We start from the raw sequence: 72089 nt of genomic DNA on the forward strand, positions 1-72089 counted from the left end.
ACAAAGATGTGAAATCTTTAGACAGAGTATTGGAAGTTCTTATCAGCACCACCACATATTGTAAAACAGAATGCACATAAACCTGTCAACACACATAATTCTCATTTTCTAATTAAAGAATACCTCAGAGAGAAACAACACATACTTCTTTCCTCCAGCATTATGATCCTGTTTAAGGATATATGAATGTAATTAATCTGCCAGAGAAAATAACAAGTCAAACAGCAATATATCTGAAGTACAGAGGACTTGATTCACCCATTAAGTAGTTCAAGTCAATTTTCTGTGTGTAATTGTAGTGTCAGACTGTGAAAATACTTCTATCCAAACATATTTAAATAGTTTCAGTAACAGGACATTAAAGAAATCTAAATGTATAGTGTTGTAAATTTCCAGTGATTTGGTTTTCTTATGTGTAAATTCCCTCTGGATTTTCAGTAATAAGTTTGTCTTCAGTCCAACAAGAAATTTTCCAACAACGAGAAAAATGGTTGTTTGCAGTGTGTGACAAAAATGTACATTTCCCAAACAGCACATGGTTTGAGCCTGGGAAGAAGTCATCACATACATCATTAAAAAAATCATTCATTTTGTTTTCTTTCAGCTGGGTAAGTGTATAAACTGTGAGTGGTGAACTCCATTGGTACATATAATCAAAAGTTTCATAACTCAAAGTTATTATTGTCATTGTAGCTTGATGGTCTGAGAATATTAGGAAAAGGTAATATCTTCTGTTATGTGAGAAAAAATGATCTGAAAAATTGTGATGCAAAGTAACACTGGAGCCCCCAAGGCTATACACAGCTCACTGGTTGTCAGTGAAGAAAATGTAGACTTTGGAGGGGAGCAAAAACTGTTGTAGGAGTAACAAGAAACCCCCCCAAACCAAAACCCAAGTATCTCACATGCATAAAGCATACTATATATTGTAAATCGAGATGCGGCATAGAGCTGCAGACTAGTGAAGAAAAAGCAAGATGTAAAGTATATTAGAAAACAGTAAAATAGCCCAAGCAGATATTAGAATGGCAAAAAAATGAAAATAATAATAAAAAACAATTACTCCTTCTAGCAAAGAGGAAGAAGGAGGTACCATCTTCCCACTCTTCCCTGTCAGGAATTCAGAATCCTGAAATTTCAGTGCAACAATACTGGGGACTCCTTTAGGATCAGAGGTGCAACAAAACAGTGACCACAACACCAGGAATAAAAGAGGTATATAAAGAAGTTTTGGTATAGCAATTTTAACCATATTCCTCACTAGACGTATTTGCTATTAATTTGGAATGTAACACTTAGTATAACTTCAGCTGGATGAATCATCATAATTTTGTTTTGGTTTAGTAAAATCTGTTGGGATTTTGAGGCGACTAACAGTAAACTCTGTGTTTCACATGTGGGGTATGTAAGTCCCATTTTTTGTCTATAACACTGTTTTGAACGTAACAGCTGGGGCAGGTATATTTAACACAGGAAGATAATTTTAAATGCTACATGGTGCTGCAATATGGAAAACAATATATGACTCGGGGAAAAGAAAAGAAAAGAAAAGAAAAGAAAAGAAAAGAAAAGAAAAGAAAAGAAAAGAAAAGAAAAGAAAAGAAAAGAAAAGAAAAGAAAAGAAAAGAAAAGAAAAGAAAAGAAAAGAGGACACAAATATCCTGGCAGAAAGACAGCACACTTGTTTTGCAGTTATTGATAAGTCAACAGTCATGCAACAACACTTTGTAGCTTCATTTCCTAAATTAGCATGGATAGATATAGTAGCAAGTTGCTAAATCCAATCTAAGTTGATAAATACATATATTTGTATTTTGCATGCACGATATGTGATATGTGTGAATTTGGCCTGGGGGAGCATTTACACAATGAAGAGGAAAAATCTTCCCACCTGCTAAGTAGACATTCCAGCAACAAGCAAAATCAGGCACGAGATTAATTAGGTGTTAGTGAAGCAATTAAAAGAAAAAAAAGGAAATATCTTAATTGAACAAGATTGCATACAGACAGCGTGACAAAGACTCTTTGAAGTGACTAGACACCTTTCAATGAGATATTGTGTTTGACAATAAAACTTCAAATCATCATGCAAATAATGTCTGCATGCATGGCGCTTGCCAAAAGTTCGTTTGACCTCTATATCCTTTCTTCACTCCTGGAATAAAACCGAGTTACAGCGCTTAAGGGCAAAGTAACATATTCAAGCTTTCTGATACTGTTATCCTTAAATTCACCTTTGGCACTCCCTGTATTGACACTTTTTCTGCCTTTATATAACTTTAAGTTTATTTGATACTAAAGGACTTGATTTATCTTTTCTAAGTAGTAATAATAAAGGTGAGAATTGTAGTAGCTGATTACAGGGTACAAACTAGCAAGCCACAGACCAGGATTTACAGGCGGATATTGGTTGTTGCCCCAAGAATTTAAAAAGTTAAAGCCATTTGCAGTGCAGTCCAGGCTAAAAGAACATGATAATGTGTTGCAGGCATGTTATCATTGGTGTAAGTGGTTTAAAGGCAATCTGCTCACACCATATCAATTCCACATTTACTACAATAAGCTACTTTCAAGGTTTAATTGCTCATTGATTACTCACCATTCTTTTTAGTGGAAACCTCTGAGTTTAATTGCAGTCAATACTGACAAATGGTACAGGGTCCCAAACTCTCACTACTGACTTAATTGGAGAGAAATACACTTCCAGTTTTAGTTGTAAGTATGAAAAGTTACCTCATCTATTTTGCTATTATGCTTTACAGCTACACGCAGTCCTTTATCCTTTTGTCTGATGTTTGGTATTTTAAAATGCTCTGAACTGCATCACTTCAAAATGTGTAGTTTATTTGCTCTTAATACAGAGGTGTTCTTATATCATTCAGAACCCATTTGCACCCTTCTACCTGTAAATGTCCTTATCCCACGTTTCACACACACCTTTCAATTTTAATATCAAAGCAAACAAGCAGTTATTTTCAGTGTTCAGCAAAAGCAATGGGGCTCACCTGAAGCAGTAGAAATATGTTTCCACCACTCATGTCGGTATTACTTTCCTTTTTAGGATAGGTTAATACAAAATGTACTGTGGTTTAAATTGCAGAATCTAAAATTACAAGGAAAAAGCAGATTATTAGATAGATACATCCATGCACATCATTGAAGACAAATACATTATTAGACAGGTGCACACTGAAGCAATTAAATTCTAATTATACATACTGCAACATTTTTTTCACACTTAATTTAACACATGATGTAATCTATTACAGAGGAATACAGTTACTACAATTTTAGTGCTACATTACTACTATGAAATAAGAAAGTGTGTCTATACATGATTTTAAGGTTTCGTTAAAATTATCTGCGGAAAGTGGAAGATAAGTCTTGGAAGAGTTAATAATGCAGGTTAAAAGCACTAGATTCCGAAATGGTGTTAGAACTTGAAAATCTAGCTTTTAAAAATAAAATAAACGATTCATTTATTAGTTTAAGCTACACAACACATATCTCCTTGGAAAATAATGCCAAATAAAATAAAATTATTTGATCCAAAACATAGAGATAACATATAGCAGTGTTTTAGCTTAATAAACACAATGACTTTGAAAGACCCATCTCAGCTTCTTAGTTCACTTACATTGAAGTATTCTTTTTAGCCACCTTAATTCAGATAGTAAATATAACATTTTGGCTGTTTACTGCTACAAATTATCCAGGAAAGAGAGTACAATGACAGACAGACTGAGTGTTTTTATTCTTTCTATAAGGAACCAAGTATATTGTCTCCTATGTTCTTTTCTTTTCTTTTCTTTTCTTTTCTTTTCTTTTCTTTTCTTTTCTTTTCTTTTCTTTTCTTTTCTTTTCTTTTCTTTTGTCTTTTCTTGTCTTTTCCTCTAATTTTCATTTTTTCACTTTTTAATTTGTCATAGTCTGATTTCAATATTCTGTCTGTTTTTCTGAAGTCCTATAAAACAAATAATTAAAGAAAGAAGAATGGTACAAGTATGTCACAAAGTAAATTCGAACATACAAGAGAGTTCAGAAAGAAGAGTTTAACAATCTGCTTAACCTGACAGTCTGGCATGAGTGAAACTCTACTATTTGGCTTGCTGGACTTGTGACAAACACTGAGCAATAACGCAAGAATAATTAATATTATCCATTTTGCGCTACACCACATTACTTGGGCTTAAAATCCCTTTATCTCTGACACTTTTGCAAAGATGAAAATAAACTTCCCAGCTTGTCAGGGTACGGCAAACACTAAGAAATAGCACAAGGGCAATTAATCTTGCCCAGCTTGCTCAGTGTAGATTAGAAACTGTCTTTAAATTCCCTGTAACAGTTAACAGGACGCCTGAGACTTATACACGTATAAACAAGTCAATTTTATTAAGAATAACAGATTATAACAATTCATGACTAAATAAGGGTTTGGTGATTGCTGGAGATAAGGGACTGTTTGCAGAAATACATTGAAAGTCAAGCACCCAAGCATAGAAAGGAGCAATACGCTGGTAAGAAATCAGTAGTTAAAGTCAAAGTATAGAGAGATACTAGAAATTAGCTTGATGTTTCAACAACATTTTCCCCTCACAACTTTCCCCTTTGTTTTCATTTTTATAATAACTTGCATCTTTAGATCAGTGTTTTAGGTGGATCTTGAGTGATAGAAGTCATTACGTCAAACCCTGCTTACTGGGTGCAGATGCTCAGTAGAAGTGGTTATGGGAGTGGTTTGCCTCAAAGGTGGAGAGGAGGCAGGTAGCCTTTGGTGTGGAGGTGTATTTTCGTATTATAATGATGTAATGAGAACAGGTCAGCTGGAGGGCAGGATTGTCAGACCAGCAGGTGCAATTCATCTTCTTGGAAAATAATTGGGCAGCCATACCAGGTTCCTTGTGGGGGGATCATTCTACTCTCTGTTACCAGCAGCTGGCTAGGTCTGCCTCCAAATGTCCCATTTCCCACTTGACAAGGCAAGATGTCCTTGCTGCATTCCTTGCTGATGAATAGTGTGCTGCCCCTGTGCAAGTTGCATCTCCGCTGACTTTGCATTTAAAGAAAAAACACCTTGTACTCAGCCTGAGGGGTAGGGGGTAGTATTCAGTACCATTTTTCCCCACATTTACCTTTATTCCCACAAAGCGACAAAGAAATGCAGGGCACATTAAGAGGTCTTTCTGATCTAGCTCTGGTTATCTGCAGTAGCCAAAATGAGGATTGGACCTCTACGATGTAGTAATTCACAGCTAAGAAAGTTACAAGTTTGTAATATTGTTACACAGGGCAAAAACAGATCAGAAAATAACAACAGCTACTTCTGAAATCAGCAATACATTTAGTGTTGTTAATATTTAAACATATCCAAAACTTAAGCACTCCCTTAATCACACAGATAAAAAAAAAATCATATTTTCCAACTGGAACAACGGCTGTCTGGTTGAGAGAATCATTAACTAATTGTAAACAAAATTTTCCAGGATTTTTTTTTCTTAAAAAAAGAGGAAAAGAAGCTATAAGGCAGCAATACATGAGAATTTGAAGGAAAATTTATCTTGTCAAAGAAAATGGTTTATGGATTTGCCATAACGTTGCTTAGGCAACACCAATGACACTCTCAATCCTCTGCAAGCAGGCTGATTGTACTCTGTGACAGGCTGGAATTTGGGCAAATCACTCAGATTTGAAACCACTTCCAACTCCACTAAAAGGGAATTGAAAAAACCCAATAAACCTATCATTCCTGTGTTTCACAGTTTATATTATTACTGGGATTAATGCAAGAGATGAAAAATAAATCAATGAGGATATTGGTTTGCACCTATTTTTGACTTGAGAACTCTTGACATGAGTATTGAGGCACCTATATTTTTCAGATAGCAACTGCGCAGAGATGGTTATGACTAATTTTTAGAGATAATTTTATAAATCAGTTTAAAATTTATTATGGGTAGTCAAGTGATTCTAAAGGGGATCTTAAACAAGCAAGACATCAACCCTACAAGCACTATGCAACTGTTTGCTTTCACCTTCTTTAACTCTTTCACATTCATAACCGTTTCCATGGAAGTACATGTGCAAATTTTAACATTAAAGCTGTTAAATGTGAAGATAAGGAAACATGGGATTGTGAAAGAGGAACAGGAAACTTAACTTCTTGACAACAGATATTGGGGAATGTTCAGTTGGGGAAGCCGCAGAAGTGGAGCAAGAAGGCAGAGTGTGAGAAAGGGAATGGAGTCAAATTCTTGGGTAAATAAGAGGAATGTGCTGAAAGGATGTTGTAAGAAAGAACCGGTGAGTCAGAAGATAAAATGAGAATGACAAAGTAAGCATCTTGGGATAAGAATTCTGGACTACTTGTTTAACCTATGGTTTATTTTCTTTCATCATATACATCTATTGTAACAAAAAAGCAGCTCTTCCAGCAAGGACAAAAGAACAGCTGAGTCAAACAGCTGAACAATTCATAGTTAAATACGAATACAATGACAAACTTGTTTTCTTACTGAATACAAGGTAAAGTTTCACACACAATAAAATCTTGAGTTTGCTTAGACATTTAAACCTGGGACAAAGCTTCGGATTTGAAATAAAGAAGTTGTATTCCATGAACTATTATTTAAACAATAAAGAATGCAAACTGATTATGAAAATTAGAGAACTATGACAGAAAGGTCAACCTACTGCTGTAGTGCATATAACTCAAAAGGCAGAATGCAGGAAGGAAACATAACATGCAAAGAGACAATAAAAGATATGGCAGTACCACAAACTGAATCACATTTGACATGTATTATAAAAATAAATCAATCAATCTAATCACCATATAGCTATTCAAATCTGGAAGAATTCTCTCCTATGTCTCTTCCTTTTATTTACCAAACTCTTCAGGTAATTCCAGTGACAAGAAATATGGTCCACATGCAAATTCTCATACCACACTTATAGAATATCAGGAACAGCAGCGTCAAAGTTATTATATCTCTAAATTACTAAGAACAAAAAATTGAACACTCTAAAGGCAATGTAATTTCGTACATATATCTAATTTATAAAAAATCCATTTTTTGGTGAGAAAGGTTCTTTTTCACAAGAAACATCACTTCAGGCTGATGATGATTTCATGTTTAGTTCCACTAGGAACTAAAGGAAAGGCAAATCAGACTAGTTGTCCTTTGTAATGAGCTGGCTATTATTCAATAGCCTTAGTGTCTTTAATGGAGTTTGGTTAAATCAGAAAACCTGAGGCTGATCAGATAGGTTTGATTTGCCCTGATGAAAAGGAATGAATGTGTAAAACTTCATATTTTATAACATTGTCATTCCCATATTTTACTGTTTACATGATTGACAACATCTGGGGAAAAAAAAGGGGTCTAAAATACTGTTAATAAAAATATTGTTCTGCATCTCTTTTGGACTCACTGCTAACTGCATGAACAAAAACCACTGTGAACTCAAGATTCTTTCTAATTCAGGACCCATCCAGGCCTCTGAGGCAAATCGTACACTGAGCTGAGTAATTTAGATGTTCAACCCCTAGGGGAGCATTCTGTCTGAGGTTTTAGATGCATCCTCTCTCATCTGAGAAGTACTTTGCCTCCAAACACACGAACATCACAAAGGCTCCTAGATGTTGAAGACATGTCTGAGATGCCTTGAGGGACTTGAATGACCTTGCTCCATGGCTACAAAACTGCTATGCTTCTTGTCTCTAATGTAATTCTGCAAATAGTGAGAGGAAGTTGTCCACAATACATAAAAGCTCAAAGAAAAATTTAGTAGAAATTTAGAAAAAATTTGCCCGATTCTCTTATTTATAGAAACTTGTGTTAGACACGGTGACATGAATAATAAATGAAAAATCAGGAACTTTTCTAGTCTTGAATTTTGCCTTACCTTCTACCGTTTCTTGCATGTGGTACCTGCACCTTTTCAGGATAAGGTAGGTTCTAACCAAGCTATCTTTCCTTGTGAAAAACAGATTACATTTTAAAAGTATAAAAAGATTCAGTGTCTGGTGATTACTTACTTAGAAATTCATTTGAATTGACCACCTTTTTTATGAGAAAATTAAAATGTGAAGAATCAAAAATAAGATTTTAAGTGCATCACTTCAAACTTTGGTATATAGAAAGTCATTTTACCAGACAATATTTTCATAGTTTAGAAGTTAAAATAAAGGTATCCAATGGAAGTGTAATTTCCGGTTTTCTTCTTGGAATCTCTGTGTTCAATTATTTATAATCAAAATAGTGATTAAACCACTTTCAAAACTAATTATTCTTTAATTATCAGTTGGTTTTTCCAACTGTGTTAATTAAAGTAAATAGTAAGCAGCTGTTCTTCCACTGTCACTACCTGCTTCTTGTAACTGAATGCTTTTTATTTTTTTATCTACATAGAAATTAAAATCTACTTTTGCTAATTCTGTACAACTATTTTTTATCCTCTAATATACAGAATTCCATTAAATTTCAAATAGATTTGTAGGCAATTGAGGGTGTATATGAAAAAAAGGATGCACATTAATAAATAAATAAAGTCTGGAATTATATAGATAGAATCAGAATATTTGTTAAGGAGAAATCATAACAGCTATCTAAAATTTCACCACACCCATTAGGTTTAAGAGAGAAAAAAAAAAACCCAGACAGTTCTCTAAATAAATTTGATCTGCTGCCTAGCTTTATAAACCACGTTTTCATTCTTATTTTCTTGGGAAATTCACTGTGTTCATAGAATGAGTAGTGAGAAAGAAAATTCCTATGACCCTTAGAGGCTTTGAGAAGCTCCCATAGGGAAAGGTATGATGTATTTTTAATAAACTTTGTAAATTCTAATGAGAGGAGTTAAAGCATTGAAGTAATATTTCATGGAAATAAAAATAAGTGGTGCTAAATTCTGCCCTGTCCTGAACATCAGATGAGAATATTTTTTTTTCTGTCTTAGAGCCACCTCCTGAGATTTATTTTTTAGTTACACTGTTCAAAGAACTTCAAAGAAGATTCCTGTGCCTTTTTTATTTTATTTCAGAAATTAGTCTTATTCTTTAAGACTGTTTTGTCTTTTTCTTTTTCTAGAATTGTAAACACTATGCTGTCTAGAATTTTTTCTGAATTTTTTTTTTTTTTTTTTTTTTACAGTGTGGGCACAGAAGTGAGACTGCCAAGGCAGGAGATACACGTACAGACAGAATAAATAGAAAGAGTCCAAAAGAGTTGGACTGATAGTTTGGATGTGTCTATCACTTCCTTGTTTCTTAGGAAAATATATGCTCTCAGATGTCATGCTGCATTCATTTAAAATATTGTAGACAAGATTTCTACTGTAATGACAATTATTTCTGGAAAATTTGGAGAACGTAAAAAAAAAAAGCACTGTTGCCTGAAAGCAGCTTTTGCTGGTGACAGGAGATTCTTAAGCATTTTCTTTTCTAAAAGAAAAGCTTCATATCTGAAATTACTTCAGGAAAAACGTTATATAATTAGCACATACAGAGCATTGAATTTGTGTTTCCCTCTATGCTGTGACCAAGCATTTTTGATAGCCTATTTCATTCCCAGAATACATATGTCTTTTGTAAAGTGCTGAGCATCACCATAAGTATTTCTGTTGAGAAGGTCAGTATTTGCAGCAAGCAGACAACCTTCACTCTGAATTCTGTTCTGAATCAATTCTGATCATTCCGAACAATGATCTCCACCAAGAATCGACTGCCCCTCAAGCACCAAAATGCAAATCAAGGAAGTAAGAATTATATCCCAGATATGAAAATTTCATTTCAACCCCTTTCACCTCAAACTGTTGAACTGTAGTCTTCGTGCTTTCCTATTTTTCTTTATGCTTGTAAAATCATAGCACTGCAACTTAGGATCAAGTAAAATCCATTAATCCTTTTACTTGTATCAATTATGTTCACCAGGGTTCTCACAATTTTTCACTAAAGTTAAAACATCATCCCTAAATTTGCAGCAAGCATAGGAACATCTATTTTTACATATCCTTGAAGGGAACAATTTGATTTATTATGTACTGGAACCATTAGTTCAGGTAAACACAATATCGTATGTACGGCAGTGTTTAACTGTCCAAATTAAAAGTTTGTTGTTTTTTTTCCAAGCTAATTCCTTGCAATGCATCTGTGTTCACCTCATTGTTCCCATTTGCAATGGTAATCTGTATTAAGTCTGCTGTTTTGTCCTCTCCAAGCATTTAGAGAAATTATAGTAAGTGCATTAGTGACTGACATGTTACCCTTTAAAAGCTTTAAGGAATGCCATTGCTTTTAATATATGCTCTTCCACATTTGTTAATGAAGCATAGTTTGCAAAAAGTGCATGTCTACAGCAAAGCATGACAGCAATCATTTTCCAAAGATGTGTAGATCATTTAATTTATAATTTGTGCTAAAGCATATGTGCCAATTTCTAGTGCTTGAGAAACATAAATAAGGAGAACAAGAGACCTAAATTTCACTACAAAAAGTATTGCAGAGGCTTTGGTCCTCCTGATGATGTCTGCCATATTGCAAGCACCACTATCATAATACTACATTAATACTAATCATAGCAATAATAAAATATATCCCTATACAGAAAAACATTAATGTGTTCTAGCAAAAATAAAATCTTTTCCATGAGTACTTCTAAATTGACTGTACACACAAATTTCAAACCAACATTTAAAATATATTACAATATTTATAAAAAACTGCAGAAGCAAGCGTATGATAAAAGTGAATTGGCTGATGCCTTTACTAATAATGCAAGTCTGATCATTAAATGGATGAATGAGTATAACTTCTACTAAATCAATGACAACAGAGTGAAATGTAGTGCTAGAATAATGGGTTTGTGCATGAAAGCTTTGACATAAAGGACAAGAAACAAAAAAGATATCCATCTTACTGTTTTCTCAACTCAGTCTGGTTTCTTGCAGTGAAAGTATCATTATTTAAACTATTTCATGTGGATGATGAAACTACTGATTTTATTCCAAGTTAGGTTACTTCAGAGACTTCTCTGCTTACTGACAGTGTACTGCATCTAAGAATATTAAGGCAATCAAGAAACTCCATTGCCTGAGCCAGGTACAGAAATGATGTCTTACATGGTAAAATGTTTAATGTTTCAGTGTGCTGTTACTGCTACGGAAGATAATAAACATCATCACAAAAAGAAGGTGCATCTTTCACCCTAAAGGACTTTGTTTTATGTATAGATCAAATGTATAGGTTGAGTTGCCTGCAACTCCTTCTGAAAGTAAGCACAGCAAAGGCTTATAAATCTTTAATGCCCAGATTTCATCAGAATACAAATTAGAGTAAGTTATCTTTTAAAGGGCAAACTCATGACTGTCCTAGTTGAGACAGACCAACAAGAGATTTGAAAACAAACTTTTCCAGGCCTGCCTGAAAGTTTGCAGAGTTAGTTTTTATCCTAGGAACAATACCTGAAACAGTCTCCAAGGGAACAAGAAACAAGCTTATACAATTGTCAGATACTATTTTGCATTATTAGAATATCTTCTAATCATGTAATTAAAAACTATTTCATAATACATACACTCACCTCCACAGGACTTAGTAAAGATTATTCGTATTTGTTTAATGTTCTAAAGATGTGTGAGGCTATGTAAAAGCCAGATATTACTGTTATATATGATAGCTATAGAACAGGGTTTGTAAAACACGGGACGAATATTGCTTAATATATCACCCTCTAAAGAAATCTGTCAGTGCAGTTTGCAGTTTCTGTGGTCTCCTGAGTGATTTTTGCTTTGAAGGATTAACTTCAGTCTTATAAAAAATCACTAGCAGATGTGTTAAATATGACAAGTTTAATCAGCCACAAAAATTATTTTTATGTGTGACAGTTTTACTTTGTCTAAACCATTCCTCAGTTAAAACATACAATAAATGAAAAAGAGTCTGGCCTCCAGTGATCAATCCAGTTTTCAAAGATTTTAGAAGTCGGTTTATTCAGATTGAAGCCCACTAATTTTATTAATTTATTTTATCATAAACGTATTTGAACATCTTTATAACAGTATCCTTAATTCGTATTTATTATGCATTTTAGAAATTTACTAGAAGGTAATATTGAATAGGGTGACAGGGTATAGTTTATAGAGAGACAATAGACAGATTAGAACCATAGAAGAAAGGTACTACACCTGCATTAAGTCAGGTTAACTGTGAATCATCTCAATCAACAAGGAAATGGATTGCTATGGATAAGCAATAAGGCTTCTCATTGATTACTCACCAGTTACAAGATTGGAAGCAAAGCGTGAGTGCATTTGTGCAGCTTTGACAATAGAAGGGGAACAGATTATTAAGAGAAAAGCGGACCAAAGAGAACTGCCTACGATTATAGCTGACCAGAAACTAATATAAATGATGAAGGTCTATGTCAGTAAAAGCACCTTGAAGAAAAAGGGAAGAAAAACTGAAAAATGAATTAAAAAAAAAAGAAAATCAACTGTACATACCTGTCAGATAGTAGTTATTTAATGCTGAGGAAAGAGATAGTAGACAGCCTTATGCAAAAAAATTTGTTGCTCAAGACCGGTCAGAAAGTCAAACAGGATGCTAGAAAGAAAATAGAGATCAAAACACAAAACCAGTATCCTGACATAGTGTAAACTTTTGATGAGTACCTATGACAAATATTGTGTGGGGTCCTGATCTTCCCATTGCAGAAAAGAGATAGTAGAAATGTAAAGAGTATACAGGTGAAAGGGATGATCTAAGAAACTTCTTTACAAGGAGAACTGCATTGAGAATAAATCTATTGGAAGAGAGATGACTGGTGGGAGATAAGATAAAATATCATAAGATCATGAATGACATACAAAAGGAATAGGCACTTTCCATTTTCTCCCAATGCAAATACTGAAAATGATCTGTGAATTATCAGGCAACAATTTAAAAAACAATAAAGAATGTAAATTACATCCAACATGCAATTGAAGTGTAGAACCACTTTACCATACAAACTTGCAGAAGTTAATGGTTTAAAAGAAAAGTTAAAAAGCAGCTAAAACTGTTGCAAAACTTGGCAGCAATACAAGCATTTTCTTCTGATCCTATTTCCTCCTGAATTAGTACAAAGTGACGTGCGCTGAACAGTAGTACAGCTGCAATATCAACAACAGTGCAAAATGTGCCTCCTGTCATACACATTTTTATGTAATAAAAAAAGGGAATCAAACAGCACACAACAAATGTTGTCCATGAGTTTAATAAAACATTGGATGACAGATGTTACAGTGATAAACACAATATCTCATCCTATGTAAACCAGATAAAATTAACCCATTATTTCATACCATCATCACTGTGTGATTCAAAAGGAAAAAAAAAGAAGTAATCAAGTTACAGAATATCTTATTTGCTTCCACTTTATATAAAAAACCAGTATGTGAAACTAAAGAAAAATGAAAGACTTTTCTTTACCAAAGTCAAAGACCCAGAAAATCAGTATTGAATTCTGCTATAAAATAGATTTTCCGCTGTTGGTTATTGAAGCTTCTCAGGGGGCTATGACTTCGTTAAACTATCTGATTTTACTTATGTCTTGTGAAATACTATATGAAATAGCAGTAATCATAGATTTGAATGATGCATTTCTTAGCAAATCATAATTACAATTTTAACAGAGATGTTCAGGTTTATCTTGCAGGAAATTACAGACAATGCAATACTATACTTTTCACCTTTCAAGCTGCCAGAGTAAATACCAGGTTATCTAAATACTACATTATGCAAACATATAAATTGCTACTATGATCCATTTATTATTCCTTTTATGATGTGCACCGTTTTATGACATATCACGTTTAGTTTGTGAAGTTATCTCATTAGGAGATAGTTGTAAGAGAGGTAATACAGAGAATTTTTGAAGACTGTTACACCTATTTATTAAATTAAAGATATTATTTTTTTGAAGATAATGTATAGAGAAAAGTTCAGTTCCCAGTTTCTTCTTTTCCTGCTAAAATATTCTTATTCCCTTTCCATATTATCTTGCATCAGAAAACTAATAAGCTACCATCCCTGAACACATAGTTTACTTTCTCATCCATTTTAGTCTCACTTCATATTCTTTATTCTTGTGCTGCTTCTTAGCCACTGATCCTCCTAAAATAATTATTTACATGTTTTGTCCCATTTTTCTAGCTGGTATCGTGTGTCACATGCTTTCAAGAAGCCCGTTTGTCTGGTGACTTCTAAGCAGTACTATCACACAGCTACAGTTTTGCCCAGTCTTGAAGCTCATTTAACCAATAATCCCCATCTTTCTGCCTCAGAAAATCAGCATCTCAGCTGAGAATTCACATAACCCACTTCTTTAGCCTCCCCAAGTCCTCTGCTCTAGCCTGCTTCACCTAGACTTGCAAATAGCCACCAGTATCCATGTATCTTTGCAGTCGTCTAAGCCTTTCTCACACCTAGCAAAACCCAACTTCATCTCCTGTTCTGAAGATTGAGGAAACCTAGGCACAAAGAGTACTTTCTAAAATTCTGCCCAGGTAGCAACAAGAAAAAAAGAAGTGAGAACTTCCAAAATACTGATGCTTCCTTTCTTTTCTTTCTTTCTTTCTTTGCAATTTGCATGGGTACTTTATGTGCTATATTTTACTTGTAAAGTTTCTGCTAAACAAAAGAGTACCCTGTTTGTTTTGCTGTGTGAGATTATATCCACTTGGGAGCATCATCTAAAGTTCAAAGTAAAGCAATAGAGATATCAAAAAATATTCAAGAGTGCAGATACAAAAAACATAGACAATGTGCAACATAAGTACAAAAAAGTGATACTATTTATGCTGGTAGGAAGCAGTCATCACCAGAGCACATAATCGATGGAAAGAAAGAGACTTACCCAAAGGTTTGAAAGCAGGTTGCAAAGTTTGTTGCAACACAGAGAACTGGTAAAAGTCACCTTACCTATAGCAAACTGGAAAGAAAGGACTTGGCCTGCAAAGTAGTATGTGGCATGCAAAGATTTGTTTGTAAACTTACTTTTTAAAGTCTAACAGTGAGGTGTTTTTTTCTTGGTATCTTTACCTAGTTTAACAAAACCTTACTTAGCTATTCTCTTTAAATAATCTGGGGAAAAACATGCAGACTTACATAAAACTTTAGCCTGAGATTCTTTGAAGACCGTATAATTAAACAAAATTTGCAACTTACGAGAAAAAACTGTACCTGTTGACCATTGGGGACAGGAAGAGACACACAAAAGAAATATTAATACAAACTACTTCTCCTTCTTAGTCATGTATACAAAAGAGGTACACATTCCACAGCGCTAAGGATATTGTGTGAAACTACTGCAAGTTGACATACTGTTTCACAAATAAGAAAACCAAAATTACATTAATTTATCATGACAGAAAAGGGCAACATGATAGATTTTCTGAGTTTTAGAAATCTTTGAAAGTAGATTTACTATACAGTAAATGTTATTCAATGTCCTGCTGACTAAAACAAAATATAATAAACACATCCAAAAAGATCAGAATTGTTGAATTTCCCTACTTCAGGACAGGGTATGTGTCAGAATGGAGAAAGATAATTTGAACTGTCTAATTTTATATATTTTATACATACTTCTTAGGGATTAACAATCTAATTTACTGTACTTCTATTTCTATTCTTGATTGATCATTTTGGATATTCCTCCATATGGTTGTACATATCACATCCTAGTCCACCAAGAGCTAGAGACCTGCTGAACGACAATTACCAAATTTGGAGCAATAGGTTGAATGGAGAAACACAATCCTCCTTACCACAAACGAGGGAAGGGAATTGCTTTCTTCTCCCTTATTAAAGTAGGAAAGACATTTCTAAGGATGACATAGTCATCAACATTACAGACAGAAACGATGTAAAGCATGGCCCCAATGTGGAACCAGAGTGACAAATGCCTGATTTGCCTCTCACATGCAAAGACAGAGTTGAGCACTCTGACCTCTGAAGAGAAAAAGGCTGCAACTTTCTTTTGTAGCTTTTCCAGGAGGCCTAAGCCAAGAAGAGCTGATTAAAATGAAATGGATGGCCTTACACTGAACCAATGTACTACCATTCTTCCACAAAGACTTGCCACTACATTTGACTGGCATTGTGGCCCTATAGTTGCTCCTGTGTAGAAAGAGGATGTGTTCCTAATCATGAAATAGTTATTTTTTTTTTTAATATTTGTTATGATTCTTTTTTCTTCCACAGCTCACTGGAGGAGATGTGGACTTGAGATGTAGGACTGGTCTTCTATATCTGTCTTGTATTAAAATCTGTTTAGATGTCACATGTCACTAACAGGATGCATAAAGAGAAATATGATGGACCTTCTCCTGGAACACTAGTGACTGAGAAAATGTTCTCTATTGAACATACAGGAGGGGTATTTTGTAGCAAAAACTGTTCCTTGTATTTCTCAGCTGTGAGTTAGCAAGTCAAATTGCATACTTAAGTAGCTATAGCACTTTCCATTGTAAAGAAAGCTGTAAGTGTCTCAGCTCACTCTGACCTTTGGTTTTTGATATATTTCATAAGTTTTCAAGACCAGGAAAGAAGATGAAGTCCTTGCTAGCAAAATCTGTTCTGCATTCAACAATCATTTACACAGAGCAAGAGGCTGGTTTTGGTGGAAAATCAAATGAAATGGAATATAATAGCTCTTGCAGGAGAATTCTTGGGGGAATAAAAACAAGCGGTATAAAATTATAATATGTACAAAATATAAGAGCTTTCAAAAAGCACCAGTATTGGTTCATGCATTTTTTGGATAACAGTATCAAAGGAAGAAGCCCCCAAGGTAAAATCTCAGCCTTAAGTCAAGTCAGAGAAAATCCTTATCCTTAACTTCAGGACTTCATTCCATATGACAAGAGAAGATCAGGCAATTGTGTTCCATCTAGTTTAGACAACACTGTACCTGCAAAATTTTGCAGAAATAAATGTTCTTACTAAAAATTAATTTTGTTATAGCTGCAATAACAATTATTGATCAACAAGACCACTTTAGATTACCTTCCTTGAAGGAAATAAAGGGCAAGATTCATGTCACCAATAAAAAAAGAAAATTCCAGTATATTTTCAAAGCCTCAGAAATATATAGATTTCACAATAATTATTTTTTCCAATACTTTAATGATATCTAAATGTAAACACATCCAATAAAGGAAAAACTTCTTCTCATTGGTGATTTGTTATTTTGTGAGAATCTGTTATAAATATTAAAATAAGCATTTGTCGTTGTTTCAGTTCCTTATTATAGAATGGCCAGATTACAGAACTAAGTAATCATTTAAGTTACAAGGTTTGTCTTCAGATGATCTAGCTCAACACCCCTGCTCAAGCAGGGTCAGCTCAAATAGGTTGCCCAGGACTGCATCCTCTCAGTTTCCACATATGTAACTCCACAGATGAAGACCAAATAACCTCTCTGAGCAACCTATTGGTTTCTTTTTTTTACCATGAGAGTGTTTGAGGGATGTTTGAACACTTTCATGGTAAAATTAAGTGTTCTCTTCTGTTCAGATAGAATTTCATGTGTTTTAAGTTGTGTCCATTGCCTCCAATCCTGTAACTGGGCACTACTGAGAAGACTCTGCTCCCTCAATTTCATTCTCTCCCATCAGGTATTGATCCATATTGACCAGACACATCCCCTCTCCTCGCTCTGAGTGATCTCTTCTCCAGGCTGAACAACTCCAGCTCTCTCAGCCACTCCTCAATTGAAAGATGGTCCAGTTCTTTAACCATCTTTGTGACCCTCCACTGGACTCATTCTGCTCAGTCTTTATCTTTCTTGTCCTGGCGAGCTCAGAACTGGATACACTGACTACCAGTGCTGAGTAGAGGGGAAGGATCATCTACCTCAATCTGCTGACAATGCTGTGCCTAACGCAGCCAGGATGGCATTGGCCTTCTTATGTGCAAAGCTTCACTGCTAGTTCATGGTCAGGTTATTGTCCACGTGGACCCTCATGTCTTTCCCTGTCAAGTGTCCTTCCAGCCATTCAGCTTCCAACATGTACTTACAACTTGGGTTATTCCACTCCATGTGCAGGACTTTGGATTTCCACCTGTTGAACTTAATGAGATTCTTCTTTGTTTGGTTCTCCACTTCATCAAGGTCAGCTGAATGGTGGCACAGACATCTGTCATATCAGCCACTCCTCCTAATTTCGCATTTTGAAGGACTACAGCTCAGGGAGGATATGGAATAATTTGAGGCAGTTGATTATTAAAATTAAAAATTATCATTAGTATACACAGCTTGACCCACACCATATACAATAAATCCTTAAGAACATAAGAGGAGACGTTAAAAAAGAAAGTATATCCATCTTTGTTGTACACTGAAGACACAGTAAAAAGCAATGAGCTAAAATTTCAGAAATAGAGATTTAAGTTAGAAATACTAAAAATCTGTTTAAGAGTAAGGACAGCAAAGCATTAGAACAGGTTGCTTAGGAAGGCTGCGCAGTCTTATAAAGGAAATTTTTTACAACCATCCTGTAAGAATATCAGGACTATAGTACATACTGTCTTCACACAAGAAATATATCTGAAGACTAAGCAATCTCTTGTAGCACTGTCTAAGATTCCAATGATCCAAGGTATCTGTAAATATATCCCTATAAGAAGTAAGTTTCTCCCCTGGAAAGAAATGTCCCTGGAAAAAAGTGGTTAAGTTGCTATAATTGATCTAGTTTTTATGCCTAGAGTTCACACTAGACATAAGCAGAGATCAGAGGAATATTGAAGAGAATGATCAAAGCAGTGTGAAGCATCTCTTCTAGAGGTATGAATTAAATTTCATTATCAAATGAAAGAACAAGGAGTGACTTAGTCTCTTCACCTCCATAAGAACAGAAATTTCAAAACCAAGGGCATCTTCAAAGCAGTAGACTCAGATATAAGGCATTATAAGAGTTAATGAATAGAGCACAAATTTTTAATGATTAACCATCAAAGTAATTTACCAAGGACTATAATAGGACATACACATTTGTAGAAACAGATTTGAAAATGATGCTCTAGTTTAACTCTAAATTTAGACTCAGAATAAAAATTTTTGCTGAAATTTCTGCTGAAATTTGAATTTTCATTCAATGACATAGATGCAATGTCAGCAGGCAGGAGCTCAGATGCTGAACTGTTCAAAGCACCTAGTGAACTTCGATTTCAGAAAGAAATATGACACAATATATAGGTATCCAGAAACTGTTCCTGGATTTTCAAGATTATATAAGTATCTATGTCACCCTTGAAATGGGAACTGAAGCCCTGGAGTTCCCTGTAGAAGGTAGAAAGCACTAGGGAGACAATGAGTGTGGAATTTGGTTGTCTAAACATAAGCATCCAGTGCTATTTTAAATTTCTTAACATATATCCACTAAAAGCTGTACCAGAAGGGCAAAAGTCTCCTGTACCTGTGTTGAAACTTTAAAAAAGGGGTTTTTTTTGATCATTTAGTGCATCTAATATGGTGCTGAGTGTCTTTTTATAAGTAACTAAATCCAAACTTGGAGCCTTGTGTGTCCACACAAGGCAGCGAATCCATAATTACCTTTCATTTGTCTTTCTTTCTGGTTGATCACACCAGATTCCTACTGCCTCCTGCTGGTAAAAGACTAATGTCTCAGGACTGAAAGTACAAAACAAAAAGATGTCACAAGGCTATGTAGAAATAATTTATTTTTAAAATATTTTAAAAGATTTTGGTGATATTTTTGTCATAGCAGTAGTGGAGTAAATAAAGCTAGCACAGATATTAAAACACTTTCTAAAACAGGGACTTGAAAGCAATATTTTCTGCCTCAGGCTAAAAATAGGAGTAATAAAGGGAAACACAGAAAACACATTTGTACAGCACAAAATTTTAATTTCAGTAGCTTGTACAGGCCATGATCAAGGATTAAACCCTACTTATTCTATACAGTTTGCATGTACAGAAAAAAAAAAAGATAATTTCTACTTCCTAAAATTTTAATGCTTACAGTCCATCAGGCTTCCATTATAAATAATGCATTATAAGTTAAGAAACAGAAGGACTTTTTCTTTGGGCTAGTTGCTAATGCACTGTTATGTAACTTAGTCCGCAGATTGTTGTTAACCACTCTTAAAGAAGACCGTTAGAATGTGCATTTGACCTCTGATGCCAATCGGTACACAAAGAATCACTATCTATACAATGTATCATATTTCGTATATAAATATTTTACATATTTTTCAACTTTCTTCTTTCAGAATCAGCCGCAGAACAGGTCACTTCAAAAAAGCAAATACAGCAAACTATCATTTGCCTTTCTTCCCCTCCCTCATCTTTCCCATGAGGTTTAGGCAAATAATTGTTTCAGGGACCTGTTGCTTTTACTCACAAATTAACATAACAACAGTCTACAAGGCCACCAGAATCTTGTTAACTTTCAGTAAGTAGCAACTGAAGTGTATCAGTGCTAACATTATATTGTTGCTTTTACCTCCCTCTTTGTAGCTCATTTTTTTGTTTTGCTTGATACCATTGTCAAAGATAGTTTATAAATGATTATTTGATTCAATAATTTTTGTGTTAGTTAAATGACTGATTTTCTTTTTTTAAAGCACATGCTAAAACATAACTAGAAAATGAAACCTCAAATCCATATGCAGAGTATGATGCCCATCCATGGCTCTGTTTAACAAGTACTCTACTCTCTAATATATCTTCAAGGTAGTAGCATTAATCACCTATGCAGATCTCATACTACAAGCTCATGTAAAGCAATGCCCTTGAACCAAGAGCAGAGGCTGAAATGTGTCGACAGCTGAGGAGTTTATTCGAACACTTTTATAGTTGTGTTAACTCTTCATAGCACACTTGACTCTCTGTTGACTCCAGTGGATAAAATGCTTTTTAAAACAGTTTCTACTTTGGCAAAACAGAAAGCATAATTTTTCATGATCTTTTACTTATTTGTATGAAAATTGCAAAAGTTATTATATGTACTGAATTGTTTTTAATCAGGCTATACATTTATTCCCCAAAATGTGCTTCTTTTGTCCTCAGCAATTTACTGCAAGGAACTCAGCCCTGCATCAGAGCTGCAATCAACTTCTACATTGCCTTCAGCATAATCCTGTATCATTAGCCAGGGCTAACTATCTTTACTATGGAAAATCAGTAACTATAAAATCATTTTCAAGACATCATCTATGCTGTGAACTGTATTTTTATTAACTTCTGGCTCACATTTTTAAGAATGGGGCAGAAAGTGAACAGTCTGGATGATTCACTACAGATACTAGAGAAAGGTTTGCTTCCCCAAAGAAGGACGCCATTCCTAGAAAAAGCAAGCCATCTAAATATTTCCAAGTGACCATCAACTGGCATGTCACTTCTTGAGAATACTGCTCCCTGAGAGTAAACCAGAAATAACTATATACCTGACTATTGCATTTGTTTTAGTAGAACAAAAGAATTGGATAAAATCAATGCTCCCATTTGACATTTTGCTACTGGCTTGCACATTCATCCACGATATTATCTATACTTTTCAACATTCTATGTGCTTTCTCCTGTGTTGATCTGCAGTGCCATTAAGGTCCATGTCGAGACCAAGTTATTTTGCAGACCCTACAAGAAGCTAGACAGCTAAAACTTGTGGTTCATTCCATTTTTGGTAATGCCAATATTAAAATGACAGTGAGACAGGATAAAGCCGTTAATGCCTACCTCTCACTTCTAACACCACGTTGAATCACGCTTGAGAAGTTTCGAGGCCCTCAGGATAGGCAGTATCACTTTTCATCTATTTTGTGGTGCACTTTTACCCAATTAGATGCTACAGGAAATAAATTATTGTTATTATTATAGAGGGACTGACCAATGGAGAATCATGCTCTGTCAATAATGTAACGTCAAAAATTGTTAGTGATTTTAATAATGAAACCAGCAGTGGTTGATCATTTGCTAACTCAGTGAGGTTTCCTTTTCTCTTTGTGATAATTCAGCTGCCAAGTTTGCCTACAGTCTTGAGCACAAAACTAACTGCATGGAGTTCTTCCGTCTCTCATCATATAAGACAATAAGATCTTCAAATTAATCAGATGCCTTCAGTTTTAACTGCATAATTATGGAAATTACTGCACTCGCTTCGAGACCTTCCAGGCACTAATGCTTGGCTATACAGTACAAAGACACTTTTGTAAACTGATGCACCATCTTAATGTATTCTGGTTTGCACGATCTTGCTTTTCTACTCCAAAATTTTGGAGTAAACACATTCCAAAACAGGATCCCCAATACAGGCAAAGTTTCTTTTGCAGGTAGAATAGCTCCTTAGGTGCAATTTGTATAGATAATAGCTAAGAACAATATGGATTATATGTCAGTAATAATGCAGCTAATAATTCATGTATCTCAATTACATCCACACAGATATACAGATGGAAACAATGCCATTTTACAGAACAACACCGTAATAAAATGGCAAAACACTTCCAATTCTACTTTATGAGCTCAAACTAACTGGAGTGGAAGGTAGGAGTATTTTTAAAACAAATACATCTTTCTTCTTTTCTTTGAGAAAATCTGTGTTTTGCAGTGCTGCCACTATTGGAAGTTTTCATTGTGTAGTCAAATTTCACATATTTCTCCCATTGCTTTAGACTGAATATACATTTCTTTATAGTCTTTTATCATCACAAAATAGCCTATTGTTATCAGGCCATGCAATACTTTCTGGTGGTTTAAGAAATCACATACCTTTGACTTACTTTGAGTCAATATTTATGCTTAATATATCACTACAAATTTAAAATTGTTGTTTTATCTTGAATTAGACAAAAAATTATGCCAACCACAATCCTTAAAAAAAAAAAATATAAAATCCAGTTGTGCATTTGTTGCTATTCATTCACCTACGGATTAATCATGTATCTAGTGGCCAAAATGAAAGTGTAGTAGCTGTTGTATAAGCTACATGTCTCAATATGAAATTTATTACTGTTTCATTTATTCTTAAAGTAAAAGATAGAAAAAAGTTGGAATTGCAAATACAGCATATCATTTGATACTCATACATCTTCATCACTGATGTTCCACCAAAAAAGAAAAAAAGAAAAATTACATACTACTAACGATAATATTCAAAAGTATAAACAGTAATGAAGCACCCTTTGAACTTCCCATTTTGAGCACTGGTGGTAGTTTCTTTAACTCTGCAGTCTTGGTCTTCGCTAGTTCCCTTATGAGACTAGAAGAATTTTCTTTATCCTGCAGATCTACCCTTACCACAAAACAAAATCACCAAGTTTCTCAAAAGACAGCAGCCTAATGGACACTCTGAAACAGGATCTCTTAATGCTGCAAGGCTACAGCCTTTTTGAAGGCACTATAAGGGAAATCTGTTTATGTGCATTTGCATTTTACATGTGCATTTTCTTGTATGTCAATAAGAAAGGTACCTATTTCTTCTGAAAGGTTGTATGTATTAATACACGATTAGCCACTGAAATGCCTGATTGGAATTGTGATGAAATACTATCCATTCCCTCTATTCATTTCCTCTATTAATACAAACCCAAATAAGGATGCTTAAATGGTATTGAAACACTCTTAATCCAATTGGATATGTTTTTAAGGAGTGTCCACAGGTTAAGCCAGAGTTCACATAACATCCTTAACTAAGTCTGCAGGTGTTCCTGGAGTGTATACATTTAGCTTGGGCCCTGGAATGGGGAGAAACACATTATACTGCCAAGAACCTCTGTGTCCGCATCCTCCCTTTCAGGAGGAGCGGCTTTTAATCTCAGCACAGTTTTCTGTTATCGACCCTTTCAGGCCCCACAGAACACTGCTCTCAAGGTTTCTGGCTTCATCATTCTGCTTTTGACCCTTTCAGGCCCTCAGAATGTATAATGGTTCTCCTCAGTTAAGTGTCTTTTTTTTTTTAAATTCTCCCTTGCTAATATCACTCAATTCAGATATTTTTAAAGCATATATCACCCTGTCATCTGAACATTCATCTTCCTATTTCTTCTCCTGCAATTGCTGAAAATAATAATAATGAGAATAATAATAATAATAAAAGAAATAACCTAAAAAACAATGCGTAATTGTACCTAGCTGAATTTCATTTCCTGCCAGCAGATGAAAACATCATTGTCTCATTGCAGTTCATTTAATTGGAGAAGCAGCACAATGAGGGTTCTAATTTCTGAAGGAGATGAGGCTCCAAGTCAAATATATCTGTAGATTGATAAGTACTTCAGGGAAGATCTTGAAAACATACCTGAATTCTTTCTGTACTGTTTTCTTTAAAGGCAGAGAGACATAATTGATTCCCTTCACCTTCTAAGATACTATGTAACTTTTCTTTTAACAAGATTACTAGAAAGAGTGACATTTAAGGGCCTGTAGCTTTCTGGGAAAAGTCTTAAAACTTAGTAAGAAAGACTACAAGCAAAGGCCATTCCATCTTCTGTGGTTTTTTGTGAAACCAGAACAGTCTATTACAGCTTTATATCCATAAATAAAGAACAAGTGAGAAATAGGATATAATGCACAGGAAAACTGTGGAAGGTGTAGGGAAGATAAAAATATACACTGAAGGCAAGCTAGGGAAAGGTATACCTTGATCTAACACAGAAAAATAAGCAAGTGTAAGACCAAGAAGGAAAAAGAAAGATAGCACAAGACATTAAAAAAGAAAGTTAACCAACAATATTACCACAATAATCATAACCTCCCTTGTTCCCCCCTAAACCTACACTGAATATGATTATTTAATTCTTGCTATGAAGAAAGGCCTGGAGGAAATTTTGTGATATAAAAGTTTTGAGTCTCTCTTGCTTGGTTGTTTTTTTTGTTTGTTTTTCTTTTAATCTTAGCCAGTAGATTCAGTCTGTTCAGAAAACAATGTTCTGGCATAATAGAACTATATTAGAACAATAAATTTTAGGGTTTGTTTTTCTCTGATTATTTTTTCCTATTTATTCCCTAAGACTAGTAATTCTTTATCCTGTAAACAAACAGTCTTAATGGAACATGACCAAATAAAGCTTCAGATTTACTTTTTCCATTCTTATGCTTTTTGCTTATCATATCTTTAAACAAAGTGTTTTCCAGTAGGATTCCTTCCACATGGTAAAGTGAAAATTAAAGCAATGTCCTCCATAAAACAGAAGTGAAAAGCACCCTTACACTATCTTTTCCTTTGAAAGTGAAAAGGAAAGAAGAAAGGGGGGAGGGGAAGGGAAAAGCAAGAAAGAAGATAACAAAAGAAAGAAAATACAGTAAAGAAAAAAATTGTAAGACTGTAAAGAAAGGTTCTGGATATCAATTTTTTAAATTTTCAATCTATTCATATGCCAACTCATTTATCTTTAAAGCATGACATTCCTGAATCACTTACAACATATTCCCTATTAATGAAATTATTCAGATAGATCTAATAAATAACATTTTAAATAAGCATTATCGCAAATCTATTTCCCATCAGACCATTCAGACAGCATAAAGAAAATATCATGCAACAATTCCGCCTCTCAGTTTTCTCAGAACTGAAGGAGAACCATAGCAGCTATTGAATTTGTTTATCTTGTTTATATCTACAGTATGAGGCAGGCATTCCAAGTCTTTTCATCCACATAAGAGGTGAAATACCACCTCTGGTGAAATCAATGAGAGTAGTGCTATTGATTGCAACGAAACCACAATTCTGGTCACTGTTTGTAAAGTTTCTCTCACAGGTTAGAAAGATTCTTAAAAAAAAAAAAAAAAAATCAGGCAAACTGCACTCCAGGTATCCAACTCATTATCGTCACTTTTCATACTGCAAAGGGAAGAAGCATCTTCATTCTATGGGATAATCACACTGTTTACCTAGCACAATAGTTTGCATGAGTCAGTCTGAAGTGCTCATCATCAAATGTCCTGCTTGACAGACTCCTGATGTTAGAGTAGAAAATGAGTATATATATTTTTTTTTCTATTGATTTTGTTACTAATCGCATTATGGCACTTATTTAGAGCCCATTTGCACTATTTTGAAAAAAAAAAAAGAGTAAGGCATACATGAAACATTAGCATTTGAAATGTCAGTGAAACTATTTTTACATCACTGCAATTACGAATTACATTATTGTAATTACAAAATGACTGTAGAGCAGAAGTATTTACCACACTTCTACCCACATATTTTTTCCTGACTTATTCCCATATGCCTGACATGGTATTGAAGGAAGAAACACTTTGTTATAAGTTACTAATCTATTATATATTTGAATATTACGTATTGGTTTTGTGATTTTAGAACTAAAATATAGGATTAAGTTGAATAATAACTTTTAGCTGGCCCACACCTGGATACTTGCACTTACATAAGGAATTTTAACAAGGCTGCAATTAGAAAGAATGGGAAAGAATGTGACCATATCTAATTAAGCCAGATAACAAGGACTAGTGCAATGATAAGCGGAAGAAGAAGCAGCTAGGTTCAGATGCAACCTTGACGAGGTGCCCAAGCAGTCTGAGTGCACGCGCAAGAAGGAGAGTTGAGAAATTCAGCTGTGAGGAAGATCTATGGCCTCCATCCAGAGATCCCTGAAGAAGACCCCAGAGGGCAGAGCACGTGGGCCAAGAGGAGGAAACTTATGTAAGTCAATTCCAGGAACTGATTATAATAAATACCCCTGTTCTAGGAAAAAATAATGGATATGTATGCTTTGACTGTGTAGAGCCTTTGCGAATGGTACTGGACATTGCACATACATTAGGTGGAGCGATCCCCTGCGTGCCCAGTGTCATGTTAAAGAATACCTCGCTTATTAATCAAATTGGCGTTCAGAATTGAGTCTTGCTTTTCATAGCATCAGTATAAAGACAAGCAATCACTCCAACGCCTGGACTTTCCCAGTGCATCGCCACTTCGAAAGCCTCACTCCAAAACAGAGCGCAAATACCCACCCAGAGCAGTGAGGTGCACCCTCCACAGATTTACCCCACGGGCTTTATCCAGCCATTTACCACTGGGCAAATTCTTCCCCAGCAAATAACTTTAAAGAACTTAAGAATTTTTAGGCCTTTTGAGTCAAAAAAGGGCTATTTCAAAGCCCAAGGAGGTCTAACACAACACTCTTCTCCCTGTTCCTCACCGAGGGAAGAAGGCAGTGATACCGAAAATGTCAGCAAATAGAAGTCTACAACTCATTTTGGAGTTTTAGAAAGCAAACATCCCTTATCAGGCCTGGGCAACATGTGGGAATGGTCTCCATCAATCATGTGCAAGATGACAAAGTCTGTTACAGAGTATCTTTCCCACTGTCATGCATATGTATACACTTTCCCAGAAATCTTATGCATATTCTATTACTTTCCGAGGTTTAATTTTAATGTTGTGAAACTTTGCAATAGTCAAAACTCTTGCTAATTTGGAGCTGGCTCCAGCTCTCTGCTTGACCTTGGCTTTCAGATTAGTAAGGATCCCAAATAGTGGGGATTACACAACAGACAGCTATTTAGGACAAATTGTTCTGCACACAATACGCTATCATTTTCAAAGAAAGGACAGTGTCTGAAAAACACCTTTTTAAGGAAAACATGCTACCAGAGAAAGAAAACATGCTCTCAGAGGGACATTCTGCCTAATTTTCAAAAAGCACCACTGCTTAGACGAAACTGTATTTTAGCTTAAATCGAAGTATTCCACTTTGAAATATCGCACATCTCGTATCGGCAGAGACTCGGCGAACACCCAGCAGGCTGCCGAGCTGCGGGAACGAGCGCTGAGGCGAGGCCTCAGCATCCCCTCAAAGCCGCATCCCTCCCGCATCCCCCTCCGCATCCCCGGTACCCGCCCCGCCCCGCCCCGGCAGCACCCGCGCGCGCGCCCCGCCCCGCGCATGCGCCCCTGACCCGAGCCCCGCCGGGACCGTGCGCGCGCGGCCGGCCCCGCTGCGAGCCGGGCGCCCTCGGGCAGCGCCTCTCCTCCCTCCTCCGCGAGGTGAGTAGCGGCGGCCCCAGGGGCTCCCGGGTTGGCGGCGCCGCGCGCGCCCCCGGTGCGGGGGGAATGCAGTGAGGAGAGGGGGCGGGCGGCGCCGCGCAGCCCTGGGGCTCCGCGGGGCTGGGAGAGGAGAAGAGATGAGGGGAGGTACGGGGAGGAGATAAAGGGAGAGATGAAGGGAGAGATGAGGGAAGGTGAGGGGAGAGGAGAGAAGAGGAGATAAAGGGAGAGATGAGGGAAAGTGAGGGAAGAGGGGAGAGAAGAGGAGGGGAGGAAAAGGCGCCTGCAGGCATTGTTGGAAGGACCAGGTTCACTCTTTGGGCTGTGCCCTCGCCCGCGGCAGATCGTAGAATCATAGAATGGTTTGGATTGGAAAGGACCTTAAAGGTCACCCAATTCCAACCCCTGCCATGGGCAGGGACATCCCCCTAGATCAGGCTGCTCAGCCCTTGGCAAGGGGCTTGGCTCTTCAGCGTGAGAGAAACGCGTAGATTCTGGTAATCCAGTGGGTGGCTCGGGGAAGGGGAGCGACCTCACCGAGTCGGTTTCTCTCCTCTTTCTCACTCTGAACTCTTCGTCCAACAGCCTCGCTCTGTAGCTGCCCGTGCCGTGGCCTGTCCTGGGAGGCTGTTTTGCAGGCGGCTCCCGATGAGGAAGCTGGCTTTCTTCTCATGGTCTGCAGCAGCTCCGAGTTAGGTGTGTGTTTCAGTTTCCTCCCAAAGCAAGGGAACGCTGGCATCTTGAAATCGAATGCTCTTATGTATTAAACATAGTTTAATGCTAGAGGCATTATCACATTTAAAACATGCCTCTCTTAAAGTCAAATCTGGTAAAAAAAGAAAAAAAAATCATATTGCTTGTTTTGTGAATGATACAGTTATCCGTGTTAGAACTGTCACATTTCAAATCTCTTTCTAAATTGGGTAGACCAGAAAGAAACCTTATGCTATTATAAGTGCCTAAATATATATATCTTTAGTACATAAACACAACTATAAAATGTGCATGCCATGTGTAATATCTTCCATCTTTAATGATTTTCAAGGGTTTTATGAAAATGTCTTCAGAAAAAGGCTTTTCCTATACAGACAGTTTCTGAGAAATTTACCAGTTTTTCTCATAGTAGAAACTCCCAAAGCTCTCACAAGTAAGATGTGGTCCGGCTTAGTTGTTTTTTTTATTTGTGTTTCCCAGACCAGAAAGTGCTATGTAAATGTGGTGGTTTGAACAGACTGGTATTAGCCCTTGGGGAAGTTTACTAAATGCCACCTGCTCAATCACTTGATGACTTAAGTGATATTTCTAGGTGCACATCTGCATTGTAGCCCCAGAATGAAGGGCCTACAAGTTTCAGCTCTGTGTAGAGCTGATCTGTGACTTCAAAGTTTTCAGATTCTTCTAGCTGGGAAGTGTTAGGAGAAGCTTAGGTTAGAAAACTTAGCTGAGAAGCTTTGATATCAGCCATGAGCTACCAGCCTCTGTGAGTTTTGGATGACCTTACGCTTGTATCAAGAAAGTCCGATTTTCAGAGCTCTCTTCTATTTGTGTTTAAGGAGCATCAGAACAAATAAAATACAGTACTTGCTGGCTCTTATTAAAATAGATACATCTGTTTTATCTGAGCATACTTTGTATTGCGTATTTCTCTTTTGGAGTTAGTAAAACTAGAAAAAAACAAACCATAGGGTGTGGAGTATTGAAACTTGATTTATCATATGACCAAAATTATCTAGAATAATTAGAGCCCTATTTTTTGTTCTCTGACTAAATAAACATCCCTATTTGGGGAGGTACAATGGGAGGGGAAAAAGCTCTGTTGTCATTTGTCCATCAGTATGGTTTTTTTTTCTTCATATAGTGGAAAGGACAAACAGAAGGTTTGCCTGCAGGATAACTTAAGGGTATAAACAGCAGCAGTGAGCTAGACCATCGCTGTCAAGTATGAGCTTGAATGGAAGAGATTATCCTTAAGACAGGCTTGTTATTAAGTCTGAGGAACAGTTAAGAAAGTACTTTGGGGTTTTTTTATGGAAGTATGAGCTGGTTTAGGAAGAACAAGTAGAGATTTTGTTATAGTGTGAGTTTCATGCTATTTATTCTATATAGCAAACAAATAAATTTGGAACAGAGATAGCCATAGAGGGATAAATATACTTACATTTATTTTGTGGTTTTAATTATATATAGTAGCTTACAGACTACAGGTAAAAAACTGTGGCTTCTGTGGTTTTGATCTAGACCTTCAGGTGAAAATGATTTGTAAAAGCATGTGTGGTAGTGAAGAGTATGCTGATGGAGTTAAGCTGAAGATCCTGACTTCTTTCGACACCTTTCATTGCAAAATTTGCGAAAGAACTTTCCACTACAGAGTGACTGGGTGATGAATTTATTTTTTTAAAATATAAATTTATTTAAAAACATGTGATGTATTGCATAGAGTTGGGAAAATCATTTTGATTGCACAATAATGATCTCTGAGCTAATTTTTACCACTCGGGAACTAGATTTAGGGATTATGATAGTTCTGTACTCAGGTTGCATGTATTAGCTGTGAACTGAATTGATAGAAAGCAGATTTTTTTTGAAAAGGAGCAAATTTTTTTTATTTTTTTAAAAAAGGCAATTCTGTTTCCGGGATGCATGTTCAAAGTCACCATATTCAAATGTATTCCTTTAATCTCGGAAAGGAGAGAGGTGGTAGAGCTTCATAAGTGTGTGGGAATGACCTGTGTAACTCAGTAAACTGAAGTCACATTCTAAAATTCTGATGTCCTTGACAGAAATACAAAATCGCAGCTATGCTATCTCTAATGACTGTTGAATCTGAAATGTATTCTAAGATTTTTCTTGTTTTAAGGGTAGATATAACTTCAAGTAGCTGTTTCCCATGGCATGTTTACTGTCTGTTTCCCCGACATTACCATTCTCCTGTGGCACTACCATTGATGAGTGTAATTTACCTGTCAGTGTCTCTAAAGAGTAGCTCTGAACAAGATTAAATGACGTAATGCAATCATGGCCAACCTGTAGCTCTTCAGTGCAGCTTTTACAGTATTGATGTCTATGCCAGTGCTGAATTACGGCATCATTGAGACTGGTATCTCCCCCAAAGAAGCCTTTACCAGAGGCATGGCTAACTTGTTCTAGAAATTTTGCAATTTGACACTGAGCCTCTTATAAGCTTACTAAAGGTTCATAATATATTGTGGCGAACCAGGGCCTGTCCTGATGCTAGTCAAATATTAATAAATATGCTGCTTGTTTTCTAGTGTACTTTTAACATTCTATTGAAAAAAATACTTACTGAAATAAGAACGTGGAGCACTAAGGTCAATTCCTGACACTTCAGAACAAGAGTTTTATGACAGTGGCATCTTGAAGCAATAGAGGAGGAATTTAGTAGCAGATATGTCAAGCAAAGAATAAAAAGAAACAGCCTCTTTGATATGGAATAGGAAATTCATGTGAAAGACCTTATGAATAGTCATTAGTCATTAATTCTTTTTTACAGGGGAGATGAGAAAATAATAGCTGCAGAAATAATTTATCGTTGACAGTTCAGTATGTTGCTTTATGAAGATCAATAGTATCTGTGTTAAATTAAACTGTGTATATTAATACATTAGCCAGGTGAGTAATATTGTTTCCTTTAGGAAAAAAACCACCACCCTGACTCTTTAGAAAACTAAAGTTTTTTAATCCAAAATTTGAGTTAAAGTCCGAGGGAAGGGTGGGTTATTGACAAGAAAGAAGACTGAAAGGGTCAGGAAAAATAGTAAAAGTAATTTGAATGGATTTAAAGTTTAAAATGCTCTGGACTACAGATAATCTGTTTGACAAAAATCTAACACCTTGAGATGGATTGTGAGCTGTAGAAAAGGAACCTTGTAATTTGATGTCAAGTGATATGAAATCTGTTAATGAAAAGTTTTAAATGAAGTAGTATAAGCACCTATGGCATAAAATCCTTTTCCCTGATAGTAGCTAAAGGTATAGTTTCACAATCCAGTTGGGTAAGATAAGCAGCGTCATTTTTGTTTTCTTTCCTTCCCCCATCTGTGCTATTTTGTTGGCATTGATGCTATGATACTCATTCAGCTGAATCAGCTCTCTGACAAGGTAAAAGTTCATAGCTTTTTTTCGTTGTTTGTTTTTGAGATGTTAACAGGTTTTTGCTGTTGAAATATATGGGTGACCTTACTGTGAAAACCAAATGAATCACAGAGGCTACTAGACAGCGGGATGAATCAATTAAGGTTTGAAATGGAAGCAGAACTTCCATTTTTTGAAGTATCATAGTGCTAATCCAAATCAGTCTGTATCGTTAAGAAGCACATTCTAAAATTATTTATCTAAACAGTGGTAAAAAATTGAGTATTGTGACAACCGAGCTATATGTTAATGGACTTTAACAGTAGTAAAGAAAATTAGTAGGAAACTAGGGCGAGATACTTTATAAGTATTTTAAAATGATCTGTGTGTATCTCAGTAAATTAAAGTAAGATTCTAAAATTCGGAGGTCAGTGACAGACGTACAAGATCACAGCTATGCAATCTCTAATGACTGCTGAATCAGAAATTTATTCTAAGAGTTTCCAGTTTAGTGTTGTCAGTTTTATGCTTGATCTTGTTCCACATAATTATGTGGTAACCTAAATTTCGTTAATCCTTTTCTCTGGCACTCTTGTGTTTAACGTTGAAAAGGAATTAAAGTTATAAATAAACTCATCAGGCACTCCTGATTTTCTTCCTTCTACTTTCAAGGCTTAGAGCTTGCTGTGTACTGTTAGTGTTGTTTTGAACTGAATCCTGGAATTCTACGTGAAGTGTTGCACAGCTGTGACATTGTACTAACAGGCTGCCAGCAGCTGATTTACAGATTTTCTGGTTGAGGTACATTTTTAATACTATGCTGGTTTTTATTTACGTAATTCAGAAAAGAAATTAATATTTTTAGGCCTTTAAAGTTGTAAAGCATTGTTTTTTCAAGTTTTATTTGCCAAAATATTTAGTCAATGTATTGGTCAACTAAGCCTGACGTGGTTGGTCTGAAGCCAGTAATTAAGTTTGTAAAAGGAAACCTGTATTCTGAATGTAATCTGTACTTCTGTCATATCCCATTTTGTCCTTCACTCTTCTTCTGCTACGTTACTCTACTTTCATGGCTTCTGATTTTTTTTCCTTCTGTTTTCTGTGCTATTTCTATAATACTTCTCAAAACATGGTAGTTCTGAAATAATTTGACCAGAATTTCCATTTCAGGGGATTAACTTGGGTTAGGAAAACCATGAAGTTCCTAAAGTACCGTGTTTTATAAAATATGTGAGACTTTGGTGGTAGAACCTCAGAATTTGACTCACATTCTCAAATGCAGGAGTGGGTTTTGTTCCTTGCCCCTACAAAGGCTGTTGGTTATGCATCAGTGTAAACATCACATTTGTCTCCATATTATTTCTTTTATGTAGAAACTTTATGAAGCATTTCATACTGTTGAATTAGGTAATAAGAAATCTGACTTTAAAATATTTGTCTTTTGATCAGCTGCAGCCAAAATCCTTCTGTTTGGACTCTGAACTATGACATCATGGCAAGATTTCGCAGAAGAACATGCATCATTTTGTTGCTGTTTATTTTGTTTATTTGCTCCATAATGATGGCTTTGAAGACTCTAAGACCTGACAGAGCTGGCTTTGGGGATCCATTTGGACTTGGTTTGTTGCCTGAGCTTCAACAACGGGCAGTGCTCTTAGACAATAAACAGAACTCACTAAATAGGGTTCAAGGAGATACTGTAACGCGTGTCAGTAACTTGCATGGTGTCGCAGTCAATACTATGAAAGCATCTATGCCTTCTGTAAACAAGCTGGAAGAAGAGCTGTCTTCTCCTAATTACAACTTTCATATATTCTACTATAGCTGGTTTGGGAATCCACAGTTTGATGGTAAATATGTTCACTGGAACCATCCATTGTTGCCACATTGGGATCCCAAAATTGCAAACAATTATCCAAAGGGAAGGCATAATCCTCCTGATGACATTGGGTCCAACTTTTATCCTGAACTCGGATCATACAGTTCCAAAGACCCTTCTGTCATAGAAGCCCACATGAAACAAATGCGTTCAGCTTCAACTGGTAATGAATGTTAACATTTCATCATATTGTTAATTTATCCAGCCTTAAATACGTGAGTGAACACAACTGACCCATTCTTCCATTTTTCTGTGTTATCCTGGAAATGTCTGAAACCACTAAATGTCCTTGTATTTCTGAGTTATGTCCCGAACCAAAACCTACATCTTCAAAGCTGTGTCTGATGGGTGTAACAGCAGAGCAACTAACTATATTTGTAATCCTGTAGGTGCACGTGTTTCATGACTTACTATTAAGGACTAGTAACATGTAGAAAATACAGAAACCATTGCTAGAATATATTGTCTCTGTATTTTATTTTTGGAGATGAAAACTTCAGGTTTAAAAACAAGTTTCAGTAAATCATGCTTACATGGTTATGGAGGGATGTGTTCAAATAGGAACTATTTTTGTAAAAATTCTTTGTCAGTAATAACAATTATGCATTCATTCACATGTCAAAAAGTATAGAGGATTATAGCTTTTATACAATTATATTTTATGCAGTGTGTTTATAGGTGTTCTCATTAGCTATGGAAATGTATAACGTAACCTTCCACAGGTACAATAGTTTCAGTGTAGCCAATTATAGTTTATTTCTTTGTCCAAAAGTGTATTTACTTTTTTTTTACAATACTAATTGTTTTTCCCTTTCTCTAAGTAAGATGAACTATATACATAAGAATATTCAATATATTTGTCCTGTTATTATTTGTTGTTGTTCTTTATGATCCTTTTTATGTTCATTATCTCTAAAATAAGCAGTCGTATAGGCTAACATTAAACTCTGAACAGCTTCTGTAAATGTAGTTGCAGCAACATGGCCAGAGCTTATAGCTTTATTCAGAGCGCTAATCACCTTGATTTGAATCACTTTCTTTCACCTAATTGTTAAGGTACTTGTATGATGTTTTCTTCTTGGTTCTTCTTTTCTCGTGGTTTTTTAACCTAACCTGGATTTTGTACAATGGTTAATACAAATATAGGAAATTTCTCACCTTTTTCAGTAGTATGGTAATTCCTATAACAGGAACACCAGCAATGGTGGGGAAACTGTTGCAGAGAGATCTCAGGTATTGCCAGAAAGCACTTTTTTAGTCTTGCCTAAAGCAAAAAAATGCATGATAGTGTGATGAAAGCAGAGAGATCACTTGTAGCTTTAGAAGAATCTGTGATGTTTCTCCTCCTCTTAATACAAATGTCTGATAGCCTGAACTGCTGGTGAAAAAGGCGCCAAACACCAGGAAAAATTATTTGTAAAACAAGTTGGTTTAGTAGCTTAAGTTAATTTTTCCAATTAAAACTCAGCAGTGTGAATGAGTAGTTCGTGCTTTGTGGGATGTATTCTTTGTAACGTATTACTGATGTTTGTCAAAAGTTATTTTCTTTTTCCTGTTGTTATTCTGACTTAAGGATTTAAGGACACTTGAACTTGTTCTCTTCTGTCTAGATTTGACCAACATAAATAATCAACTTTTTTTCCTCATGTCATTACTTCAAATATTGCATCTTTTTTTTATAAGAATTATGCTGAGTTCATTGTATGTGTGCTGTGAGGTTGACTATTTACAGTTTTTTTCTCTTAGCCAATATCTAATCCATGACTTCATTTTACATTCTGTCAAATAACAGTTTTTCTTCTAGCCTTTTTTTGGGCTTTATCAAGGATCTTGTAGAAGGAGCATAAATGGTTTGGGTTTTTTCAGCCAGTATTGTGTAATGATTAAAGTCATGTAAGAGATTGGAGCAGCAAGAGTCTCATGCTTCCATATGTTCTTTTTTTTTTTTTACAATTCTTTCCTTATTTATTAGTTTTGTTCCTCAGATTACTTGATTTTTTTTTCTTTATTTGCACCAGACTGTTTTCTGTGGTAGTCCAGTTTGTATTTCTTCATTTGTCTTGAATGACTGTACTCTGATTTAAACATGCTCATACTACTGTTTTTGTCATTGAGTCTGTCCATTTTTTAGACTCTTGAAGTGGTACATAAATATTTTTTACTACAGGAAATATTAAGCAATCTTTCTTAGGGAAAGACCAATACTAACGTGAATTTAGGTTCCCAAATGAAAAATTTTGTCTTCTCAACATTTCCCTGTTCCCTAACGATATAGAAGAGGGTCTTGACAGATGTTGTGGTCAGATCACCTTGGGTGTAACCTGAGTTTGTTGCTTCTATTGCATTTGCCCTTTACATTTTGCTCACTTGAATTTTGTCCGTTTCTACTGTGTGAAATAAAAGACGGGATGATAAATGGCAGTAAAATACTGCATCTTTCTTGTGCTCAAAAAGATTATCTCTTGTCATAGTCTATTATTTGCGATTCTCTTTTTGATAAAACGTTGAGAGAATATACTGAGAGTAGTTGAACTACTGCGTGTAGTGATCTCAAAGTTCTGGTTGTCATCTTAGAAAGTGATAGTATATTCACTCTAATTTATGCTTTCTTTGTTCTAATTTTGGGCTTGTTTGTTAGTCAGATATGTTATAATGTTAGTAAAGTAGATGGAATTTAGAGTATGTACTTCCCTACCTCAGTGACCTGGTATGTGTGTTTAAATCTTTACCTAATTACAAGAATTATGTTGTGACTTCTTCCACACTTCAAACAGCATTATTATGAAAATATTCCTCTATCAGCATTTAATGTATATTTTTGTGTCTTACTATCTTTCTAACATTATATCCAGCTGTACATGTCAAAGTTCTAACTTATTTGGCAACATTTTTTTTAATCAGGGAGAGTTTTCTGAAGAGATATGTGTTTTTTTTGCTTTCTTGGAGACTGTCAGGGGCATTGTATTTGTTGCCACCTTTTTTGAGAATAGTAACATCTGTAAATTACTGGGAGTTACTCAGGCATTTTTTTAGGTAGTTAATTAAAAAATTATATCACATAGTTGGAAACGTGGACTACAGCATTTAGCAAAAAGGAGACTTGTGGGATTAGAGTCACTGCTGGTTTTTAGTAGATCCAGAGGCACAACGCAGAAATATGGTGGCAAGTAAGTTTCATAAAATAAGAATCTCTTTCATCTCATAAATAGCCCTCATCTCTGGAGTGTTCTCTAACCCCACGTGTTTTGATATTCTCTGGCTGTGCTGTGGCATAGCTACAGTGCCTTGGTTGGAAGCATTCTTCTCCTATCAGTACAACCGGGAGATTAGGATTCTGTGTGGAAGAGTGGGAGGAGATGGCTCCAAGTTTCGGGCTTGGACACTGAGCACAGGTCTGTTCCCTTGACAGGTGATCTTGGCACTGTTTGTTCTGTTGCCTTTTAAACAAGGGGAAGTTAAAATCTACTCTGAGAATACTGAGATTTCCTAATTGACTAAAGTAATTTGAAAGTCTCATTTATATAATGTAGATTACACATCAAACAATGAATATGGCCATGTTATAACATGCATGTGATTTGTTAACATTATTAAAAACTTAAGTTTTGTATTTTCAGGTGTAATAGCACTTTCATGGTACCCACCAGGTATGGCTGATGAAAATGGAGAACCAACTGATGATTTGGTGCCTGTTATTCTGGATTATGCACACAAATATAATCTAAAGGTAAAATGTTTTTAAGATGTATAAAGTAGGAGTACTTAGGAAAGTAAACTTTAGTAAGGGCTTACTACATTTTGACTCATGGTATGGAGCAGGAAGGCTCGTCAGGTAGTGGTGGCTTCTGTTTCTGTCTCCTATTACACTGTACTTCTTTTGGGTTATAGAAGCAGGTGTAAGTGCCCTTTGAATTACTCTGAATTTTGGCAAGACCTAAGCAATATGGCCTTATAACTAGAATAAGTATCATATTTTACCTTTTTTTCTGTTTTGAGTTGGTTTGAAAGCTTATAGAAACTAAGGCATGGTGTACATTTTTAGACAATATGTTGTTTCCATATGAATCTTGGGAGTTGAGGGAAGTATTACTTATTTCAAAATATTATGGAATACAATGATCTATAAACTAAGGAACTTGGAGAAAGAAGATAAGACTAATGTCATTTTTTGCGCTAGCATGTACCTTGCAGGTGCCTGATTACAAAGATCAGGAGCAAGCATCTAAGAGGAATAAAGAGGGATTTATAAGTTCTAGTTTGACTATCTGTTCCAGAAAGTATCAGGAACACTTGCATTGGACAGTAAGGTCAGAGAGGTGCTACTCTGACTTTAGGTTACTCCAGAACATGACAGGATAGAAAGGTTAATACAGTAGCTTGCTGAACTAGCTAAAATATCAAATCAATTAAAGATTATGTGAATTGATCGGTAGAATCTAAACTTGTCATTTGATTGTGTTTATTTTTAGACTAAAGCTTTTATTTTCCCTTGGGATAAAGAGAACATGCATTCCCTTTTCAGTCTTGCTGAACAATAAATTGATGTTTTAGATTATCTTAAGTAGCTGTATATGTTTCATCTCTGGAGGGTGTTGTCCATACTAGGGCTTAAAATACAGTCAGTTCATCTGCTCTGGTTCTAGCTGGTCCTGCAGGTTACAAATTCTTGGAGAAATTTTCTGTTACTAGCAACAACTGTAGATTCTTTGACAAGCAGGAGGAAAGTAGGAAGGTTAAATCAGATACAGAAATAATTTTGAAACTGTTAAAAGTGCTGTGTGAATTGCATTTGAAGTTGCACATATACAGTAATAAGTTATTAAAAAGAAGGAAAAAAAATATTATCATTCCCCAAAATTTTCAGGTCATCTAATGGAGATTGCTTTCACCTGAAAGAACTTGTTAACATTCAGGTGTCTTAAAGGAGCCAAGGCTAAATGAAATAAGTTACCAGGGAAAATGCATATAATAGTATGGTATTGACTGGAATATGAATGAACTGCTGCTATTGCTTGGACCACTTAATATCTGTGTTCCAGTAATTCTAGATACTGGCAGGGAACTCTGCCTACACTGTAATGGTTTTACACATCCTTGCACTAGTAAGTTATTACAGTTCAGTGTTAGGAACTTCAGTAGATCAGAACCAACATGCAAAATAAATTTTCTATCGTCTGCTATATACAAGTCTGTTAAAAGATATGTACTTTTGATTTGCCTAGTTTTGATGTTTGGGAATGAAATTGAAATTATAGTGCCCTTCAGCCTGTCCTGTCAGTCCTAGTGATTTAGTCTGACACTGTATTTTCCTATAGTTTGTACCTAATAGAGTGAATGGAAATTTGCGACTGTTGCAGAGTTGTTGAAGATGTTACTAAATGCATTCTACTGTAAAATTGCTTCTGAAAAAGTAGTTGCTTTGATCAATGTAATATACTCTTCCAAGGGGTAATGGGTATAACTTCTTCCTTGGGAAGATTCCGATTGGATTCCAGAAGAAAATTTTTAACCATGAGAACAGTTAAATATTGGAATAATCTTCCCAGGGAAGTGGGAGATTCCTCTACAGTGGACACTTCTAAGGCGCAGCTTGACAGGGGGATAGACATCTCATTTAAACTCATTTAAACCTGACATTTTGTGATTCTATTATTTAACTGTATCTTTCAAAACAATGGCATTTTTACACTGATATTACTTCACATGTGTAGCTCCAAGATTGAAATTCAGAGCAGTAGTAGTACAGTATATTAGATTTAGTTCCAAGAGTTTATTAATGTTGATAAATCTGTAAAAAATTAAAGTTTTCATATCCCGTAGCTTTAGATCTATTTTGACATTGAAAACTCTCCTTGGAGAATGATCTGTAGCAAATTTAATACATTGTTTAGAAATTAAATATTAAAATGCTTCATTGTTTATTTAGCTTTTTGACATTCAAATAGATAATATTTTGAGTTTTTAGTTTCTGCTGTTGTTTTTTTAAGTTTTCTGAAGCACATTTACTACTTGCATCTACCCAGGAAAAACAAAAGCAACGTTGCGTTTTAATGCGGAAAACCAAAATATTTACTCTTATTACCAAATTAATTTGATCTCAAGCTTCTAATCTTGCAGTGCAGGAGTTGAATTAGGGTTGGATTATTCTCAAAATAGACTAATGAAAATGTTTGCTCTGTAATGAACAGCTGTATTTAATGACTGGTGCTTGCTTCATGTAATACATGGTGCCTATGTATTCAATAGTATTTTATATTTCTGTTGCTCTTCATACATTTTCATCTTTCAGATCACTTTTCATATTGAACCCTACAAAGATAGAGATGATCGCAGTATGTACCACAATGTCAAATACATCATTGACAAGTGAGTGCTTTCAGAATGGTTTCCTCTGGGGTTTGTTACGTGGTGGTTTAGAGGACTTCTGCATTTTATCTAAAGCTTAGAGGAATATATAAAAATGTGTACTGAGACCAAACAAAACTATTAAGAAATGTTGTTCATATGTTAGTGGTACAAAACTCAGTCTGTTTTTTTTTTTAAATATTAAAGCATTAGTTTTATAGATACTCAAATGTAAATTGCTTTCAACATTCCTTAGTATCAGAAGTCAATGATACTTCAGATTAAAGCAGTTAAAGTATTAGCTACGTGATACATAAATTAAACATACATTTTTGTAGTGACAAACTAGCAGTTGGAGTTTTATTTTGTTAACCTCTAATGACTTGAATTCAGCTTGACAAATTCTGTACTGCTACTAGTTGTTTTGTTTATCAGTTACTTAGACTGTCTTATTTCATAATCATTAGAGAATTGCCCTTCAAAGCAAGCTAATAACTATAGTGCATTTTGACACGAAGCTACTGATTTATAGTAATTTAGAGGTTCTTTACAGTTTCATTATTTAATACTTCAAGAAACACTAGAATGAAGTATTGATATGAATTGATGTTTTGAAGCACGTTCACCGTCTTTATAAATTAGATTTTAACAAAAGTCTTCAGCTGAGATTATAAACCAGTATTTTCCAGATGGCAAATTTTGTCTTAACAGTGTTTGTTTGCTTTATAGATATGGAGGCCATCCAGCCTTTTACAGGCATAAGACCAGCACAGGCAGATTTCTTCCCATGTTTTATGTTTATGATTCTTATGTAACAATTCCTGAAATATGGGCAAATCTATTAACTGTTTCTGGATCCCAGACTATTCGAAATACCCCATATGATGCATTATTCATTGCACTTCTTGTAGAAGAAAGACATAAGCATGACATTCACAGAAGTGGCTTTGATGGGATGTACACGTACTTTGCCACCAATGGCTTCTCCTATGGCTCCTCTCATCATAACTGGGCAAGTTTAAAAGCCTTTTGTGATAGTAACAACTTAATGTTTATTCCAAGTGTGGGGCCAGGGTATATTGATACAAGTATCCGACCGTGGAACAACCACAACACCCGTAATCGTGTCAATGGGAAGTATTATGAGACTGCCTTCAGTGCAGCCCTTTTGGTGCGACCAGAAATTATTTCTATTACATCTTTTAATGAATGGCATGAGGGAACTCAGATAGAAAAAGCTGTCCCCAAACGGACTGAACAGGTGGTTTACCTTGATTATAAACCACATAAACCAAATGTTTACCTAGAGCTTACTCAGAAGTGGTCTGAGAAGTACAGAAAAGAACAAGAACAGTGGCTTATGTAAGATATTGCTGCAGTTGTTTCCTAATGCATTAAACGTTGAGAAAGACATTGAGAGCTGAAAAATCTGTCATTAAATGTCTTTATTATAGATCCATTCAAAGTATTGTATCTCTTGAATGTATATGCACTACTACTGAATTTGAATTTTGAAGAGTAAAAAGATGATGGGAATATTGACATTTCTGTCTTATTGGATATTATAGCTCAAGAATATTCAGGGAAAATGCTGGAGTTTTGTTTGATTGGGTTTTTTTGAACTTCATAATTTGCATGCTGACTTTCTGGAACATCTGCATGGGATAACTCTACATGACCAAAGTAGAATAAAAAGTGGGCATAGTTATACTTACTTCCTTTATTCTTGTAGTTGTGCTTCTAATGGAAGTGTTGCTGTAGTCTAAATTTTTATTCTGATAGCTTCTTGCAGGTTGCATGTCTGTAGTGTGTGGAACAATCTACATCTACTTATTTTAAAGCTTTGCACACAGGGAGTTCTTGATACGTGATTAGCTTGTGGTAAAAAACACTGAAAACGTGATGCAATGCTATTGGATTTTGTCTAAAAAAAAAAAAAATAGAAAAGTATTTGAAAGATTGAGTTCCAAAGAATTCCTGAAATATTTGTAGCTTGCTTCCATTTCTTCTGTTTGGTATGTGGTGCACACTTGCCGTTTACTGGATGCTAAGTAACGTATTCTTTTCTGTGTTACTTCAACTTTTAAAAAAAGATTGTTTGAAACTGAGAGTAGAAAAGATTTTCTTGAGAGGGGAAAAAACCCCATAAACATGCAAAAAATAAGCTAAAACTTTGATTGCTTTATGTTGTCTGCTGAGTCACTGCAGACACAGATCCAGTGTGGGTTTTAAAATATTAGAAGATTCTAATGGTAGTATGTTACTAGCCCTACAATAAATAGAATTTTAGGAAATGCTTTCTCATCTATGATATAGGAGCTACCTAGTTTGGTAGCAATGACAACAACTGCCCATTAGTTTAATTGAAATCTGGGATTTCTGTTTTTCATATAATTTGTTTAGTTTTTCCAGGGTTCACAGAGTCAATATTAAAATCTTGTTACTGTCCAGATAAGCTTCTTACCAATGCTGCTTTTAAGGCTGTGGTGTGGCTGCAAATGAGACCTAGGAATATCATCTTTCAAGTGTTATGATTGTTAACTGTTTTTCTTACTGAAGCTTGAAAAGATCAAGTGGTTGTGTCTCTTCAGATACGCTTCTTTTGGCATTTTCATACAACTTCATAGAAAAGTCCTGGACTTTGGAGTAGTAGAAATTTTTGTTCTTTTGCAGCGAGTGTTTAACTTGTGGCAAAGTGGCTTTTTTTTAATTGTTTTTTAAATTTATATAGAAGGTGCTGATCCTGTGTTTTAGTTCATATGCTGGAGCTGTTGTGACCACTAGAATTCTGTTTAGTTCAGCAGGACCTATGGAAATTACACACTTCACTCAGTTACTCACAGTAATATGTCTATAAAGTTTTAAGGTGAATGTGAGAACTTTGGTTAAAAAAAGAAAACAAACCAAAAAAGAAAATGGTATGTTTTTTTCCCGAAACTTTTGTCATTCCAAATAAACATAAACCAGTTTCTACTAAGACTTTCTACAGTCTTTCTAGTATTAAAAAGGTTTGTTTGTGTACCTTTTACTTATTTACTGTTCAGTTGTCTTGTTGTTTCTCTGCATCTGTTAAAGATAGAAGTTGTTGTATAATGACCTCAGTTGCTCAGAAAAAAAAAAAAATTGGATGACAGAAATATAACCTGGTATGTTGAAGTGTGCCTCTAGAGTTATTGGAATATTATTAATCTTTCTTCATAATTTTTTTGCATTTTCCGACTGCATTTCTGTAAACTCCAAAGTGCTTCCAAAATAACTGTTTACTAACGCTTATTTTGTTATGCTCAGGTGGAGAAACTGAAGGAGATATAGACGTGACTATAGTCACAAAATAGTGTCTCAGACGTGAAGCACTTGCTAGATTTTTACCACTTCCAAGTTAACCACTCATTCCCTTTATCAAGGAAATTGGTTTACATGTTTTTGCTGTAAGTCCCTTAAATTGCTATGCATTTTTTAATATAATTTGTTATATATTTAAGCTTTTACAGCCCAAAGAGCACATATGTTTGTTTTAAATGTAGATATGCGCAATAAAATATATTATTAAAAAATCTTCTGAAATTAAACCTTTTGAAAGGACAAGTCTTTTTGTTTTCTCCTTGCTTAAACTTCTGTCATCCGCTGGTCTTTTCTCCCTGTAGTTGTCTGAGCTCTTTTCTAGTCTTGACAACCTTGCACTCAGTTTTCAGCTCCCCACTGTCTCCCAGTGACAGTTTGTTATTCTCCATGACCAGAAAAGGCACTCTTTTTGTTGCTTTTTATAGAAACGTTTGCAATTTATTGTGGTGTATTGTGCAACTGAGATGATCTATTCTTATTTGAAACATACTTTATGGTAACAGTGCAATGGATATTCATTACTTGGAAAGGCTTATGTAATTGCTGTAAAGGTATCATTTAGCCTTTGAGGAGAAGTGGAATGGGCCATGACATGCTGGTGCATAGTGGGATCTTTAAAAGAATTTTTAAAAGTTTTCTAGAAAAAAAGGAAATTAAATGCCTAGAAATTCATTGCCCCTAATCACTTGCTATATTTTTTTGTGCTTGATGTATTTTAAAATATAAATATGCAGCCTGATTAAAATATTTCAGATTTAGGATTTAATTTGATAATCATAAGGAGAGCTGATGGAATAGCACCTACTAGCACTACCCTACCTGCTTGCCCAGTACTTTTTCTGTACGTAGAGCAAATCTTAATGCTGCTTCTTGTTATGGAGTTTTGCTCGTGGACTGCTGCTGCAGTCATGATAGTTTTTGAAAATTTGAGTGAAGATAGGTCTGTGGGAGAGGGTTTGTACAAATGCAAGGGAATAAGATTTAAGAGTGCACAGTTATTAAGGTAAGAGAGGGGGAACATGAATGTATTTAGAAGGTGATTGCTCCAGGCTTTGCAGTTACAGGAAAAAAAAAGACTCCAATGTGCAAACAAAATTGAGAGGGAAGAATATTGAGTTTCAGATCTCAAATGGCATTTAGGGAACGTCTGGATCCTATTTCACTTTTGCTTCACACCCCTAGTATTTCTTGGCTAGTTGAGCAAAACGTATTGTAATGATTATTTTTAATATTTTTACACTGATTAATTGCATTTGACTCATCTTGTTCTAGTATGTTGTAGTACTCATAATGATATAGTACGTTTATATAGATTAGGCAAGAAACACTGTGGGAAGTTTTAATAGAGATCGTGCCATGCTATGCCTCTGCATAAAAATACCTGAAGTTATTGATCACATACTACTGACTGACTATCCGCAGAGGGGAAATGGTTTCCAAAACGAGTAGCAAGTCTTTGTGGTGAAAGAGAACTTTTTAAAACAAAATCTATACATTCATTTCTGCTTCTGTCAGTTGTGATCAAGTAAATTGTTTCAGTTCTATGGGCTCTCTCAGAACTGAAGCTTAATACATCTTCTCTAAATAAGATTTTATATTAAATCTTGTGTAGTAGTGCATGTTTCTCAGATCTATAAACTTGACTGATTTTTGAGGGAAAGAATATGTGCATATGCTGTTACAGTTTGAGTGGCAAGCTGTAGATTATTGTGAATGTAGTTTCTGTACCGATGTTCCTTATCTTTGTCTAGTGCCTTTTGAGGTGCCAGTAATTTGTCTCTCAAGGGGTGTTCAAGCAGAAGTGTCTTTAGTGAACTCGTTTTAGTTATGAAACATAGAATGTTTACACTGTGCATAGTTTGAATTAATATGTTTTACACATGGTTGTTGGGTTCTCTCGGAAACGTTTCCCAGGGTTTTTAGCACTGTGTTGCTAGTAGGAGATTGTATCTCTGGGCACACGGACAAGGATATACTGTGATTTAGGGCAGTCTTTCGTGAAGCTTGTGTACCTAAAAAGAATAAATGAAGTATTTACAGACATTATTTACTACTTAATGTGAGCTGAAAATCTCTCTCCCAGTCTTAAGATGTCTTACAGGTATTGGTCCTCTTCTTTCCACTTGCTTAGGATAGTACCAATATTTCATTTGTTTCTTTCATATTTACTTTTGACCAGCATGTTAAATGTTGCATAAACTTATAAAGTGATTGTATTTCTAAGACTTCATAGTTGTAATGTTCAATAAAGACATCTACAAGATTATTGGCACTGCAGAAAAGCCTGATACGAATTTGATATTGTATAGGTATGAATTTGTTGTGAGTGAATAGTATATCTTTGCTATGTATTGAACATTATTAAAAAATACATTTCTTTTAATACCTTCTGGCTGTGTCAGAGATGCATTTGATTACATGCATATATAGAAACAAGTTTGTGCGTATATCTATTTATATATATTATATATGTGCATATAACTGAAGTGATTATTTTTAAAGTACTATATCATTGTATTAAAATAACAGGCTGGATTCTGCTGCTTTTAAGTAAGCAATGTTTTTAATTCCCTATGATGTTTACAGAACTCCTAGCTGCTTATGTATGAATATTTTCAAGAACAATAAATACATGCAAAAAAGTATGATTTAAATGGAATGTGTGATAATATTTTTTTAATAGTATGAGTTTAGAAAGTGAATTTTAACTTTTCTACTACAATGTGTGTAGGATTTAATTAGACTGAAAATAAAAGGCTCACCGCAATGTTTTTAAATAGACAATACTCCTGAAGTTTTAGGCCTGTTTTTAATTACATCTTAGTAGGCTGCTAAATGAGTTCACTAGTACATAACATTGCAGGTATCTCTGAGTCCCAAGGTACGACTCTACAAAGTAAAACTGAAGTTTACAGTTTATACAGAAGCTTGAGGGATGGCTGCACAAATAAGTAGCCCTGCAGGAGAGTGGTTTACAATTGAATACTACAATGGAGTCAAAGAAGTATTTGTGGCATTCTAACATATATTGTGCTGTTCAGGTATAAAAACTCTAGAAGGCAGGGGCTGCCCTGAAGTATCACAGAAATGTGAAATTACCTTCTTGGTATTTGAAATATTTCTTATTATTCCCAGCAAACTTAACTACACTGGTGAGAAAGCAATTAAAGATAATCACACACATAGACATTACTTTGTATTTCTGTACATGACTCAAAAGTATTTTAAAATGTGTGAATTTCATGGTTTCATACTTCCTTTGTGTATCACATTATAAATGAATTCCCTGTAGTTGAGGTAGAATATTTTGCTCCATGATGCAAATGATTTCCTGAAAATTTCCTGTCTCAGGAAATGCAAAAGGTAATCAACATAAGGTCTACTTGAGATTTCAACTTATGTATGTACCTGTAACTAACACAGAAGACTGTGAAGTACTTCTGCATTTTAGTAGATAAAATATCTCCTAGGGTATTTCTTGTCACTTCATCGGAACTTGGTAGAAAGAAAAAAGATAACAATGAAACAGTATTTATTGTCTCTTTTATTTATCTAATCTGATCACTTTCTGTGTAGAATATGGAGTATATATTCAATAAATTCTTTGTATAAAAGATAAGTAAGAAGGACTTTGTTCATGTTTTCTTTAGCTGGGCAGCATAGAGAGAGGAAACAGTAATGCAATGAAAAGTACCTGTTAGCTTTCAATTTTAAACTTCAGTTAGTCATATTTTAAAAAGTACTGTGAAAACAACTATCCAGAAGTTAATACGATAAAGATTTGAAAAATTAATTCCCTCATGCACTTTACTGGTAGAATTGAAGTAAAAATATCTTGTGCCTATCATAATGGTTTTAGTATTTCACAAATAGAAAGGTACAGTCTGTTAAGCTGGAGTCAAGAAAGATACTTATCATACAGCCTGATGATCTTATTGAAAGATGAGAATTCTTTTCTATATGTTCCATTATTGCGACTATTCAAAGCTGGTAGCAATTAAAAAATGAAGACTTTCTTAAAACCCATTCTGATTTTAGAATATATGCATCCGTGCGCTACTTTTTTTTTGTCATTCCTACATGAAAAATCTAACTGCTTTTGTGTGATAGAGGAAATATAGTGCAGCTTGAAGCAGTTTCCAAATCTGTACCTGTCAGTGGTCATGGAGTGGTCTAGAACAGCTCTCTTCTTGTTTCTAGCAGTTAAGCAGTGTGGATATTCAGAAGTAATCAGACTATTCATGTTCACTTCCTACAATCTTTCATCTAAACGTATGGGTATAAATTTAACTTTTCATAATTAGAGAGTTTTGATAACTATTCAAAAGGATGGTTTCAATAAAGGTTATAATGCAGCAAAAGCTTACACCGACTGACTAAAAATTCATGGTGGAGGAAACAATCTATTTTCTTAGATGTTAATGTCTGCTATTGCATTCCGACCTGTTTTACCATTTCTGAAAAATAAATTTTGTTTTTAAGTTGCATCTCATCTCTACTTAAAATATATAAAAGATACATTTTTATTTAGTTAGAATAGATGTTTTTTAAAACTTTGAAGAGCTGTATTCCTAGCTCTGCATAGAGCTAACACAGTAACAAGTGATTTCTTTATTTTTTTTTCCTTTTTTTTTTTTTTAATACATTGAAATGAGTACTATGCATCTGAGAGCAGGACCTGCCCTTTAGAGTTGGTTTATGACTTGAAGTAATTGCTATGGAAACACAGCATGGTCTCTCAAGACTGATTTTTTCAAACTACAGTGTGATTCAACAAATAAAGAACAAAACGGAACTCCAGTTGTCTGTAGAATACTAGTGAAAAATTAGACCTCCATTTTGTTGTGGAAAATCCCCATGTGCTATGTTAGTAAGTACTTTTATCGTAAAGCTAAGATTGACTACTTGTTAAGATCAGAGAACCAGTTAAAGTTGGGTAAGTATGAATTTATATATTGAAGTAGAAATGTTTCAACAATACAATATCTCATAACGTCGTTACCACTAATCAAAATAATTGAACAACAGTTTATTTTTACGAGAGGAACACGCCTCAAAAGAAGCCTCCAAAACCTCAGAAAGCAATGTTTATCTATTGGTAACGATACTAATATTTTTTATTTTGGGGGGCGAGAACGAAGTAGCCAGCCATTTTACTTCATGAGAAGCCTAGCAGTCCTTATACTGCCTCATGTATGATTATTGGTAAGTACACAAGTTTTCCAGGTAAGTAAGTGAAGAGTCTCATTTCAAAAAATATATCCTGAAAGCAAAAATGGAAATTAGCATTAGTCTTATTGTTAGAACAGTAGAAGTACATCTGTTTTGCTCTTTAGGTCCAACCTTTGGCAAGCTTCCTGATGTACCAGTAGCACTTGGAATTTGTTCCTTATATATGTGCATTTTTTAAAAATGAAAACATTAAGAGAAAAGCGTGAAGCAAAAGTTTTAAAATTCCATTGCAGTAACATAACTTTGAAAAAGATAAGCTGAGGAAAACTGTAAGAGATGTCAAAGTGCTAAAATGTCTGGAGGCTATATACAGGCAATATAACAATATTCAGTTTATTATAGCAATCAGAAAAGATTTTTAAGAAAACTGGAAGGAGCTCATGTAGTTAAATTTAACAGAATAAAGAAAAGTGTTAGAAATAAGACATTTAACATGAAGGTTCTGTCCAAATGATGAAACCAGTGAAGAACTTAGGCATACAAAAATAATAATGACACTTGCCCCTGCCTGCCTTCCCCTGTGCCCCAGAAGAAAATATAGCAAACCATCGTAAGCAAGATTTAATACAATATTAAGACTAGAAGAAAGACTTAAAAGACCTACATACTAGTAGCATCATTAATGCATATTTCTGAAAATTGTCACAAGCAGACAGAAAGCTGATGGTGTACGAGTAGAGCTGTCAGATAACAGAGTGATGAAAGGAGCTTTCAAAGAAGATAAGGCTGTAGCACAGAAGTTTAAAGTGTTTTGTATCTGTTTGTTGCGGAAGGGGTTAGACAGTTTTCCATGCTGTATCCAGTGTTCGCTGGTTATTCATCTGAAGAAATGTCCTAAGCTGAAATGTCATACAAGTGCCTTTTTAATGGTTTCATAAAATGAAGAGCAACAAATCACCCAGTCTCAAGAGTACTCACTGAGGAGTTTTCAAGGAACTCAAATATGAGATTGTTAATCTATTAAAAATATTGGATACAGTCTTGCTTAAGAAAAGGTTAGTCAAATGAAGGAAAAGACATATTTGGTAGCAATTTTAAAAAGAGTTCTAGGAGTAATGCTTGGAACTGTAGACAAGTCTGAAATCCATGCTGGATGAAAAACAACAAAACAAACAAAAAAAAAGATAATAGATTTTTAAGACGGATATATTGGGCAATGCCAATATGTTTTTTTCCAAAGCAAAATCATGCACCAGAAGTACATTACATTCTTGAAAGTCCAGTTGAAAATGTGTTCAAGGATAGGTAAGCTTTCAGGAGGGTACTTGGCCTTCACACAATCCTAAATTGTTATGTAATTAGAGGGAAGAATTTTCAATAGGTCACTTGCTGCTAAAAGTTAAGGAAGAGAAAATAAAAGCATTTAACTTTCCTAGTAGCAGGCAGGTTAGGTCCCAAAGAAACTTGTATTGGCATTTGTGCTGCTCAGAAAGTCTCTTTTAAAATAAAAGATAAACATTTTTTTATTGTTAGTGATAAACAATTTTGGAAGATTATCAAAATTTAAAACCTAATTGTGTAATGCTAGCAAATTTGGTGATAAAGTGGCAGTTGGAAAAACAATGTTGACAGGTTCCTATCAGTACTATACACGCACAAAGATGTGTTACAGGACTACATGATGGTCTCTTACTGCTTAAAGTAGAGGTTTGTCTGTCCTTTTGTCTACTTCTGTAAAGAAATTAAGCTCAGTGGTAGTAAACAACAAACACATTATCAGGAAAAAATGTATCACTATACTGTTGCACAAATTTGCCTTGTGCTTGGAACACTGGTTATCACTTTTTTCCTAAAAAAATGGAAGCGATACATGGAAGTATTACAAAAATCACAGATTAAAGAGTTTTGAAGTGAGGAAAAAGTAAAAATACTCGGCTTCAAGAAAAAGAATTCTTCAGAATGTGGTGATGGACTAGAATCATTGAATGGCATGAAAAAAATTATATTACATTTTTTTGCTCCTTAGAAGAGGGATATCTAGATTTTCAGACAGCAAATTCAAACAAACAAAAAAAAAAGGAAGTATTTTTAGATTCAATACAGTTAAATTATAGAACAAGATATTGTAGAAAGTATGGTAGGTGCAAAATCACAGTGTTGGTCAGACTTCTACTTGATTAACAGGGTGATCCAGGTGCAACTTTTGCCTCAAGTCTGTAAGCAGCTGATTGTTAGAAAACAAGAGAAAATATTTCTGAAAGCAAATATGAGTTCTATGTCATATACTGATTTAGGTATTTTGTGATATACATTGTCTGTATTGATTCCTGTATGGAAAGAAAAATATTTTAAACTGTTTCTGAAATTAATAAGGATATTCATATTGGAAGTAGAAAAGATGTAGAAATAAGAGGTAAGAAACTATGATTTGGTGACAACTAATTAAGATTTTGGTGAAAAGTAAATCCTGGAAATAGACCCCACATGTTGCAGCAAAATTCAGCCTTCTTCTGTCTAGCTTTTTCAGCCTAGTGCTATAGATGATCAGTTCAATTGTAGCAAATTTTGGAGCTTATCAAAGAGACTGTGGTGTTAAGGACCCTTGAATACAGGCATAGAGGTAAAGAAGGAGACAACCAGAGCATTAGTCGTAACATTTCCAGGGGATCCAGCACGTGAATGTGAGTTGATAAATTCAGAATGTAATTTGCTTTATAAACCCTCAGATTTATCTTCCGATTAGCCGTAAGGAATTTTGTACAGATCAACATTTTTTTTCCCCTTACATACCAGTATATGTTTATATTTAATCTGCAATTTTATTTCCTTATAGAGTTAAGTCTTATGAAGTCTTTTTTTTTTAGAATTCTTCCTTTTCTGCAAACTCATCTCTGACTAATCCTAGACCATGAAAAGAATAAATAAATTCTTTAGTTGTTATGGTCAGAAGTCTTTGGACTGCTAACTGCTAGTTACCACTTGTTACAAAGCTTAGTAAGTGACTGTGGAATCACTTCTAGGTTATTTTACTGTAAAATAAAACATATGGCGTAGACTGTCTTCAGCTACAGCCAAGGTGAGAAACTGGATTAAGCTAATTCGGAGGGAGTGGAGATATAGAATCATAGAATGTTTGGGTTTGGAAGGGAGGGTTTGGAAGGGACTTTAAAGATGATCCAGTTCCAACCCCCGTGCCATGGACAGGGACACTCCCACTAGATCAGGCTGCCCAAGGCCCCATCCAACCTGGCCTTGAACACCTCCAGGGATGGGGCAGCCACAACTTCCCTGGGCAACCTGTGCCAGTGTCTCAACACCCATACAGTAAAAAATTTCTTGCCGATAGCTAATCCTAGCACTAAGCTCCCTGATAAAGAGTCCCTCCCCACTGGAACACAGCTTTACAGCAGCATAGACTACTTACATGACATGAAGTAATAAATTGTAAATGTAAGATATGTTTTCAACCATATTTCTTGTTCATAAAAAGGCTTTTTAAATTAATCTACAAAAACTAATGATTAGGCTGTCAACTTTATCAAGTAATCTCAAATTTGGCAATAATTTTCCTATGAAACTCTGAAAATAGGACACTAATGAAAAGATGTTTTTTTATGTGAGTGGCAATACTATAGTTAGCATGTATGAGTGTGTAAATTAGGTGTTACTATGTGAAACACTGATGTTGAATGGGGACATTTTCAGGTGTCAGAAAGGAAAAAATAAGATTACTTATAAGAGTTTAGTTCAATAATATCTGAAAGTTCTGCTCAGTACTATCCTAACAGTTTCTGAAACTTTGGAAGAGGTGTTTGCATAGTTATCTGCAGCAGAACTGCATGCTCATTAAGCATTTAGAAAATGACATTGTTATTTACTACAGCTTATCTGTTGTTAGTATTCAGCTTTGGCCCTGCCTTGGCCTTTGGCTAAACACAAAGTTTTGAACCTGATTCCCTTCATGCCTTCCCCAGGAAATAGGAAAAGGAAAGAAAATGACTTGTGAGTTGGAAGCTAACTAAAACAGTTTTAATGAAACAATAATAATAATAAGGTAATAAGGGAAATACTACTAATGATAAAATATGTACAAACATACAAAATTGACACACACACCCCTAATGAGTACATCGCCACATATGCTGCAGAGCAGGTACAGGGAAAAGCTCCTGGGCTGGACTGAGGAACTGGATTCAGGACACATGGATATCTACGATCAGGGGCAAAAAGACAGACAGACCTGATTTGGACACTGGCCATCAAAGAAGAGAGCTTGAAACCCTCATGATCCCTCAGGTTTATGCTGAGTGTGATGTATATGGGATGGAATGCTCGGTCAGTTTTGGATCACCTGTCCTGTCCACCGCTTCCTGCAGGTGTGACACTTTTTCACCCCTTTCCTTTACAGCATTCCGCCAGCTTGAGTATGGCCTTGGTTTCTATAGGAATCAGTATAAGCAATGGCCTTTCTGCATACCAATGCCCTGTGTTACCACTGCTAGAGAGAAACACGGTCTGAAAAATATGCAGTTAACTTCCAGAAAGTGAAGTTACTTAGACAAGGCTTAGCTGAAAAGTTAGCAAACTGATTCTACGTTAGCTCAAACCAGAACGTTTGTAAAGCGTTTTTCTCTGTTGAAGTAATTCCTTCTTTGTTTGTGGTTTTATTTTCTCCTTTTTTCATTTGAGACTATTTCGTGTAGAAAATGTCCATGTTTTTAGTTTTATCCCAGACTCTTCCTCAGGGACTGAGCTCTCCTGAGTGTAAGTACTTGTTTGTTCATCGTAGGGATCTATATTGGTTTCTTTTTATTTGTATTCTGTGAGAGGGATTGCACATCCCAGCAGCTTGAATATGTGTAATACATGGGAGTGTGGGGGGAACGAAGGGGGCTGTTCATTGTTTCACACAAATCTGGTTCATACTCTTATCTCTCATCTCTCTGAAAATGTGGTGCTTAGACAAATTTTCCCTGTAGTAATATGTTACTAAATATTGTGCAACCAAGTCTATTGGGTATACGTGTAAGCAACAGCAATGCTGAAGAGCTGTGCTTCTTTAATGATATTCATATTATTCTCTACATTCTTTCCTAAGCGATAATAGGTATTCACAGGTACTTAGATCTCTTTTTGCAATTTGGAATCTAAAATACTTTGCTGTATGAAGCCTGTATTGATGGAAAATATAGATAAGAATTTTAAATGGTAAGACTAATTGAAATATATAAAAAAAACCCCTTAAGTAGAGCTAGCTTGCAGAATGTTCATAATGTGATTATGAAACCTTTTTCCTCTGCTAGTATTCAGCCTTTAGTTAAGAAGCCTCTGAGAAGAAAAATAATAAACAGAGAATGCAGAATATAGGGATTTGGGGTTTTTTTTTATGCCAGTGCTTGAAACCTAGAAAATAAGGCTGTCACATGATATAGAATTTGTGTGTTTAACCCTACGCCCTCAATCATTCCTTTAGTTGAGATTTCATAAAAATGTTTACCATTTATGGTATATTAGAATATTAGGGACTAATTGTGATTTTTTGAGCTTTTGTTTAGGCCCAAAACAGGTTTTTCAACATCTTCTGAAAGAATAGAAAACCCAGCATACAGGCAAAGGATAAGTGATAGGATGAGAGGGAATGGACTCAGGCTGCACCAGGGGAGGTTCAGATCGGACATTAAGAAAAATTTCTTCACCAAAATTGTTATCAAGCACTGGCAGAGGCTGCCCAAGGTGCCCACCTTGAGTCACCAACCCTGGGGGCATTTAAAAAATGGGTAGATTAAGTGCTTAGGGATATGTTTTAGTAGTGGACCGGTATGGTTTGGCTTGATGATCTTGAAGGTCTTTTCCAAGCTAGTGATTCTATGATATTTGTGTGATAAAAATGGTTAACAGGCTATGTACATAAAAGCATGGCAGCAACAGTTAAACATTTCAAATCAGAACAAAGATAAATTGAATAGATGTTTGTTTTTCTTCCTTAAACCCTATTTTTAATGCCAGTGCTTTTTAGTGAGCAAAAAGCTAGAGGTGGCTAGATGCAATGTTCATATGTTTTTAAACTACGGGAAAATCTGAAATCCTAAAATCTTGTGTTTTAAGCCCTTCTTCCATGTAATGACAGCATGGTCAGCTTGTATGCATTTACTGCTTGCTGATGTCACTGCTGTTAGGCAAAGCCCTGAGAAGATAAAAATGAAGACAGACCACGTAGCAAAAATAACAGGTTCAAAGGTCAATCCACAGCTCCACATGACATAGGAACAATATGACATCTGCCTTACCTGAACTAGCACCGCTGCAGGAGCAGCCTCAATAGGCAAGTGACATCCAGATTGGAGACAGCATGCAGTTAATTCAATACCTTGAAATCATTATAAATCAGCAGAACAAAACTCAAATGTCATAATCCATCTGTAAACCCTAACACTTTACTAGGACAAAAACAGACATGTTTTTTTACCTGTACCTAACTTCTTGTGCAATTTGATGGAAAGATGTGGCCCCTGCTGCATAGCCCTGCTAAATTGTTAACTTGTAGCTCACTTCCATGAGAAACAGAAGGAAGAATGCATTTGGGGCATGCACTCTAGAAACCAACCTGCACCCAGGTGAAATTTGTCACATAGAAAACAGCTGAGCTGGAGAGAAGACACTCCTCTGGAGGGAACTGAGAAAACTTTGTTAATAAGTAAGGCAGAGCAGTCAATTTTGAGTGATCTGTAGAGCAGATGGGAACAGGAGCACTTGATGGAGGGAAATGAAAGATGGGGCTCTGCCCTTTCTGCCAGAATTGGCAAGGATATAGTGTAATGTCAATCTAACATTACTGGAGATGTATTAAATTCTGGGCTTAGTTCTGAAATGTTGTTTTTCCCATTAATAACACAAATTCATTAAACTGTAGCAATGTTATGCTATTCAAGCTGTTTCCCATAAGCCCCTCTCCCCATCTTTACAGTTACATATTTTGTTGTACCACAGATGCAGAAAAATAACTGCATGACGTCTCTTGGTGAGATTTCTAGAGGAAAGTGATTTTTTTTTTTTTTAATTTTTTATTTGAATGAGACTCAAGATACAAGATTTGGTTCCCAGCTGTGTCACAGAAACTTGCTGGCCTCAGGCAATTGCCTTAGTCCCTCGTGTGTAAAACAGAAGTAATATTCCTTATCTGTTATGATCTGGCTGTCTGATTTATTCAGTTGTCAAAAGTATTTTCTTCAGGCAAAGGCTGTGGCTTACGATGATCTGTGTGCAGAGCACATTGGGTACCTTGTCATTGTCACATGCTTATCTAGATGCTGCGGAAGCATAAGCTGTCTTCATAAACTGAAAATCTCAGAGCTTTTGTCTGGAGGTGCCTGATGTTTCTGCTTTGTATTTAGACCAGTTAAAACTCATCTTTAGATGCAGCTGCACAAGAATAAAAGTCATCTGATTTTATTTTATTTTTCCTGATACAGAAAAAAAAAAAATACCAGCAGAAGAATTCTTGTTGTCAATAGATTCTGTAATTATACTAGCTGGGCTACTGAGAGGGATGACAAATAAATACTGCAGTTCCCTCAGGGCAGAGAGAAATTAGGGGCCCAGAGGGCCTCAGGGAATATTGCACATAGCATGTGTTGATCACGTGAGGAAAAGGTTTTCTCAGAATCGCTTCCTCCAGAGCTACAGCCACTATTTAAGGTGACTGAAGAATATTTTTTTTCTTCTTTGGTTCATGCACTACTGCTATAGTCCACAGACAAAAAGGCTTACAACATCTATTCTTCCGGTGGTTTCCATCCCTATCTTACTGCCCCATGCCAACTCCCACTCTTCCTGCCCTCCTGCCTCCTTTGCAGCTACCCCATACTTAAGATTTTTCTAAATTTTCTAGTAGCTAAGATTGCTTCAGTGAGAAGCAAAAAAGGAGGGACTGGTACAGAGAAAGAGTATATTTTTCAGAAAAATTCAGAATAACAGTTTCCCCTTTTCTTGATTGAAAGGGAGCAGTTATCAATGTATAAACTGAGGAGTATGTGGGCATGGAATGTAACCTCAGCACCGGACTGCAACATGTTACCCAGAATAACTATGACACTAAATCCTATGGATGCAGTGTATAAACTAAGAGGTTGCAGACAAATCCAGTTTCAAGTGCAGGATGAAAAATGACCTGGAACTGCCAATGGCTTAAAATCAAAGAATAATTTGCTTTTTTGAAATTTCTGATTAGACTGTAAGCAAAATTCCAAGTGTGGGTCCTTCCTGCATCCTCACACAGCATTTAATGCATGAACAAGAATACATCACAAGGTAGCAAATCAGATAAACATGTTATAGACAAGAAATTGTGCAGTCAGAAGATCTAAAAAAGCAGATTAAAGTGAGTAGGATAACGTTGAGACATGAACTGTCAGAAAAATGAAAAAACAGCAAGTTAGTGAGAAGTACTGCTACACTCTAGCCAGTGTTCCCTTCATGAAAATAGCAACGGTTGGGCAATTTATTGAGTGCACACACTCCGGAATTCAGAGTTAGCTGGGTTCAGCCAAGGCTTGTGTCATGGAGAGAGAAGAAGCAATCGCAAACGAAAACAGTATTCAAAAATAAGAGAGAAATAAATTTCTGGGTTAGACCAAGCATGAGAAAAACTGGAGAACGCTCCTTAGAAGTTTGTAGTTGACAGGTTTTGGAAAGGACATGATTTGATATGACTACTTCCACTTCCTTTTGTACCTTCTTTGTTCAGATTCCTAAATGGACATTTCATTGTGAATTGCTTGTTGCCGTCAGAACTGCTTAACAACAGGAGCAGTTCATATGAAACCATGAGCCTTTTAAAAAAGGCATTTCTAAGTGTGTTTCCTCCTTCGTAGCTAGGTAATGAGGAACTAAATGACTTGGTCATTGCGTACTGTGTTTTTAAATGTCTATAGCATGTTTCTCTCTCTTACATACCTTAAGAAGATTATCATTGGTTGTATGTGGTAACCATAATTGATTTTGCTTATTAAGCTTTTAAAGGAATGATTTTTTAAGGTGAAAATATAGAGTAGGTTTATCCTTATGTATACTTATTCACATAGACTTTTCACACAGATATAGAAACGCATTTAATTCTTTATCTTTTACAGCCTTTTATTTAATTCCTAGTTATAACTGCTATTTTCTTACTGAGTCCGTATGAAGCTTGATCTGGAGTTGTAGCTCATTTTGTAACTAAAGTATTTAAGTTATTACTGCCAACTTATTGCTGTTTGTCATTATTAGTAACAGTTGCTGCAGGTGCCCTCAGACAAAAATGGGTCAGCATCACTAATGACTATATAACTGTTGTATGCCAAGAAGGTGCAGAAAGTGGAATGGAAACTGACGCAAACTGTAAAGCAACTGTGATCAAGAACAAATTCTCACAACCACCCTTACTAGGTTGATTGCAGTAACATTTTTTTAAATTTCTTTTTACTAACTGACAATCAATTAATGTCTCAAACTTTAGCCTGTGCAAATCGCAGCATTCTATTCAGCGGTAAACACAGATATGTTGTATTGAATTGCTCTGGTTAAGTGGAATGCCAGCAGCATTTATTACAAAATTATGCAGTACCTATAGCATTTAACATAATATTTTACTAATATTCCATTGAATTATTATGTATTTTTGTCTCATAATTTAAAACATATTTAGTGAATTATGTAAATTTCTTTTTTCTCCATTGATTTATATAATAATAATTTTTAAAAAGCATAACTATTTTATAACTTTAATCTAACTAAGCAAGAGTATCCATGGTCTAAATTGCAGGAGCTGTCTGGTAGTTCAGACAACATTTGGACCATTAAAAATGTTTGGGCGTCTAAGTGAATATCATTCCACTTGTAAAACATACTGATTTTTTTTCTCAAAAAAATTGTTTTGAGAAATCACTTAGAACTTATTTTCTTAATTAGAATGCAGAAAAGGCAATATATTGAGCTTAGCAGAACCTTGCAAATAAGTGTGTTATTGCACATGATTAAAACTTGAAAATTAGAAAAAAGGTAAATAAATTTTCAAAATAGAAGTATAGGCCATAACAGAAATAAAGCGTATTTATTTCTGTTTAAGTGCCTCATCAACATTATTGAATTTAGTTGCCCAGGACACTCAAACACAGAAATGCTGTGCAGATAGTGTTGCAAACTGATACTAGTTTTTCCTTAACTAATGTAGTTCAGTTGGGAGGGGGGCAGATAAGGGGTAGTGGTTCATTGTAGTGCCTTCTTTGCATAAGGCATGTACATAATACATAATATATCAGAAATTTCTAATCACTCAGCTGTGTCCTCTGCATTCGCAACGTTAAGGTATTTCCTGAGCTTTCATCTTCTTTCAGCTAGAATATTCAAAATATTAAGCAAAGAGAAGAAATACCTAATAATAAATAACACGAACATACATATATAATACATAGACCTATGTATGTTTGTGGCCATATTCTTTAAATTGCTTACATGCTTTTGAGAAAACAAAACTCATATTATCCTTTGTTAAGCCTTTGTACCAAGTAAGGTAACAATGATATTGCTTTGCTGTTGGGTATAGTACACGAAGAATTAAGCTCATGATTTAGAGTCAAGTACCCTGTTCTTGACCCTGGCACTAGTTTTCAGCATGGATTTTGGAAAGCCATTTCTCACTTTGTGCCTCAGACTTCGGCCTGGCATTTGAGACTAATAATATTGACTCTCCTTTATACAGTACTGTGAGATCTGCAGATACCAGTGCTTCGTGAAAGTGTTCCTTTGTTGGCAGTATTTTGTCTTATTTGGAAGCCCTAGCCTTTATGTCCCAGCTCAGCTGATAAATAATGAAGGTATATTCCCATCATTTCAATTCTACGTATCTAAAAATAGTGTTATGAAGAAATGAAAAAATCTCATTGCCTGGATTCTTTGCAGGGTTTCTGGTGAAAGCAGACAGCTTCAGGAAAAAGTTTAGAACAAAGTAGGTTACATGAATATCCCATTCCAATTATATTACATTTTCCTGGGCCATAAAAGACTCGGATGAAGTCAAAGAGTAGAGAAATGTGAATGGAATAAAGAGATAGAAAGCAAGGAAAAATTAATACAGAAAATATAAAGAGTTTAAACTAAGTTTTACTTTTCTTCGCTTCTAATCTGATGGAACATTTTTTGGCAAGTCTTTTTAGTGTCATTTGAAATTGAATATTTAATTAAAATTTCATCGTAATAATAGATTGAGGTTGCTTCTTGATAATTTAGCAGTAATAATCCTGTCCTGCTCTAAGAAACCATGAGGCTTTTGGCCTCAATGATTAACCTGAATATGATTATTATCTAATAATTAAGGAACTTCCTCAAATGATCATATTACTTTTAAATCTTTGAACTACAGTAATATTTGGCCTGTTTTACTTTGTAAAAGGAAAAAACCAACATAGTGATATGAGACCTTGCTATATAGACCACTCTCTATCAAGTCAGAGGTAGAGATAAAGTGCTGGGAGAATCTTCTGTCAGTTTTGGTTTATAAGCAGAGCCCAAAAAAGTAGAAGTCTGCTGTGCGTGAAAAATCCTGTGAAGCAGAGGCTGTCACCTAACATCCTTCTGGACAACAGCCAACCATGGTTCAGGGATTAATGAGCCAAAGACTGCTCACAATAGTCAGTATGAGTGAGACCACATTTCTGGAGGGGATGAAAAGAGAGTTTAACTGTGTGGATACAGTCTCTGTCGTGCTACTGAAAACATGGTAATAAAAAACATAAATTATTACAAAAATTAAAAAAAATAAAGGAAAGAAGAGGAAGCATATTCTCATACTCTGAGGTCACTGATATAGATATAGACACTCTTCCTTTGGTTATATTTTTAGCGTGTGCTCAGCCATATAACTCAACTACCTGTCTGCATGGGGAAAGAAGTGTCAACTACCAGCTTTTCTCTGTAAAAATTATGTGGAAAGCTGGGCCATGGCCAAGCTCAGGTTAGTCTAAGTGATCTCTGCTGCTAAACAAGCAATGGTCCCACCTTACAGGAATAAAGGAATATGTTAATGTACAGTCCACTAGTGAGAGATAAGGACAGAAAAGGGAAAACATTTCAATAATGGATTCTGTCTTATCATGTTTGCAATACTGCAACTATGATTTTCCAAAATCAAAATAAAATTAAGTCAAGACTTTTTTTGCTTTAATCAAAATATTTATTGATTTAATATTCTTTAAATTCTGAGGCTACCTCAAAATGTTACATGGTATTGTTATTATACTTTTGTCCCAAGACTGATGATAATAATATTTAATTAAAAGTTTTTATTATTATTATTATTATTATTGATTTGCAGTGATTCATTTTCATGATAACAAATAAAATTTCCCTCTTGGTTGATGTAGAAAGTATTTTTCAGTTGTGAGTGTATTTGAAACAAAGTTCAGCCATTGGTATTTCTTGTGATTGCTGAAACTTTACTTCTAAATTTGGGTTGTTCCTTTTTTCTGGTAATCCTTATAACACAGGTACATGTGCAGCCCCTAAAAATAAGATACGGTGTTCTGTGTTCCCTGACTTTATTTGAAGATTTTTCACTGTTATTAGCAAAATGCTCATGATTTACTGAACATCAGCTATAGATTTTTTCTTCCAACATCTGATCTTTCTGACAGATGTGAATGTCAAGACAAGGTGTCTAATCTTTCATGTATTGCAATGGATTGCTTTTGTGTCTGTAAGGGCTTTAAAAGATATATCTACAATAGGAGTTTCATAATGTCAGGGAGTTTGCTTTGTTTGCATTCAATTCACACCCGTGCTGATCCTTTCGGACATAGTACTGCAAGGTGTTGAGGGGACCTAGAGCGATACTGAGCAATGTCAACTCTCATAGGAACCAGTGATGCTAAGGGTAGTTTGCTACCCAAGGAGACCTTTAGTATTTCAGAGTTAGTTAATCCATTTGTCTAGTAAAATAAATTGATAAGACTAGTGAGGAAAGCATTGTACCTGCAGCTCCCCTGAGGTGTATTTGTGCTGCAGTCACAGGACTGCAGACTGGCTGCTTCGGCACATAGCCCTGTATGGGCTGCAAACCTGTCTCAAAGAGAGAACAGCACCTGCCAGCAGGGTTGACATGTTGGGCATGTGACAGAGTTTTCAGAAAACATCTGCCAGATCCAATTACTTGTAGAAGGTAGTTTCTGAATCTGACAAAGCACAGTCATGAACTGAACCCAAGTGTGCAACTCTAAATATATGCAGAAGAAAAAATCCTGAGCAAAATGTCTTAGGTATTTCATCTTACAATCCTCCATATGGTCTGTAATATCCTACTCTACTACCCCCATCCCAAGGTAGGGAGCCAAGCCTGGATTCATAATTCCCCTCTGTAAACACTTTGCTTAAGCCTAGTTTCCCTGCACGTTCCCTACAGACAATGGACAGAAATTGAAATCTCTCATCTCCCATTTCCAAATTACCTTCAAAGGCTGTGCTGTATATCTAAACCAAACTGCATTAGGAGGCATTTCCAGGTGCTGCAGCTTGATTGCCTATGCTGTTAAGTTTTTAGGATGTTCAAAAAGTACCTGAAGTATAGAACCTAATCTGTTTGTTTGGGTATTCATTTTCTACTACTGTTTGTTAAAAATCTTGTCTTGTGTACAGTAGAAGTCATAGAATCATAATATGGTTTGGGTTTTTCCTTATCTTTCTTATAAGCCCCCTTCAAGTATTGAAAGGCTTCAACAAGATCTCCTTGGAGTCTTCTCTCCTCCAAGCTGAACAACTCCAGCTCTCTCAGCCTCTCTTCAGAGGTGTTCCAGACCTTTGATCATTTTTGTGGCCCTCCTGGACCTACTGGTCTATGCCTTTCCTGTTCTGAGGGCTCCAGAGCTGGACACTATTCCAGGTGTGGTCTCACCAGAGTAGAGTAAAGGGGCAGAATCACCTCCCTCAACCTCCTGGACGTGCTTCTTTTGGTGCAGTCCGGGATATGGTTGTCCTGGGCTGCAAGGGCACATTGCCAGCTTATGTCCAGCTTCTTATGCACCAGGACCTCCGGGTCCTTCTCTGCAGAGCTGCTCTCAACCTCTTCTTCCCCTTGCCTGTATAGATACTGAGGGTTGCCCTGACACAGGAGCAGGACCTCGCGCTTTGCCTTGTTGAACCTCATGAGGCCCATTTCTGCAGCTTGTCAAGGTCCCTCTGGATGGCATCCCATCCCTCAGGGGTGTCAAACTCACCACTCAGCTTAATATCTTCTGCAAACTTGCCGAGGATGCAGCCTATCCCATCATCTATGTCACTGATGAAGATATTAAACAACACTGGTTCCAGAGCAGACCCCTGAGGGACATGACTGATCTCCATCTGGACATTGAGCTGCTGACCACCACCCTCTGGGTGTGTCCATCCAACCAATTTCTTATCCACTGAATCTTATCCATCTGTCAAATCCATATCTCACCAATTTAGAGAGAAGAATGTTGTGGGGGACTGTATCAAATGCCTTAAAGAAGTCCAGATAATGACATCCATGTGTCTTCCCTTGTCCACTGATGTAGTTATTCCCTCATAAAAGGCCGCTAAGTTGGTGAGGCAGGACTTGCTCTTCTTGAAGCTGGCTGTCACAAATCACCTCCCTGTCCTCCACGTGCTTTAGCATAGCTTCTAGGAGGATCTGTTCCATGATCTTCCTAGGCATAGAGTTGAGGCTGACAGGTTGGTAGTTCCCAAGGTCATCCTTTCTACCCTTTTAAAAATGGGTGCAATGTTGTCCTTCTTCCAGTCACCAGGGACTTCGCCAGACTGCCATGACTTTCCAAATGTCATGGAGAGTGACTTGGTGACTACATCAGCCAATTCCCTTAGAAATCTCAGATGCATCTCATCCAGTCCCTTGAGCTTAAGTATGTTCAGGTTCCTCAGGTGGTCATGAACCTGATTTTCTCTTACAGCAGGAGGGACTTTGCTGTCCCAGTCTGTGTCTTGCAGGCCATCCCCTCAAGTGATGTGGGAAGAAGGCTTGCTACTGAAAAGTTGTTGAGGCAAAAAAGTTGTTGAGTACTTCAGCCTTCTCCTCTTCTGTTGTTGCCAGCTTGACAGTCTTGGTCATCAGGGTGCGTACACTCTCTTTGACCTTTTGTTTCTGATTTACCTACCTGTAAAAGCCCTATCTGTTCTTTGCATCTCCCACCAAGTTCAGCTCCAGTCATGCCTTGGCCTTGCTGACCCTATGCCTGCACAACCAGGCAGCGTCCCTGTACTCTTCCCAGGATGCCTGACCCTGCTTCCACTGCCTGTGCATTTCTTTCTTGCCCTTTAGTTTGTGGTCACAACTCAGCCATGCTGGTTTCTTGCCTTTCCTGCCAGACTTCTTGCACCTGGAGATGGAGAGCTCTTTTGCTCTATGGAAAGCATCCTTAAAGATCTAAGGGATCTGTTTTGCTCCCTTGTCCCTGAGGGCAGTTTCTCAAGGGTCCTATTGACTAACTCCTTGAAGAGCTGCAAGTTTTCTTTCCTGAAATTCTAAGTCCTGACTTTATTCTTTGCTTGACTCTTATCCCTCTGGACTGGGAACTCCACCAGTGTGTGATCACTACATCCCAGGCAGCCTTCAATCTTGATTTCTCCAATTAGCTTGTTCACATTGGTAATTATCAGGTCAAGTATTCCATCTCCCCTGGTAGAGGTGTCTATTGACTGGCTTAAAAACTTGTCTTCAGTGCACTGCAGACTCTCCTGAATGCTAAGAGTACATGTACATCTTCCTTGTAATATAATAATAAGTATTAGCGATTGTAATATAATGAACAATTATAAGAGTATAATCATACAATATAAAAATACTGCAACATATATACGGGGGAAGTTTCTTTTTAAACCCAGACAATTAGTAAGTGTCATATAAAGCATAAAGGAGCATAAAGGTTTGAATTCCCCAGACATTTTAAGCTGGCTCGTGGGTTATTTAATTTTTTTTTTATTCTTACAACAGCATTTGAAATCCCATTGTACTCTTCTTCAAAGTCAGATTAGTGCTGCTGTATATAAGTACATTCCTTTCACCACTTTTGAATATGGGGTCAGCCAATTTTTTTGAGGGCAAGGCTCTAAGGAAGTATAAGCAGGAGTTCTCAGATGACCTTCTCTATACATTCATACGTTCTCTAGAGCATGTCACTTCTTATTTGTCTCAGTCACATTGTTCAGATGCAGTATCTTCATTTCCCTCAGCAGAATGAGAGAATACAGATGTCAGGACTGCTGGCTGTGCCCATTGTCCCAATCATGAATATTCACAGTTTGCACTTAGGCTTGAACACCTGCAAGATTTAGAGTGATCTAGCAGTTTTCAGGTCCCTGTTGTGATTTACTTTCATGTTCATTGTCAAGTGTGTGTGTATGTGTATGTTTGTGTGTGTGCATGCGTCTGTCCTTGATAAGGGATTGCTGTTTGAGACTCACTGCTCAATCTAGGCTTTCACAGCCATCCTAGCTAAAGACAACATTTAGTTCTCAAACTGCCTGCATGTCCCAAATACATTTTCAAAATGTCAGCCTCAATTTCTGTCTTTCTCTCTGCCCTTCCTACTCTCCAATGCATGTAACTGACACCATGAAATGGATTTTTCTTCTATTTGAATTTCACTGATTTCTTCAATCCTGTTTACCTGGACGCAGAATGACAGCATGAATTCCTGCCTTTTCCACTCGGCTCTCAGATGTAATGCTCAGGGCAACAGTAAATGTTAAGCGCTTAAGCATGATCAGAAGTACTCCCCACTATGGCCAGCTCTTCCCTTCATCTTATTTTCCTTTAATATTTTTTATAAAACTTTGCTACAGTTTCTTGTGCCCGTTCAGTACTTGCTGATTTGTATCCTGAGCCACTGCTCAGATCATCTTGCTTATCAAGAGCACAGAAGGAAGCCACGCCGCAGAGCTTTTGCCGGCCCAGACATATTAACTAAGGGTATGGAAAGTTCACCCCACTGAACTGACTTAATGATGTTCCTAAAGCTCCCATGAACTTTTAGTTGCTTGTTTTCTTAATTTGTGTCAGAGGCATAAAAAGGCAGAAAAGCTTCTGCTGGCTTTGGATTGGTGCTGGGGATGGAACAATGTTTCTTCAGATGCAATTGTGGTTGCAAAGCCTTCACTGTGGAAAGTCTGCCGTGTGGGAAGAGTTTTTAAATAAAATCCAGAAACAGATAGTCTTTTGGCAGAGGTAGGCACCAGACTCAAAACTGCAAATTGAACTCCCTTCCCCTTCCACCACCCAAATGGCAGCTGCTTTAGTCTTGACTCAATAAATATGTTTTGGAGAATTTTTCAACTTCAAGTCTTGCTAGTGCCAAGAGTTTCTCCTTTTTAAGTGACCAGACTGCACTAACCATAGCATAGCTAAGTGGGTCAGTACCTAAATCAGGTTAGTGTCCAATAAGGATGTATTAGAAATAGAGATCTTCTCAGAGCATCCCTAAGACACAGCAGAGGGATTGGCCTGCTTTAAAAACACAGCTATGACAACTGCTTTCTTTTCAAGATGAGGCAAGAGAGAAAACTTCTGGCTTTCAGAAACTAACCTACTAAGCACGTTCCAATGAAGCGAGAGAATCAGGTCTTCTGAGGACGCCCTGTAACCAACATCATCTTAGTACTCTGCTACAAGTCATTTAAATTGCTGAAAGGCACCTTCCACCTTTCCTCTTAATGCTATGTCATGGTGAAAAAAAGACATCAAAATTCATTGGATAATAAAGAGAGGAAGAAAATTCACAAGGGAGCATGATAGCCAGGCCATTTGTTGGTCCTTGCTTCAGTAATTTTTTATTTTGTCAGTGTTATCATGGAGATCCTGGAGGGAGAATGTTGCAATCTGACCAAGCAAAGGAAGTGGGTGATACTTCTGAAAAGGAGATTGGACTCTGAACTTAAGTTAAAAAATTCAGAGACCTGTTGAATTTTTCCATGTGCAAAGCAGAGTAAAGGAAAGTAATTTTGGCCTTTGGTACCAGTCTTCCACTTAAATCCCACTAAGTAGACCAGTTTTGGGGGGTTTTTGTTTTATTCTGGTTCTTGTCCTGAAGCAGACAAAAAAAAGATATATGGAGGAGCTGGGTTTTTTTAAGAAGTACTTTGCCAATAACATAAAGAATATTTTGCCTGTGATTATTTTGGAGATTATGGATTATCAGTGCTACCTTTACGGTGAGCCAAAGTCCATTGTTAGGACGCCTTCAAGTGCTTCAGGGCTTCTGTTGCAGGCATTTTCAAGTGAACCCTTCCTCTAATGGAAGCACAGCCACAAAGCCATTCTCTGCACTCATTATTAAGCATTGTGTAAAATCCTGTTTCTTTCTGTGGAAACATAGCTACCAGGAAACTCAGGGGACAACCATGTCAGACCTGTGAACATTTCAAAAACTGAAAAACAGTGTGTTCCAAGGAGCCTGGAGAAAATCTTGCCCTTGGATTCAGCTGAAGTTACCATGTCAGCATGAATCACTTGAGGGAGGAGGGAATAGCAATGCTATTCTATTTCTAAACACTGTCCTTTGCATTCATTTAGTCTAGGCAGCATAGTTTCATTTCAAGCTATGCAGTGTTATACTGCTGGCATGTTACTTTCACTATTCACTTAAAAATAGAGAATATAAAACAGGGAATGTAAACTGTAATGAGAGTGACAGATGGAATTTTTCCTCTTATGTAAAAAATACAAAGTAATGAATATGTATGCATTTGCTTTTTTACTGCATGGCAATATGATGAATACGTCTTTGTGCCTCTATCATAGCCCTTGTAATGCTACAACCTCATGGAGATTCTCATGTAAATCAAATGGAGCAGAAAAATCCAATTTCTTCTCATTACCTAGCAGAAAAGAACATGCCCCTTCTTGCCAGAAATGGCAAAACCCCCATCTAATCTCATAGATGTTTAATTAAAATTATTAAAGGGATGTTTCTGTAGACTAAAAAAAAGAATGCCATAATAAAAACAAGGACCCTAGGAAGGAAACACTGCATTTGGAGCTCTTCTACGCTCAGTCAGTTCTTCTGCAGCAGCAATGATCCAGATAGTTGAAGAACTTGTGTTAAGCTTTTGCCTGCATCTCTTTATAGCAGTTTTCTGTATTAGTTTACAAAACCAGTGAAATAAAATGTAAAAGTCATATGTCTAGCTAATCTCATAAACTAACTGTAAGATTCACAGTCTGCAATATTTACCCAGGAAATTAGGATCTTATTTTGTAAACAGCTGACAAAAATGCCATGCAATAAAGTGTTTGATCAAGTAGTCTGAACAGTCAACACAGTGAAAAGTTCATTAAGTAGATCTTTGAAGAAAGTATATGTTAGAACACAGCCTTGAAGCCAGAGCATATCTTTGAATACTTCTGAAACACTGTTGTACTTACCACTTATTCATAGAATCATAGAGTCATAGGGTGGTTTGGTTTGGAACCATTGGCCCAAACAAAATTCAGCATGAATAAACAGTTGTCCATACTATATCCTATGCCATATCTAAGGATGCCTCAGGAGTGCTGTTGGAACTGCTGAACTCCAAATGCTTTGTGGAGTGAATTCTTCCCCCTGTGCCTACCTTTCACTGCCTGTGAACCGAGAAACCCAATGCCCAAATATGCTGCTTGAAATCAAGTGTAGCAGGTTCTTATCTAGCATTTAAATCATGAGACTGACTAAATATGGAGTAGTTCTTAAGATTTCCACTCCCAGGGCAATTTCTGTCCATCAGGTTACCATATGTATGCATTTATTTTATAACCTCCTGTTCACTATTTGCTTAAGTCATAATGGCTAAGCAAATACATCCTTTCAATCACCATAATACAGACCTATTTGTTTTTAAAATTTGTGGTGCTTAATTTACAAATCCAGGGTGATATGATCTGCCGTCTTCTCCAGCAACACAATGGACTTTGCCAATAATTGTACTAAATTTGCTTAAGAGATAAGAGGTAATCTGAGCTTATTCAGCTTTGCCATCCATCATACAGAAGCAGTGAGCATCCTGTTTGATATGCAACGTAATTAAATGTTGTCTTTGAGGAGTTTATATATTGCTTATTTGCATTCTCCTGTTACAATAAGAAAATTGCTGCACCTTGTAAGCTTGATCTCCACAGTTCTGTATCAAAGATATGCTTATATACTATATTTCAAAATGGAAGGGATACATTTCAGAAGGCAAAGACTTTGTAAATATGTTTACTTTTACAACATGTAGGAGACATCATAATATATACTGGAGTGCCGAATGTTCTCTGGGTCATTAGACGGCTCCAGAGAGACAGCAGACCCCACTCTTTCTCTGCAACTGCAGTTTACCCCACATGAGGACCACAGCTGGATGCTGCTGGGAGGGGTCTAGTGCCATCATAAAATAATGTCAAAAGGGCAAAGAGCACCAGGAGACACCAGGAGGCAGCAGGACCAGTCTTCTCCCTTGGGAAAGGTTAGCCATGGGCCAAGGCTGACAGCAAGGCTAGCGGGGCAGCACCCTCACTAGCAGGTTTGCTGGCAGATGCCAGCAAGCCGAGAAATCAGGTATGAACGAGGTCCGTGGCCAGGCACGGCTGTATCTGCAATGCTCCTGAAAGCACAGGCCTCAGCTCCAGCGCCGCTCCAGGGTGACAGGGGACCATGGCTTCACACAGCTCTGTCTTGCACAGTTTGGCTGCACTGTCTCACAGCTGGCCTGAGCACCCAGAGCCAGACACCCGGGGTGGGCAGAGAGGCTGCAGAACCTGTTGGTGCACTCAGGACTCTGACAAACAGAATCATAGAATCATAGAATCACTAGGTTGGAAGGGACCCACTGGATCATCAAGTCCAACCATTCCTAACAATCCCTTAACCATGCCCCTCAGCACCTCATCCACCCATTCTTTAAACACCTCCAGGGAAGGTGACTCAACCACCTCCCTGGGCAGCTTGTTCCAGTGCACAATGCCTCTTTCCATGAAAAATTTTTTCCTGATGTCCAGCCTGAACCTCCCCTGGCAGAGCTTGAGGCCATTCCCTCTTGTCCTGTCCCCTGTCACTTGGGAGAAAAGGCCAGCTCCCTCCTCTCCACAACCTCCTTTCAGGTAGTTGTAGAAAGCAATAAGGTCTCCCCTCAGCCTCCTCTTCTCCAGGCTAAACACCCCCAGCTCTCTCAGCCTCTCCTTGTAAGAGTTGCTCTCCAGCCCCCTCACCAGCTTCGTTGCTCTTCTCTGGACACGCTCCAGAGTCTCAACATCCTTCTTGTGGTGAGGGGCCCAGAACTGAACACAGTACTAAAGGTGTGGTCTCACCAGTGCCGAGTACAGAGGGAGAATAACCTCCCTGGACCTGCTGGTCACGCCGTTTCTGATACAGGCCAAGATGCCATTGGCCTTCTTGGCCACCTGGGCACACTGCTGGCTCATGTTCAGTTGGCTGTCAACCAACACCCCCAGGTCCTTCTCCTCTAGGCAGCTTTCAAAGAAGACACAGAGACTTGCCATAGAGCACCGCCATTGCCCCATATTTTGGAGAGTCCCAGAATGATTCCCACAATATTTCCACAGGAAAGAGGTATGGATGCTTAAGAACTCTCCTTATTGCCAGTGTAAAGCTGTAAAGCCAATGACAGCACGAATCTCTACTTGTATGAAGAGTTAAGGTTGTCTATAATCATTTCCAAGCCCACATTTGTTATTTTAACAGCTCATCGACTATTGGAGACATTTTGCTTTTAGAAAATCAGAAGTTAAACATACATTGTCCTTTGCTGGTTTTGCAAGCACAAGCCATATGACACTAATGCAGTATGCAAATACCATTTTCTTAAAGCACAGTTTTAAATCATTCTTTATACTTTGTCAACACTGAGGTCTATACATACTTTATACACAGCCAGATTTGTAGATTTATACAATTTACCATAGTTTCATAAAACGTTAATTTGCTGATTAAAATCAAAGGAAAATGAGCAGAGAATTGCACAATCATTAGCTTATTGAATGCTGTAAGAAAAATTATTGTTACAGGGAATTATGTAGAAATACTGGGAAATGTTCAAATTCATAGAAAAGAAAAAATAAACAAAATACCCAGAAAGCAGCAAGAAAATGAATATGAAAACATCAATCCATGTTGGTTTAAAACTTCTTGTTCTCCAAGTGACCAAAGGAAGAGCATAAAGGGCAGAGTTTGCATACATCTTTCCATTAAATTGCCCTATTCAAAATCTTGTCTGTGGTTTCTTAAGAGACAATTTTGTCCTTTTCACAAAGGTGCTGGCCAAGTATTACCCTCTATTTTTGAAGAATATGTATAATGTACCGTCAAATAACAGCAAGAACATGAAACTGGAGAACATAAAATTAAAGGAAACAGCCCTGCATTTTTTGGATGCTCTCAGAAAGTATTAAAATCAAATACCTTTTAGAAATAAGGGGAACAATAAAAAGAGTTTCTAGAACTATACAAGTTTTTTCCAAGTAAAACACTTACATATCTTTGTCTTTTCTTGGAAAATGGGTAACAAAATCTGAGCAAAACTGGAAGAATACTTCTATCTGCTCCAAAGAAGTATAAAAGCCATGGATAAAGATGTGTGATAAACTCCATACAGATAGAGTCAGAAGAGTTTTCTCAGATATTTAGAAGGGAAGGATGAGATTGTCACTGCACTTTACACAGCCTAGGATAAGACAAGAGTCCCTGTTTCCTTCATGCATTCAGGGCTTGGTCTTGTTCAAACACATTCCTTGAAACCAGAGTGTCAGAATGCATTTTCCCCATATCCTCTTTAGTGAATCTGCAGGACAGGAGTGGCACTGCTTTTCAGGAGGGCTCTGCTTTTCTTCATGGGTGTTCTGGCTCTGAAGAGAGATCGTGAGGCTGCTGCACTGCAAGAGCTGAACATGCTTATTTCCTCCTCCAGCTTCTCAAACAAAATAGAAGCAGAGGTGCAATTAATTATCAGTAATTAATCTTTTCTCTGGCTTTCCAGGACAGCTCAAATGTGCAGTGTTTTGGGTTTTGTTTTGCTTTGAGGATGTTGTGAATCTACCATCTACCCTTCGTCAACATTTAGGAATTCCCAGAATCCAAGCCCATGTGACACCTACATTATCAGCCTTTTTTTACTTATGAGAAGATCTGCTTAAAGTGCCTGCTTACCTCAGACCCCTGCAGGTACAATTACTTGTCACAGACTTTCACACAAGATTACAATCTTAAACTTTGCT

At 36.3% G+C, this 72089-nt stretch overlaps 1 protein-coding gene across 4 annotated transcripts; it reads left to right on the plus strand.

The window, feature by feature from the left end:
- The first annotated feature begins 27899 nt into the window (after window positions 1-27899).
- Window positions 27900-47180, plus strand: MANEA (mannosidase endo-alpha). Of its 4 annotated transcripts, XM_054062454.1 has the most exons (6): window positions 27989-28011; window positions 28597-28707; window positions 33553-34145; window positions 37600-37709; window positions 40272-40348; window positions 41057-47179. In XM_054062454.1, the coding sequence occupies exons 3-6, from the start codon at window positions 33596-33598 to the stop codon at window positions 41691-41693; spliced, it is 1374 nt and encodes a 457-aa protein (XP_053918429.1). In that variant the 5' UTR covers window positions 27989-28011; window positions 28597-28707; window positions 33553-33595; the 3' UTR covers window positions 41694-47179. The 4 variants fall into 4 exon arrangements, with proteins under 4 accessions (XP_053918430.1, XP_053918429.1, XP_053918431.1 ...); XM_054062455.1 differs by lacking the exon at window positions 28597-28707 and having other exon boundaries at window positions 27900-28011; window positions 41057-47180; XM_054062456.1 differs by lacking the exons at window positions 27989-28011; window positions 28597-28707 and adding an exon at window positions 30647-32130 and having other exon boundaries at window positions 41057-47180.
- The last annotated feature ends 24909 nt before the right edge of the window (window positions 47181-72089 follow it).

The sequence above is a fragment of the Cuculus canorus genome, chromosome 3, assembly GCF_017976375.1.
Source record: "Cuculus canorus isolate bCucCan1 chromosome 3, bCucCan1.pri, whole genome shotgun sequence".
Classification (NCBI taxonomy): Eukaryota; Metazoa; Chordata; class Aves; order Cuculiformes; family Cuculidae; genus Cuculus; species Cuculus canorus.

Bases quoted from the DNA above. Each gene is read 5' to 3' on its own strand.
- MANEA (XM_054062453.1), top strand. The intron at 34,146-37,599 runs GTAATGAATGTT...TTGTATTTTCAG, and splicing joins AATGCGTTCAGCTTCAACTG to GTGTAATAGCACTTTCATGG. The intron at 40,349-41,056 runs GTGAGTGCTTTC...TTTGCTTTATAG, and splicing joins GTCAAATACATCATTGACAA to ATATGGAGGCCATCCAGCCT.